Here is a 72,089-nt window from a genome sequence, read left to right on the forward strand (position 1 = left end):
TGGCAAAGGTTTTCAGAGACAGAGTGGGATGAGGAGACCTAGTGGGGAAGACTCCAGTGCCCCTGCTAAGTGTTACAGATGTGGTCAGGCCGGACATCGTATCCATGAGTGTACCAGTACTGAGAAGAAGTGTTTCAAGTGTGGAAAAGGTGGTCACTTGGCTGCAGAGTGCCGGTTGAAGACTATGACTTGTTTCAACTGTGGAGAGGTGGGTCATATTAGCCCACAGTGTCCTAAGCCGAAGAAAGAGAACCAGTCGGGAGGCAAGGTCTTTGCTTTATCGGGTTCTGAGACTTCTGCAGATGATCGTTTGATCCGAGGTACGTGTTATATTAATGGCTTTCCTCTTGTAGCTATTATTGACACAGGTGCGACTCATTCCTTTATATCTTTGGATTGTGCTGTGAAACTTAATTTAGAGATATCTGAGATGTATGGGAGTATGGTGATTGATACTCCTGCGAAGGGTTCAGTGACTACTACTTCAGTTTGTTTAAATTGCCCTTTGAGTATTTTTGGTAGAGACTTTGGGATGGACCTCGTGTGTCTTCCATTAGTGCAGATTGATGTTATCCTGGGTATGAACTGGTTGGTGTTTAACCGAGTTTATATCAACTGTTTTGATAAGACTGTGATCTTTCCTGAGATTAAGGAAGGAAATAGTTTGTTTCTATCAGCAAGGCAGGTGAATGAGGCAGTAGCAGATGGGGCAGAGTTGTTTATGCTGTTAGCGACTTTGGAGGCTAAAGATAAACTGGTGATTTGCGATCTAGTCGTGGTGTGTGATTTTCCTGATGTGTTTCCTGAAGAAGTGAATGAATTACCGCCAGAGCGTGAAGTTGAGTTCTCAATTGATTTGGTACCTGGTACTAGGCCGATATCGATGGCTCCGTACCGTATGTCTGCTGTTGAGTTAACTGAATTGAAGAGTCAGTTGGAAGATCTGTTGGATAAGAAATTTTTTCGTCCGAGTGTGTCACCGTGGGGCGCACCAGTGTTATTGGTTAAGAAGAAAGAAGGTACTATGAGGTTGTGTGTGGACTACAGGCAACTGAATAAAGTGACGATCAAGAATCGGTATCCTTTGCCGAGGATTGATGATTTGATGGATCAGTTGGTTGGTGCGAGTGTGTTCAGCAAAATAGATTTGAGATCGGGGTATCATCAGATACGTGTGAAAACTGAGGATATTCAGAAGACTGCTTTCAGAACAAGGTATGGACATTATGAGTATTCTGTAATGCCTTTTGGTGTGACTAATGCGCATGGGGTATTTATGGAGTATATGAATAGGATTTTCCATCCGTACCTAGACAAGTTTGTTGTGGTGTTTATTGACGATATTTTGGTGTATTCGAAATCTAAAGAAGAGCATGCTGAACATTTGAGAGTGGTTTTAGGAGTTCTTCGAGAAAAGAAGTTATTTGCTAAACTGTCTAAGTGTGAATTTTGGTTAGAAGAGGTTAGTTTTCTTGGTCATGTGGTTTCAAGAGGTGGTGTTGCTGGTTATCCTTCTAAGATAGAAGCGGTATCTAAGTGGGAAGCTCCGAAGTCAGTTTCTGAGATAAGGAGTTTTCTTGGACTTGCAGGTTATTATAGGAAATTCATTGAGGGATTTTCTAAGTTGGCGTTACCGTTGACGATGTTGACTAGAAAGGGGCAAGCGTTTGTTTGGGACTCAAAGTGTGAAGAAGGTTTCCAAGAGTTAAAGAGAAGGTTAACTACTGCTCCTATTCTGATATTACCAAGTCCATCGGAACCATTTGAGGTTTACTGTGATGCTTCATTGTTGGGTTTGGGTGGTGTTTTGATGCAGAATAAGCAGGTTGTAGCTTATGCTTCGAGACAACTGAAGGTTCATGAGAGGAACTATCCGACACACGATTTAGAGTTGGCAGCTGTGGTATTTGTTCTGAAGTTATGGAGGCATTACTTGTACGGGTCAAGATTTGAGGTTTTCAGTGACCATAAAAGTTTAAAGTATTTGTTTGACCAGAAAGAGCTGAATATGAGACAGAGGAGATGGTTAGAGTTTCTGAAGGATTATGACTTTGGTTTGAATTACCATCCGGGTAAAGCAAACGTAGTGGCTGATGCATTGAGTCGGAAATCATTGCATATGTCTATGTTAATGGTTAAGGAATTGGATTTAATTGAGCAGTTTAGAGACTTGAGTTTGGTGTGTGAGAGTACTCACAATAGTGTTAAATTGGGAATGTTGAAGTTAACGAGTGGTATTCTGGATGAGATTAGAGAGGGTCAGAAATCCGATGTGCTTTTGGTTGATAAGTTGACTCTAGTGAATCAAGGTCAAAGTGGTGAATTCAGAGTTGATGAGAATGGTGTTTTGAAATTTGGTAATCGGGTGTGTATTCCGGATGTTACCGAACTTAAGAAGAGTATTCTTGAGGAAGGACATCGTAGTGGCCTGAGTATTCATCCTGGGGCTACGAAGATGTATCATGATTTGAAAAAGTTATTTTGGTGGCCGGGAATGAAAAGAGAAATTGCGAGTTTTGTTTATTCTTGTTTGACTTGTCAGAAGTCAAAGATTGAGCATCAGAAGCCGTCTGGGCTAATGCAACCGTTGGCTATTCCAGAATGGAAGTGGGATAGTATCAGTATGGATTTTGTTTCTGGCTTACCGAGGACAATTAAGAATTTTGAAGCTATTTGGGTGATTGTTGACAGATTGACAAAATCGGCTCATTTCATTCTGATCAGAATGGATTATCCGTTAGAGAGATTAACTGAGTTGTATATTGAGAAAATTGTAAGTTTGCATGGTATTCCGTCGAGTATTGTTTCGGACAGAGATCCTAGATTTACATCGAAGTTCTGGGAAGGTTTGCAGAGGGCTTTGGGAACTAAGCTGAGATTGAGTTCTGCATATCATCCGCAGACTGATGGTCAGACTGAGAGGATGATTCAGTCACTGGAGGATCTTTTGAGGGCTTGTGTTTTGGAAAAGGGAGGTGCTTGGGATTGTTATTTACCTTTGATTGAGTTTACCTACAACAATAGTTTTCATTCGAGCATTGGTATGGCACCGTTTGAAGCTTTGTATGGTAGGAGATGTCGGACACCTTTATGTTGGTATGAGTCCGGTGAGAGTGCCGTGGTTGGACCGGAGATAGTTCAACAAACTACGGAAAAGATTAAGATGATTCAGGAGAAGATGAGGATTGCTCAGAGTCGTCAGAAGAGTTATCACGACAAGAGGAGGAAGTCACTTGAGTTTCAAGAGGGAGATCATGTGTTTCTTCGTGTTACTCCGATAACTGGGGTTGGTCGAGCTTTGAAGTCGAAGAAGTTGACACCTCGATTTATTGGTCCTTATCAGATTTTGGAGAGGATAAGGGAGGTAGCCTATCGTATCGCTTTACCGCCGTCACTTGCGAATTTGCATGAGGTTTTTCATGTGTCTCAGTTGAGGAGGTACATTCCTGATCCGTCGCATGTGGTCCAAGTAGATGATGTACAGGTGAGAGATAACCTGACTGTGGAAACATCACCTATGAGGATCGAGGATCGAGAGTTGAAGCAGTTGCGGGGTAAAGAGATTGCCTTGGTAAAGGTAGCTTGGGGAGGACCAGCAGGTGGCAATGTGACTTGGGAACTTGAGAGTCAGATGAAGGAGTCTTATCCAGAGTTATTCGCTTGAGGTATGTTTTCGAGGACGAAGACTCTTTTAGTGGGGGAGAGTTGTAACACCCCGATAAAATATGATAATTATTTAATTTAAGTTAATAGTATATTTATTAATTTAATTAAATAATTGGAATATTATTGGATTATTATTGGAATAATAAAGTTGGAATATATATAAAGAGTTCCATTTGGTAAAAAGGGTTTTTCACGTGAAAACCAGAGAAGCGACAGAAAGTGAGAAAAGGGCAAAGAGGAAGAGCAAGAGAACAAGGATGGAAGAAGGGAAAAGCTTGAAGCTAAAGGATTGCCGGATTAACTCAGGTAAGGGGGGTTTATCGTCGTTTAATGGGTATTATGGGTTAACATGTAATGGGTAGTAATAAGCCATTGAATTGACCCTAATTGGGATGAGGAATGCTGTAAATTGTGATGAATAAGTTATGTTAAAACTGTAATTGAATCTATATGTGGGTGAATCGTAAATTTCTGGACGTGTAGCTTTTTACGGAATTGAAATCGGAGGTCCGGAAGTCCTCCGACGGCGAAAAATGCGGGAAATCTGCATTCTGTTCGTGTTAGCGCAGGAACAGCTTTCTGTCTTGCGTTAACCGGTTAACCCAGGGTGTTAACCGGTTAACACTGTTATGAATTATGAGAAATTGTTGTCTGTCTTGCGTTAACCGGTTAACCCAGGGCGTTAACCGGTTAACACTGTTAAAATGTGCCAGGAAGCGTGTTCTGTTTTGCGTTAACCGGTTAACCCAGGGTGTTAACCGGTTAACACTGTTGGAAAAGTGAAAATTTGATATTCAAATATTGTGTACATATTTGACGTTTGGCCTATATTGGTGTATGATATAGTAGGGATCATTTTCCCGTTGTTTTGAGCAGTAGGGGTATTAGTAGAGTGTGCTAATACTGTGATTTATTATTTGGCATGATATGAATATGATTCTGTGATAAATATGCTGATGATGTATGATGGTATGCATAATGCTGTGAATGTATTGGTTATGTATGCAATTGTGGATGGACTGTTTATGACTTAGAGTGTGAGCATATGTCCATTGTGGATTGTTGTTGATGTTGCATGCTAGGTGATTTAGCGTGCATAGTATGGCCTTTATGGTGGTAGCTAATTCCCATGGTGAGGAATTAGTGAGTGAGTTATTGTGGATTGTTGTTGATGTTTGCATGCTAGGTGATTTAGCGTGCATAGCATAGCCCTTGGGGTGGTAGCTAATTCCCATGGTGAGGAATTAGTTAGTGAGTCACTAGGTCTCAAATGAGTGGGACTAGTGAGCTTGGTAGCCGTATCTGGGTTTGATCGGTGAGGTTGAACTATGTGTTCACGAATAGTCGGTACCGCATGCATGGAGTCTCATTGCATAATGTATGTATGGCGTATAATATGAATGGATGTATTCCAATATTATACGTGTGTCATTGTTGGGTTGAGTATGATTATGATTTGAGTTGATGTTGCCGTTGCTGAATGTGTGATCTGATTTGGGTGATGAAATGTGTTAAATTACTTAGCATTACATGATATTTTATAATGCTTATTATATCGATTGAGGAACTCACCCTTACAACTATGTTTCAGGTAACGAGCAGTGATTTAGTAGAAGCTAGTGCTTGGAGTCTAGTGTAGTTCCTTAGTGGGTCATGCTCTGGTAGATGTAACATCGGGACGGGATGTTTTACTTTGTTTTCATTTTGGTTGTTGAACAACTTTACATGTAATGTGTTACATGGTTTGCATGATTGATTAGATCTCTATCCGCTGCGAATTGTGCAATGTTTTATTTTGATTAATAAATGAGCATGACAAGCTATTATGGTGAATGGTGTGAAGTGTCAAGTGTGACACCCTTAAATTGCATATCTACTATGATTTATATTTTGTTGTTTTAATTAATTATTGGGGTATTTTAGAAGGGTGTTACAGGGTTCCCGAAAGAATCATTACTGATAATGGTTCCAATCTCAATAACAAAATGATGAAGGAGTTGTGTCAGAACTTCAACATTCAACACCACAATTCTTCCCCCTATCGTCCTAAGATGAACGGTGTTGTTGAGGCAGCAAATAAAAACATAAAGAAGATTGTGCAGAAGATGGTCGTTACATACAGAGATTGGCATGAGATGCTACCCTTCGCCTTGCATGGGTACCGCACTTCAGTACGTACATCGACCGGGGCAACCCCTTACTCCCTTGTGTATGGTATGGAGGCAGTCCTACCTGTTGAAGTGGAGATTCCTTCTCTAAGAGTCCTGTTGGATGTCAAGTTAGATGAAGCTGAATGGATTCAGACAAGGTACAACGAGTTGAGTCTTATCGAAGAGAAGCGAATGACAGCCATTTGTCATGGGCAGCTGTATCAGAGTCGAATGAAGAGGGTCTTTGATCGGAAAGTGTGTCCTCGGTGTTTCCAAGTCGGAGATTTAGTGTTGAAAAGGATCCTTCCTCCTCAGACAGATCACAGGGGCAAATGGACTCCTAACTATGAGGGACCGTACATTGTCACCAAGATTTTTGATGATGGGGCTTTAATGCTTGCAACTATGGATGGTGAAGACTTCACTTCCCCTGTGAACTCAGACGCAGTTAAAAAATACTTCGCATAAAATAGACCCGCTCGACAATAAAAAGAAGAGTCCAGGCAAAAATGGGCATCCCGACGAACCAAGAAAATGAGAAAGGTTCGGGAAAAAGTTAGGGATTAAAAATGAAAAGATTGTACACCCGGTAAGTTGAAAACCTGAAAAGGCAACTTAGGCAAAAATGGGTATCCCGGTGGATTGAAAACCCGAAAGGGCGATCCAGGCAAAAGTTAGGGATTAAGCGAATGACTGCGTTCTGAGTAGTTCTGAATCTCACCTCGTGTCAATAACAGGAAACTTTCGAAGGATAAGGAACAGTGCAATCATTTTTTTTTCAGAAGGCTGATCATCTAGATGATCTTGAAGACGAGCGAGTCATAGCAGAATTGGAACTCGATAGAAATCCATTTCACATTGCCATTAGATTAATTTCTGTTTTTTATCTTTTGTGCGATTACCTCTTTCCAGGGATTGCTTCCTGATGTAAATGCCTATTCGGAGGCCATCCAATCAATAAAATCATGTTATTCAGTACATCTCTGCGTTCATTTTCATTTTACTATTTTGTTTGCAAAAATGACGTCCGAGTTTTTGATAAACATTGCATCATGAAACATAAGAGCTTTACAGGTACATGCTTAATAAACATTGAAAATTGTTATAAATTTTAAGTGCTTTGGATCGTCTATTCAGAACAGGTACACTCGGGGCATTTCCTTGAGGTCTCCATTAAATGATCGTAGATGTTTTTCCTCAACAGTTGGAATTTGGTATCTTATCCCTGTAGAACTGGTCCGAGCGTTGGATTCTTCAATCCCCAGCAGGTTCTTACTACGGTGCTTCCCCAAGCATGTGTTTCAGACTATACACTCCCCAGTAGAGTTGACAGTGTCAGACTATATATCCCCAGCGGAGTTGACAGTGTCAGACTGTATCCTCCCAGTAGAAGCGGTTACTCCTCAGAGTTCGATGCCAGATCGATGATCTCGACGCTAGATTCATGGTCTCTTTCCTTGAAGCAGAATCTCGGTACCGTATCGGTGTTTGCTTCCCCTGCTGAGTCGTCTCTCTCGCAGATCATGGTTGCCAGAACCATTGTCGTTCTCCTCAACAGCAAGCTCTCAGTGCCATTCTCTCCCCAGTTAGAGTCTCGGTATTATGTTATTGCCAGAACACTGTATGGCCGGTCATTCCCCCAACAAACTTCCTTGTCTCGGCTTGGCATTCTGCCCAGCATTCTGCATCCCTGCATGTAGAATCATATTGCATTACATCCTCCCAAATCGCGTAGCATTTCCATTTTCATGGAGCATTACGCCATTGAAAAATTCAAACATACGCATGTGAAGCATAAAACATCCTCGGTATCCCAAGTGATAAACCGGAAGCTTATTTCCAATACTCAGACTAAAGGTTGTTCATGACTTATTATCCCCAGCATAGGTTGTTGGCCCACGTTCCACCTCAATTATCATTTTCCCTATTTCTGCCGATGCTGACAGGCATGAAAGTTTTTCTGGTATTCAGACCGAAGTGGTATTCAGACCAATTTTCCGGTATGTAGACCGAAGTGGCATTCAGGCCAATTTCCCGGTATTCAGACCGAAGTGGCATTCAGGCCAATTTTCCGATATTCAGATCGAAGAAGTTTCCGACATTCAGGTCGATGCAACTTGTGGCATTCAGGCCAATTTCCCGGTATTCAGCCTGAAGTGGCATTCAGGCCAATTTTCCGATATTCAGATCGAAGAAGTTTCCGACGTTCAGGTCGATGCAACTTGTGGCATTCAGGCCAATTTCTCGGTATTCAGACCGAAGTGGCATTCAGGCCAATTTTCCGATATTCAGATCGAAGAAGTTTCTGACGTTCAGGTCGATGCAACTTGTGGCATTCATGCCAGTTTTCCGGTATTCAGACCGAAGTGGCATTCAGGCCAGTCTCCCGGTATTCAGACCGAAGTGGCATTCAGGCCATGGTTATTTCTGTGTTACCATTTATTTTGGTATCCAGGTTAATATTCTTTTTCGGTATTCAAACTGACTCTCACCGTACCAGACGGATTTTTATTCAAGACCACCTCTTTGCCGATTCTGACAGGCATTTTTATTTCACTTCACTTCAGTGCAAATTTCCGGGTTTTTTTATTGTATTCAATCCCTTGATACCTCGAAAGTGCGAAAGCCGCTGCTATCTTCCTTTCGGGTTTCCAGTTGATTGAATAGGGGCAGCTGTAATACCCCAAAATTTACCTTTCATTTTTCTTGGAAGCATGGGATTGTGTTTCACATCGCATTAGCATCATACTAGGTCATACTCATTGCATACTGCATCAGTGACTTGGGAAATCGGGGTTTTATTGATCACTCCTTAACAGAAGGAGCCTACACAGAGCAAGACTGAGAATTGAATTTCATTCTCCAAATATACAAGTCTCAAGGGTCTCAAGGGGTTCCATATGTCTTATTATGATCCTCAGTTCATCAGTGGAAGATTCAGAGCTCTCAGAGTGTGCATATGGATTTAATAAAAAAAAAAATCAGGGTTTCATGGCTACCCACAACAGGAAAGGTTTAGTTGGAAGTAGAAAGGCTCATTCATGTCATGATTAGAGAGGCATCTAGGCCTAGGAAGATTCACAATTATCTCAGAAAGATCCATTGGCAATCAGTGCAATCAGTTTCTGATCATTTTGCCCTAAAACTAGGGATTGGTATAAAATCAGTTTATTTCTGATTCTTTGGGTGAAACTCTTTTCCATGGCCCTCCATGTGTCCACAAGGGTCTACATACAAAAAATCAGCTCTTTATTTGAGCTAGAAGTGCCTCAATTGATCAATGGAATCGGGAATCAGATAGTTTATGAAAAGTTAACTATGGGGCCAAAAAAGTCAACTCCTGACATTTTGAGAGTGGAATCTCAAAATCCATCCCTAGGGGATCCTACATGTGAAATTTGATCAAGGTTGGATCATGGATTCATCATTTAATCAGGAATTAGAAAAGTTACTTAATTTGGAAATGGTTGACTTTCCATTTAGGGCAAGTTTTCATGATCGTTGCACTCACTTTAAGCCCATTTTGTATCAAGATAAAAGCTCCATTTGAAAATTTCTCCAACATGAAAGTTGTTCCTATTGTTCCAAACTTTCTAGAGATATAAAGTTTGCTCCATTTGGATTAGAATTGAGAAAGTTATGCTTAGTCAAAATGAGACATTTTTTTAGGACACTTAGAAAAATTTCTAAGTCCAAAATCTTCGAAATTTGTCAAGACTTCTTGGCCAGTTTTCTTGCACTTCAAGGCATTATTTGAAAATACTTTCTTCACAACAATTGTACCTTTCCATGTCCTCTTTCACATCCTTTTAGAATCATCTCATTTGGATCCATGGTTTGAGAGATACATTCATTTAAAGTGGGCACCATGACTTGATTTTCTAGGCAGATTTTGGGCCTGGCTGGCCCAATCAGATTTTCTAAGCATGCTGCACAAACCAGTCATGTTTTTTACCTATTTTGGCCATGCATTGGACATCCATTCACTTAAGTTTGTCCCAAAATAACAACATTTTACACCTCATTTCACACATTTATTCTTATGGATAAATCACTTATTAAAAAGCCCATGAGAACACCTAATCCACCCTATTTAAGAATCTGAAACCCTAACCCTAAAGGAGCATTGGAATTTCGTGGCAAGGAGGAAAAGCCTCATCACATATCAAATTCTATTCCACTTCTATTTTCCATTAGGTAATCATCTCTTCCATGGCCATGTTTTGATATATCAGCGCTTGCTTACCATGTTCATCACCATTAATCCTTCCATTTTCATATTTCTTTTTCTTATTTAAAATATTTTCTTCGTCCATAAAATTATCCAAAAATATTTTTCACTTTTCTTAACGTTTTATTTAATTTTATATAATTTTTATTTTCGTATTTTTTAAATATTAATATTTTATTTTAATTATTTATTCTAACTTGTCCATTTTAACATACCTTTTTTATTGATTTTATTTTTATGACTTAAAATTATTGTTAGCATTTGATTTTTGGGATGAAGGTTGACCGCTGTCTCATGGTTAACCTGACATTTTCTTGGAATTTTATTTCACATTTTCAATTTATTTTGGATTTATTTTTGACCTAGTTTGGTTGGTTGACTTTTAATTTGACTTCTGTTTCATTTTAATTAATTCACGTACCAATTTTCGTTATTTTTAAAATCTTTTTGGGGGATGATGATGTCCTGACCCAACCTAACTTAGTTTAATTTTTCATAATTTTTGTGATTAATTTACTATTTATTTGACATTTTTTAAGTTGACTTGACTTTTCGGTTGACTTTTCTATGATTGATGTTTGACATAGGGATTGCTTAGGGCAATTGAAGAGATCTTTTGATCCTCCCTTGTTCATCTCATGTGCCACATATTAGAGGCCTTTCATCTTGATTTTATTTGATCCTTGCATCATTTTCCGATTAAATTATTCATTGATTCTTTGTGTGCATAATTTCACTTGTCTTATTCATCTGATATTTTTATACTTGTTTCTTTCATCCATGTCTTTATTGTTTGATTGTTTAATATGTTTATACTTCTCATACATTTTTTAATGCTTCATTATTTCATTCTTTGATTATTTGATTTGATTATATACTTGTTTATATCTTACTTGTTTGATTAACTGTGGCCTACTTGTATGTTGTATGAGGCATATATTATTATTGTTTGATTGCCATGTACAATCCCCATTTATTACAAATGTATCCCTCTCCCATGAATTGTATAATGTTTATTTCTCTCATCCTTTATTCATCTGTTAATACAAGAAATAAAATGAACATCCGATAACCATTTCATAACAAGATCAAAACCTCGATCCAACGTCGAGTAATCATTTTCAAAACTTAACAAAACCAGCACGTATTCATCCATTTACATTGTAAGTCGATTACTTTATGCATCGCCATCAACCTTGTAAGTCGATTGCTTTATGCATCGCCATCAACCTTGTAAGTTGATTGCTTCATGCATCGCCATCTACCCTTATCCCTAACACCTCTCCTTGCTCCATTCGTCGATTCTTGTTTCGTTTAGGTAGCACCCATTAGGTTGAACCCTTTGTATGATAACATTGGTAGGATTCCCATATCCTTTTGTATGATAACATAGGTAGGATTCCCTTATTCTTTTGTATGATAACATAGGTAGAATTCCCATATTCTTTGCATGCTAACATTAGGTAGATATTCCCATTTGTAAATCCTAACACTTAAGTACATATTGCATGACAACTCTAGGGCAGAGCTTCCCCCACTTCTAAACCTTTCCGAGCGTCTCCGATCTTGTGGCATGTAGTTCGTTCTATTGCAAAGAGGTAACTGCCTAAGACTCGATTCAGCGAGCTGCGACACTTGCTGCTAGGATGTGAACACATTGCCCACTCTCCTTTGACACAACTGGTGTCTTCCTTTATAAGTCCATGTTCAGATGGCAATCCCTATGTAGCCGAACTACGGCAACTCTGATTCTCATGTTCATATGAGATACGTAGGCACAAGATGCGATGTCTTGCCGAGTTTGATTGACAACTAATAACTAATCTTTGTTTGTTTTCGCCCTCGTTGCGATTCTTTTCTCTCTCCCTCGTTGCGATCGAGACATTCCCTTTCTCTTGCCCTAGTTGCAATCGAGACCCTTATTCCCATAGTTAGCTGAACTACGTTTTGCTCTGATTCTCATTCCAGATGAGATACGTAGGCATAAGACGCGATGTCTTAGCGAGCACACTTATCCTTAACCCATAGGTAGCCGAGCTACGAAGACTCTGATTCTCATATTCAGATGAGATATGTATGCAGTGGATGCGACATCCGCGCGAGTCATTTTCTTTTGACCTTTCTTTTAGTAACTAGTACATTAGATAAACCCACACGCTTTAGACAAGAACAACAAGAGTGGATCCCGTAGAGTACTACGGATGCGTAAGGGTGCTAATACCTTCCCTCCGCATAATCGACTCCCGAACCCAAAATTTGGTGGCGAGACCTTGTCTTTTCCTTTTCCTTTCTCCAGGTTTACTTCGAGCGTTTCCTTTCCCTCCTTTGGGATAAATAACGCATGGTGGCGACTCTTCTGTCATTCTTTCTCGCCGGTTGTTTTTTTCGCATACTATATTTTTTTAGGCTACGACAGGCTCATGCCATTAAGTTTGCTTCAACCGAAAAATATACTTGCAACATGAAACGAAAAAGCCCCGAAAATATATACAATATCAAGCAAGTGTATAATATTTGGTACCAAACTAACAAGACACTTAGGGGAGATATAACTTAAATGCATCAACTCTTGAAATTGTTGGATGATAACAGCTACATGTCAAGGTACCGAACATGCGAGGATGGAGTTACTGTTTAGAGATATATTTTGCACACATCCTGATTCCGTAAAGTTGTTCAACATTTTTTCTATTGTTCTCATATTTGATTCAACCTACAAGACCAACATGTATAAACTTCCATTATTGGAGATGGTTGATGTTACCTCAAATAAGAAGATATATTTTGTTGGGTTTGCTTTTCTAGAGAGTAAAAAATAGGAGAATGCTACTTGGGCCTTAGAGGTGTCTCAGTCACTCTTGAAGGACTAAGGTGAGATGCCTAAAGTGATTGTTACCGATCGTGATACTGCCTTGATGAATTCGATTGCAAAGGTATTTCCTACTTCTAATGCATTACTTTATAGGTATCACATAATAAAAAATGTGAGAAGTCAGGTTAAACCCGCAGTATGGACGAAACATATAGAGTTTGAGGATGGAAAAATGGTGAAGGTGGATGTGGTTGTGGAAAAAATAATAGATGCATGGAATCGTATAGTAAATTCTTCCACAAAAAAAGAACTATATGGCGATTCCGTTATGCATTTCAGGAAAGTGTGTGAAACGTATGCTGATTTGTTGAAATATGTCGAAAGCATAATTCTTGACCAGGTGAAGGAGAAAATTGTATGTGCATGGACTGATAAGGTTAGACACCTTGGAAATACAACAACTAACATAGTTAAGTCTTCCCGTGCTACTTTGAAAAATTGGTTGGGAAATAGTAAGGGTTATTTGTGTAGAGATTGGAACTTCGTGAACCAAATGATTTAAAACCAACATAATAAGATGTAAACATCATCTGGTCGGAGCATCACAGTTTTAGAACATAATTTTAAAGACAACAATATTCTCAGTTGGTCAGCAACATATTTCGAGTGGGTTTGAATTATATTTTTCACGAGGCTAAACGAGCTGATAATGTAGGTTCCGATAACGCAAAGTGTGGATGCACAATTGTAAAAACATATCATCTCTCATGTGCTTGTATTATTGCAAAAAAAAAGGTGAAATTCGGTAGCCTAATAGGAATGGATGAAGTTTGCACTCGTTGAAAGAGGCTTAGGTTTGATGACGGAAGTGTCATGAAAGAAGTTAAATCGAATATCTCAAAAAAGTGTTGTCAAAGGAGCTCGCATTAGCAAACCACCTCTTATGCCGCCTCCACCAAAAATTCAATTCATTGACGAGATGCCCGTTTTTATGCACAAATACATCGAGCATATCATCAATGTTGAGGGGGATGGTAATTATGGATATGAAGCTGTTTCAGATTTACTCGGTAGAGGAGAAGATAATCATACACTTTTTCGCCATCAGCTTATCCAAGAGTTGAGGACTCGTAAAGATTCATAACATGACTATACTGAAAGAAAGAACACTTCGATGAAGTTTATGAGTCTCTTAGTCCTTACCTTTGTGGATCGACATCGGAGGCAAGATAGGTGCGCTTTCCCTGAAATCAGTCACCTCATAGCATGTGCGTATGATATGGTGTGTGTTAATCTTACAAGATACTGTTTTTCGGAAACCTTTTTCCCATTACGTATCGCCCCACCTCAAAATCGAAATGATCGTATTATATGTATTGGGTGACTTTCAAAATCACAATATTTTGTTCAAGTTACTTGAAACTGGGATGTCCTATACCACTTACATCACTGGAGTTGACGACTCATTCAACAACAAAAGCTGAGACTTGACTAGATTATTTTATGGAAAGGATGTAAGGGTTCGAGAAATTGAGCAACATTGAAAGAGGATCAAATGCAAAAAAGTCAAATGGGGTACCATCCATATATTTAGCCGGCGACATATGTTTCAATTCGCTTTAATTTCTTGTTTAGCCGGATAAATAAGTGTATGTAATTGTGTCTCAATATAAATGAAATGTAATATATTCAACATTTGTTCATATTATGTCTTAATGCATTTTTTATCTTCCCCATGAAAATATTTGTTCTTTTAAAAAAAAGTTTTGTTACAAAGGTTTTGTTTTCAAACCTGTTTAGGAGAGGTTCTGGAGATGCATCTCCGGAACAAGATAATAGGGTGCGGAATTGGAGATATATCTCCGGAATCAGCATGTCAGTTTTTGAGTAGTCCATATTGATCTATGACTTCTATAAATTAAGGTGCTCTTGTTTCTTATTCCACACAACCTGAAAATGTCATAAATAAACATCAACTGGTATGTCGAAAATGTCTCATTCTCCAACGGAACTCTCAGGCAAAACTTTAACCTCACCGAGTACACATCTCTTGCAGATATTACAGATGAACGCCATCATATTCTACCTTACAAAGACAATTGAAGAATTGTGATGCTGGAGTATCATTTATCGTCTATTGATAATAAAGGGAAGATTGAGTTCAACTACTTTGAGCTTGAGACGGATGCAAATGTAAGGTCCATGTGGAATATCTTTTTCCGTTTCGAAGCAAAAGTTCAGCTTGAGTTGAAAGTGATGATTCTAAGATTGATCAAAGATATTCTTAAGATGTTGAAGCGTTCACCTTGATATTAAGTGTAATGTTGTATTTTATATGAAAATCATCAATGTAATGTTTATTTTATGTTATGAATGTTAGTTTTATTTTGTGAAATTACATGTTTTGGGTGTCTGCTTCTAGTTCTGGTCTGTAGACGTTCCGAAAATGTAACTACAGAATATCGTGAAGATACATCTCCGGAATAAAAAAATGCAACTTATAGGACGTCACTCACAATGGCTTATGTTAAACATTTATTGGGTGCGTCCGGAAATGCATCTCCGAAAACTGGGGGCATTATAAAAATTTCGCGTGGTGCCTAAGAAACATATGAGGTGCATTAAGAAATCCCTTTTTCTATTGTGGTTTCTTTAGTATTGGTGTTGGTCCCATGTTGGTTTTGTTGTAATTTTTGTGGAATTTCTTCACCTTTGTGTGTGATAGAAAAAGTTGATAGAAACAATGTTATTGATACTAATATGGAAATGAGTGATAAACGTTTTTTATTCTGACCACTTAATGTTTTTGGTACCAACTTTAAGAGTGATTGGGTTATTGATTATAGTATCACTCATTGTACGACATTTGATTTTCAACATTTTTTAAGCATATTTCTTATGGAACTTTGATATTATTGTTGCAAGTGGTTCTCATACTTAAGTTGATGGTTGTGGTGATATTGGTCATCATTCCTTTAAATAGAAAGTGTGCTTCATGTTCATGTCCTTTCAAATAACCTTCTTTATATTCATAAGCTTTGTACAACAATGATTTTATGCTTAGTGTACTTTTTTGAGATCTTACAATCGGGGAAATGATTGAGTTTGCAAAGGAACATGCAAGGATATACTTTTTGTCTGATGCACAAAAATGATCAAAAAATGTTGTCTTATACACTTTCATCTAGGTCAGAATTTCAATTTTCTTTCTCATAAATATGGCTTGAGCACAAGTGTCTTCGTCATTCTCTTTTTTCATTAATGAAGTGTATATTTTAATCTTTGTTATAAAATAATCTGTTGAATATTTTAAATGTAATATTTGTCAATTTTACCATCAAATTATCTTTCCTTCAAGTATTACTAAAAATGCTAAATCATTTGATATTATTCATTGAAATGTTTTGGGATCTACCCCATTTCTATATTTTTGGTGCGAGATAGTTTTCCTTTATTAATCCTTGTTTTCAAGTAATTTGAATTTTTAATGAAAAATAAATCAGAAGTACCTTAATTATTCATTCAATTTTACAACATGGTACATATACAACTTCAAAAAGGTATTAAAATAATATGGTTTAATATTGAATAAAAATATCACCATTGTAACCTTTCTATCTTCACTGTTAAACAAAGCACTGTCCATTAATTGACTCTTGTTGATGCCCACAACAAAAATGGTGTCGGAGAAAGAAAAAAATATTATTTAATGAAATTACTCGATTTATTCTTTTTCAAAAATGTCTATTCCAAAATCATTTTGTGGGTGAAACCCTTTTAATTGTTGTTTACTAACTAATCATGTGACATTCTGCATTATAAATAGTGTTAGCCGTGTTTAGTTTATGATCACACCTTTTCCTTATGTTTCTGTCTAACAAAGTCTTGCGTTTCTTGTATTTGAATGTGTTGTTTATGTTCATATTGATAAACAATGGAAAATTAAGTTAGATTCTTGCGTAAATATTTGTATCTTTCTAGGTTATCATCCTAATAAAAAATGACATAAATGTTATCATCCTTATAATCATAAGTACTTTACTTTCAAAGATGTTGTCACATTTTACGAAAATGTGTCATACTTCCCTCATCCTCAATCTTAAGAAAGAATGTTAATGTGTTTAATTATGAGTTCGTGTTCGTTGGTCCTAACCTCCCTAAAGTTTCATATCATACTTCGATGTTTGAACCTGAGTCGTCACTTATTTTGAGTCATTTTCCTGGTCCAACTTTTTAACCCGAGTCTATTTTTTTTTCCATATCCTCTAGTGTCACCTAATCGAGTCTTATTCCCGGTTCAAATTTGAATATAAGTCTTTTTTTATTACATATCCTCTATTTGTCGTATGTTTTGCAGAAATCAACATATTTGATACCAATTATAGTATATCGAAGAAGAAGTAAATCTAATATGCTCCCAAAATAATTTTGGTCGATTGAGATAAAGTAAATACTAAAAATGATTATGTTATTAGTGATGCTTATATTTCCGATCCTTATCTAAAATATGTAACTATTGCTTTGAGAGTGGTTAAAAGATATCGTGCTTTTATATATATATATATATATATATATATATATATATATTATATATATATATATATATATATATATATTTAAAGTTTTTTTTTCCATTATCTATTTAAATGCATTGAAAGTAAAATTTGGGTCCAAACTATGAACGAAAAAATTAAAGAATTTGAGAATAATAGAACTCGGGAGATTGTCTAAAATCAAAGAGACAAAAAAATATGTTAGATATAAATATATCTATATAGTAAAACACAAGTTAGATGACACTCTTAATCATTACAAGATCATACTAGTTGTAGCGGGGTATTCGTTACCATTAGAGATATTGACTAAATCCAAGGTAAACCATACAAGTCGAGTTGCCACCGCACTTCTATTTATCCAAAGGAATGGTTAGAAAGCGAACAAAAACCTAAAAGTTTTATCAAATCAAAAACTAGTAAAAATGTTAGAGATCTGGGTAAGGGGGTTGGTTATGCAATGGGAAGGTTTTAAGCACCCAAAACATCCTAGGGAGCCCTTTTCATACTTGTTGTAAGACCGATATTTTTGTGTGAAAATTTATTTGTGCAAACATGATTGAAGAGATGAGAAGAGAATATACAAGTAATTTATATTTTGTGTTTGGATGGATAAACCCATTGCCTACGTACCATCTTAAAAAAGATTAGGATCAAAACCTCGTAGTTCGGGTAAAAATCTCAAAACAAATTGGTGAATTGATTGGTCCAAAAGCCTTAAGATCTTTTGTTATCCAAGGGAGAAAACTCAACCTAAAACCACAAATCCACCATGTGAGGATGACTTCAACATGCTAGTGAGGGGTTAACCCTATAATAAGCATGGAAGACTCATTGTCCATCACTAAGGATATAAGTGAGTATTACATCTACCTCAAGGATAACTCAAACCTAATAGCTAAAGGTTATGAAAAAAGTTTGATTAAGAAAATGGCCATTGAAATCACAAAAATATTTGAATGGGTTATATTTACCAATGAAAAGTATTTACAAAGTATGGTCAAAGTTGACTTAAAAGTTCAATTCAAAATAAGTGTTATGAAAAGAAAGTTTGAAAATCCAAAGCATAATGCTTAGGTTTCTAATGTTTGAAAACAAGTGTTAAATGTTTGCACAAAAGTTTTGGCTTGGGTTAGAGTGGAGGGAAGAAGAAGAATGGCTAAGGTCCTAATCATACAAGAGGTAAGGGATAAGAAACAAGACCACAGATGGAGTTCCTCTCTTGAGATCATATTGATGATCCAAGTAGCTCCCATCCTTTGGAATATGCAAGCAAAATAATAGTAAGCTCAAGCAACAATTAAACAAGTCTCTTAAGAGATCCTCAATGCATCTTGTATCTTTCACTTTGGATGAACATGACAATGGTTCTTCAATTTGAGCTCTCATAGGATTCCCTAGCACAAGAGCACACACATCAAAAGTTTTATGAAACAAATCAAGAATGGACAAGAGTGAGTTTAGAGGTTTGGTCCTTCTAATCCATTTTCACATTAAGATCCTTTTTTCTCCAATTTGCATAGGGAAAGTCCTAGAAACTAAGTCCATTTGTCCATTTCTTTGAATTTTGGTCCACAACAATCAAAACAAAAACACAAGCACAACAATATATACACAATTATGTGCTCAAATGAGCAAAAGGCAAATTGCATTAACATAAACATGTGCTCAAATGAGCAAAGGAAAAAGAAAATGAATAATATGTACAAGAATAGTAAATTGCATAAAAGTAAAGAGCAAAAAATAAATGTTAATTGTTAATGGTTAGTGTTAATAGTTAGTATGCCATAAGGCAAATTTAGCGCTATGTTAAGCAATCGTAATTGGACTTATGTAGAAGTCACAACTATCTGAGGTCGGTCAATAATAATGTAGGCAACAACACAAGTTAGAAGTCTTGATTAGTGAACCAAGTTCCAACAACTTGCCATGCCAAAAAGAAGAAGAGAAATGATCTTGTATTGATTTAAGTCCTTTGCATGATTTAAGAAGCAATCTATCCTTAATGCAAAGCCATTCACTTGATCATTTGATCAAGATGAATTAGATTTAAATCAATGAAGATTAAACCTCCCTAATCAATGCTAACTTATCAACCTTTAACTCATTGATCAAAAAGAAAAAGAAGAAGAAGAAGAAGAAGATGGATAATGATAATGAAGAAAATAAAGTGCATCAAATGAAAAGGAATGTACCAATCCATAAATGTTGACCAAAGATAGGGAAGATCAAGGTCAAACCATAAAAATCAGAAATGAGATGAAGATTGGAGGTCAAGAAATAAACAAAATATTTTTGGCATTTTTAATATGTGAAAATAAACTTGAATTAAAATATTAAAGAAAGGTCAAACTTCAAATTCACTTCAAATCAACTTTAAAAGGTCCAAGTGAATTATCCCAAGTTCAACAAGGTCAAACAAAGTTTGACAAAAAATTTCAGCATTTTTAAAAGTCAGAAACTATTTTTTATTAATTAAAAATGAGTAAAGATAACCTAATTGAACTAAAATCTCAAATAAATCTCAAATCAATTAATAAATTGATGAGAATACTTTTCATAGATCCATTATCATTCAAAGAGGTTAGAAAAATATTTTTGCATTTTTTGAATATCAAAAACTATTTAAAATGAATTAAAAATAACCAGAAAAGAGAAAATTATTAAAAAATAGCAAATGATAAAATAAAAAATATTAAAAATCATTTTTAGAAACTAGAAATTAAAAGAAAAATAATGCAATTGGTCCCATATTTTTTGGACCAATTATAAGAGAGATATGAATTTTAGAAATAAAATGGAATTAAAAGAAATAAAGAAAATAAAATTAGAAAATAAGAAAATAAGAAGAAAAAAAAGGCGTTGGATCCAGTCTCATTAATTGAGCTGGCACATCACACGACCTCTAAGCGTGCTCCCACCATATGCCTTAGTCAACTGAGACACACGAGGCAAAATAAAAAGTCATAACAAAGGAGGGACGAGATTAGATCTGGAGATTGAGATCAATGGCTCATAATCAATCTGGCAATGAGACGATGGCCAGCGCCACCGTCTTCTCCGGTGAGCTCCGGCGAAGGTAAAAAAATGCAGAGATTCAAATGCTCACTAAAATGGACGATCCAGGCACCATTCGAAAGGTGAAGTGATGTACATCACTCTTATATCACTCACTTCCACTCTAGATTTCTATTAAGAGAGAGATGGAAGTTTGGTGATGTTCAACTGAACTTGCTCGATTTCAACAATCAAGCACTCAATAATAATGCCTTTATAGAAAGGACTTCAGACAACACAATATCAAGGCCAATGGATCAAAGTATAAGGAGATTCGAAGCAAAAAACAGTTGATCAAAACCTTTGGAGTATGAAGATTTGAGTCCCTTTCCTTGGTTCCTTTTGCAAAACAGAACTTCAATAGATCAAATGATGAAGGTTTAGGAACCTTAGATCTGAAAATTCAACCAAATGCAATTGAATTTCAGATATGAGTTTTTGAAGAAAAATGAACCTTGTTCCTTTGGTGTGGTTAGGGATTCACTCTTGCAGCATTTCAGGCGCCTTCAGGTTGGGGAATTATGAAGCATTGCACATGTATTTATAGCTGGAAAAGGCTGAGTGCATGAGTTTACTCGTGTGCATGGCAAATGGATTTTCATTGCATGGGCTTGTGTGATCATGTGGAAGGCCCAATGAAGACTGAAATGATCTGCTGAGTTCATGTGACTTGCAAATGGACGTGTACAAGAAGTATAAACAGCTCATGCATGGAAATTTGAATTGAATTTCACAAAATGCACTTAATCTTCATGCCTTCGAAAATGGTGCTTCCAAACTCCAAATGCCACATTGTGAGTAATGGTTAGAAAGCTTGTTGCATAAGGAACAAATGATATGTTGATCAAAATTTCAATTGGGCCTTGGAAATTAGTGAATCTTGAGTTTAAAGTGTAGGGTGCAAAACATGCATAAGTGAAGTTTCCAAATTTGGCCAATGTTCAAGCCCTTTATATCTCAATGATGCAAGCTCCAAATGACAAAACCTTCAACATCAAAGTTGTATATCTTTTCAAGACAATCAATTTGAACTTAAATTTTGCATCATTTGGATTTTTAATGAAGAAGGTATAGGCACTTGAAGTTGGACTTTTTTCCATTTCAATGCATTTGGCCCAAAGTGACCTATAATGTTTTGCATTATCACATGTATTTCTTTTGAGATTTTGAAATTTTGCTCAACATAACATTTGAAGTAGACACAATAAGATTTCCAATGCATTTAGTCCCACCTCAAAATCATAAAATATGAATGAGTTATGTCCTTGGGAAGTTGACCTAAAATTAGGGTTTCAGTCAAAATGACCTATAATGTCTTGGAGTGGATGATGATCTTTCAAGCTTCAAATTAATTTTTGATGAACATGAAAGTTGTTCACATTGTCCTTAAGAACATTTTTTCTCTTGGGATCTCCATTTGACCAACACATAACAAGTTAGGTCTCAGTGTATTTCAAAATAGTCAGATGAATTGACTGATCAACTTCTCAAGTCCACCACTCATATCTTGATGAATTGATGATTGAGGGCACTCAAATAAGTTCAAATATGCATGGAATGGTGAATTAAAGAACTTCCCTTGATGGTATTTGACCATGGGCTAAGGTTGCTTCATGAGCAAGACATAGTTGATGAACAAATGAATTAGGGTTTCCTTGGGAAACAAACCTAAAACCCCTTGACTTGCTTTGATCAAAGTGATGAATTGAGATACTAGGGAAGCATATTTGATGGATGAGAGCTTTGGGGACCATTGCCATGCTTGCTTTCATCTTCTATTGACCTTTTCATTGCACAAAGGATCTCCTAGAAGCCTTTAGACCTTATGATTGCTCAAGCTACAAACAAGAAATGTTAGTGACATATTTTTGTGCTTTTGGGTAGTAAATAAAAATGAGAAAAGCAATGATACACAATTCAAGCATGCTTGGTGAATCCAAACCACTCACAAGAGGTCCCACCCAAAGGCAAGGGGAACCAAGATGCTTATGATCCTTGAGGCTTTGCAAATGCAATGTTATGATGCCATGAGGGATCTTAGGGCCAAAATTGGGGTCTTACACTAGTGATAAAAGAATATACTCAAATCCATCATATTGATTATGATGAAATATTTTTTACACTAAAAAAGATGAATATTGTTCAATTCCTTATCTCTTGATGCTCACTTCGTTTAGAACTACACCAATTTAAAGTTAAAAAATATTTTTTTTTTATGAAAATCAAGTAGAGATATATATGAAGACTCCATCTAACTATGGTCTCACATCCAATTAGTTCAAAATTCATTTTTTAATATATCAATAATTGTATATTTTAATTGTATCATTGAATTATTACTCTATATATTATTTTCAATAATTTAATAAAATTAATTTAATAGAAATATAATGTTTATGAAATGCAAAAACTTTATACATTCATTTAAAAAAATGGAGTATAATTTCGGACAGAGCCGCATAATTTAATTAGATACTATATTTAAAAGTGGAAATCTTTTCCTACATTGTAAAAATTAATCACACTTGTAAAATTTGCACTAAAAATCCTCCAAAGCCCGAGCTACCTAGGGCTCTCAAATCCTCCAACTCTACTCACTCATTTCGCGGCTTTAGGTATACACACAACATAACTACAGGGTTTCAAACTTCTCATCCCTCTCACACACACCAAAAATCGCAGCCACCACCGTTAACCGGAGAAGCGAACATGGTAGGTTTCAACTCTCAGTCGTCCTACGGTATGCAATCCATGCTCAAAGAAGGTCACAAGCATCTCTCCGGTCTCGACGAAGCCGTTCTCAAAAACATCGATGCCTGTAACCAACTCTCCACCATCACTCGCACTTCCCTCGGCCCCAACGGTAACCTAATCTAACCTAACCTAACCTAACCTAACACCACATTATCGCATTTTCTTTAGATTTGGTGAAGTTTTTGTTTGTGATCTACTTTGATTTGTTGTTTATGTTGTTATTAGGGATGAATAAGATGGTTATAAATCATTTGGATAAACTTTTTGTGACGAATGATGCTGCTACGATTGTGAATGAACTTGAAGTTCAACATCCTGCTGCTAAGATTTTGGTGTTGGCTAGTAAGGCTCAGCAAGAGGAAATTGGTGATGGTGCTAATTTGACTATTTCTTTTGCCGGCGAGTTGCTTCATGGTGCCGAGGAGCTTATTAGGATGGGTTTGCATCCTAGTGAGATTATTAGTGGATATACTAAAGCTATTAATAAGGTTTGTTAGGTTCTTGTTATTTGGATTTTGATCCTTAATGGAATTAAATGATATTGTTAGTAGTGTTGTCAATTGAAGATTGCTGAAAATAGCAGTTTGTTTAACTTAGCTGCTAATTGTTAACACTTTATATCAAACCGCCTATTGCATCGCGATAATGGTTTGTTAAAATATTGTTACCCTTACCCTATAGCACTATAAGGAGGCTATATCTGCTATTTGAAGACACTGGTTATTAGTTTCATGTGAAATGGATTGTTTAAAATATAAGATAGGATGAAATGAAATATGAGGACATATACAACCCCATTCGATACTATCTTGCATCCACTTAATTTGTTTTGGAGATATGGGATGGAACTTGCTTTTCTTCTGTTTAAAAAAATGTTCAAACAATGGTACAATAAATTTATTCAGTTCAATTTTACCACACTTTCCTTTAGATGCACAGATATCAAAATATTTTTTATGGATGGATTTGGAGAGAAATAGATACTTTCTGTTTTTAAATTGAGTGAGTTATAAAATGTTAATAAAGATAAACAAGTGGTTATTGAAAAATAACACATTAATCTTTGTTATAAATCCTTTCAATTTTGAATTTGAACAAAAAGGTCTCAAATAATGTTTATGCAGAACGAAAGGTTGAGCCTCCTTTATCTGTCCCTTTCAAACTCCTCTATCCAACATGGTTTAGTGATTTATTTTTAAATGCCATACTTTTTCTCTCTCTAAGTCCCTATCCTATTTCAGACTGTTGAAATATTGGACGAACTTGTTGAGGAAGGTTCAGACAATATGGATGTTCGTGATAAGGAGCAAGTTGTTTCTCGAATGAAAGCAGCTGTTGCCAGCAAGCAATTCGGTCAAGAGGATACTATATGCTCCCTTGTCGCTGATGTGAGTATATCCTTATCACTCAGTTTTACTATGATTACAACATACTCTGCAGGCACACCACTTGACATTTTTTCGGTTTGGAAAATTTAGGCATGCATTCAAGTGTGTCCAAAAAATCCTGTAAACTTTAATGTGGACAATGTTCGTGTTGCAAAACTCTTGGGAGGAGGCCTGCGTAACAGTACAGTTGTTCGGGGAATGGTTCTGAGAAATGATGCTGTTGGTAGTATAAAGAGAATTGAAAAGGCAAAGGTTAGTTTTTCTTTATATTTGGGGCTTTTGGGGTTCTATTGGGGAGTCTACTATGTTGTTTATAGGTTGATATTCGTCACAACTTTGTTAGGCACATGATAAGCCTTAAGTGTGATTTTCAGCAGTTCATTATTAAAAAAGTTTGATTTGCATGGAGGCTTACTTTTAGTTTTGCATATAGTTTGATTATCAAGGCTGTACTCTTGGTTCAAATCTATTTTATTTGCCCAATACATTCTCCCAGCTAATGATATATCCTTACAAATAAATGATAAATAAAGGGTCTGATGATAAAAGTAGCACATTATAGAAGGTAGAACAACTGAATAAATAGGAGTTGGAGTGTCATTTTTTAGTTGTGGCTTCATTAGAAAATCATAATCAAGATTGTGCACAAGCTGCCATTTTAGCTAATTGATGCATGGATGTTATTTTTTAGATTGATTTGTGTTTGCTTCCATTACTATAGATAACTAGAATTTCTCAGCATGTCTGTTTAATGAGTTTTAGGTCCCGAAAGAAGCATTTGCTATCATTATACATTATTATTATTATTATTATTATTACTATTATTATTATATTATTATTATTATTATTATTATTATTATTATTATTATTTTTATTATTACATGTACCACGTGCCTGCTTAGCTTATTAAAGACCTCTTTTTATGATTTTGCTTTGGTTCATCATTTCCAAAGGGCACATACCATGTTGACATTTTGTAATTCAGCTGTGATGCTGAAGTAATCTTAAAGAAGAGTTATTTGTTCTCTCCCGCTTTTGGTCGAATCCATATACTCCTAGATTTTTTTGGTCAGAACATCAAGAAGACAAGAAGCATGATTTGTTACTATACTTGTTTCATTTTTTATAAGAATTTTTCCCCATCATGAAATGTTATTACAGATCTTCATACCGTGTCTAGTACTGAGGTCTCTTGTCAATGCTATTTTAGGTTGCCGTGTTTGCGGGTGGCGTTGATACATCTGCAACCGAAACTAAAGGAACAGTTCTCATACATTCAGCTGAGCAGGTATGTCAAATGACTTGTTTTGATACTACTTTTTATTCTGTTTTATTAGATTGTAATGTTTTTAAGCTCTAATTGTGGTATTCATTTCTGTGTAAACAAGATAGAGGTTCATTCCCTTATCCTCATAAAAGGAAATTTGAAAAGGGAATTAGTTGTAGGACGCAATGATTGCAAATCCAGTATACTGGAAAAAGAAAAAAAAATGTTGATAAAATCTGGGGCAGTAGGCCTCTTGAATGTCAACCAGACACTCACCTCTTTCTACTTCCTATGGTATCAAATCAAATTCATCTTTCATTTCCATTGCCACCAATAAGTAGAGAAGAAAAACTCAATTTCCCAAAATTTGTTGTTGGACATGCTTGTTGGCAGTGCATTTCAATCATTGGGTATGGACTATGCACACCAAAGAAGGCTTGAATATCAATCACACTGTCTCTTCATCTCTAGATTCCCCCAGAAAAAACTCAAAATCTCACCTAATCGAAACCGTTTCAACCCCGACCAACATTGGATAAATGTATTCGAGGTTTGATGCATGCGATAGCAACAACAGCATAAATGTGGTTAAATCTTCTGTTGAGGAATTTAAGAACGACAGCATTTGGAGGGGTCATGGGAGAAGGAGATGGTGAGGGAGAGGAAGGGGAGGAATGGGTTCAAAGCTGATATCAGTGGAAGATAGAGCAAAAAGAAAAACCATGAAAATAGAGGCACTGATTATTAGATCTAACTGACTGCTGTGCATATCTGTCATTGGTAGAGCTTTTATTTGGAAATTATTTTGGTATTTTATTTTAAACTTGTAACACTATGACAAGAACTATTTTATTGATTCTGATACCGTTATTATCTAATAGACGTGATTTTCCTTTTGTAGTTCATGGATTATTTACTTTTGTTTTTTAAAAAGTACGGCAACTTCTGTGCTTAATGCTCTTGTTTTTGAATTTTTGGTTTCTATAGCTAGAGAATTATTCAAAAACTGAAGAGGCTAAAGTAGAGGAGCTCATCAAGGCAGTAGTTGATTCTGGTGCCAAAGTGGTTGTAAGCGGAGGGGCAGTAGGAGAGATGGCTTTACATTTTTGCGAGCGTTATAAGTAAGTGAATTTTCTCATAATTTGGTGCTTTTTAATTGCCTCATGCTATTGTACATCAAAGAATTAACTATGAAACCATCAGTTTCAATTTGAATTTTGAAGTCATGCTATGATGCTATGTCTGTGGTTTTCTTACTCAAAATTCATGCTTGCAGGCTTATGGTTCTGAAAATCAGTTCTAAGTTTGAACTGCGTCGATTTTGCCGTACAACCGGTGCTGTTGCTATGGTGTGTTTTTTTATCTTTCACTTCTTAGAGAATCTTCTTTTACTGTACCTTCTTTTTAATTTTTTTTCCCTGCAACAGTTGAAGCTTAGTCAACCAAATCCAGATGATCTTGGATATGTCGATTCTATTTCAGTTGAGGAAATTGGTGGTGCAAGGGTATGTTAAAATGATTGTCTTGTTTTTGTTACATTCTTGGTTCATTGCTCGCGTGTCCCCTTTACTCCGTTGGTAGTTTTCCATTTTCAGTGTTGCATGTGGTTTTCCCTCTAATTTTTTTGGTATGATGATGCAGGTTACAGTTGTTAAAAATGAAGAAGGTGGCAATTCTGTGTCAACTGTTGTCTTGAGAGGAAGTACTGATAGTATACTTGATGATATTGAAAGAGCAGTTGATGATGGAGTGAACACTTACAAGGTAATTGCTGATGTTGCATGCTTTTATTGCTTTATCAAGTTGACTGTATTGTGCCTTAATCCCCTAGAAAATTGTTTTTAAAAATATAGTCTCTGCAAACAGGCAGGTTGTTACTGCATCTTTTTGGATAACTTTTGAAGGGATTTTATTTTTAGAAATAGTAATACTGATTTGTTTTATTTTATGCAACTATTTATCAGGCCATGTGCAGGGATAGCCGTATTGTGCCTGGAGCTGCTGCAACTGAAATTGAGTTAGCTAAGAGGGTGAAAGAATTTTCTTTCAAGGAGACAGGGTTAGTTGTATTTCCCTTTAACTTTTCTTTGGGAGTCCCCTATTGGATAATAGTATAGTCTGAATAGGGGTTATGAGTGGGGGCAACCCTCACCTTAAAAGTCAGTTTTGTTGGATAGAGTTAGGTCCCACCTGGGTTACACTCTAAAAGTCTAAATTGATAAAATGTCTAAATTAAGTAAGATCTGAACATTTTTTATATAAAGTCTAAAATAGATAATTAAAACAAGATATGATAGTCGTTCACTTTCATTCATCTATTTACTAAATAGTTAAAATTGATGTAATCAAATTGAGCGTATTCAACATGTAGAGATCTCTCTGTTTCTCAAAAAAAAGAGATGTCCGTTAGTAATGGTTTAGGTGTATAAAAGTCAAATGATCTAAATTCATGACACCCATTCCAAGAACACATGCATTTATACACCAAAAACTTAAATTATGGAATTTTCTAAAGAAAAAGAAAGGATTCTAAGTTTCTAACTCAGTTTCAACTCCTTTATTGATCATTATTGCTTCGGTATATTTTTAAGCCTCGTAAAATGTGTCTAAGATGTGTTCAAGTAGGTCTAGGATGTGTGTAAGCCAAGAAAAAAAGTTGTTTATGGGACACTTATCGAGTTGTCAGACACATGTAGTGTCGTATGGGCATCGGACATGAAGACACAATCTCAGAGTTGTCTGTTTCATAAGTAATATGGCTTGATTAGTATTCATAAGTGGGGTAACCCTCTGAAAGAAACTGGTACCCAACATAGAACTATAATAGAAAATAACTTACTTTTATTGATAATGTAGAGAAATACTTGCATAGAAACACACTTAAATTCATATTCTTAGAAACATCCAATAAGAAGAGAGAAAATTTTAAATTTATTTTAAATTTAATTTCTTTTTTAATTGGATTCATGGGGTAGCTGTGATATGAAGGGGAGAGAAATTTTCATTTTTATTTTTAATTAATAAAAAAATTGTGATTGGCTGTGTGTATAATTATGTGTTATGGTTGTTTCCAACTAAGAATTTTCCGATAATGTAATAGGATTACACATGGGTTCCCAAGAACTTCGAGAGTCTTAGGTCTCTCCCTCCAAGAATTCGAGAGCTTTGTCTCTCCCAACCGATATCTAGTCTCAATTAATTTTCCCTTCAATTCCTATTTATTCAGTAACCGTCTAATAACATAATTGAAGCCTAATAATATAATAATACTAATAAGAGATCTAACAATACTCCCCCCAAAAGAATGATGTTGTTCTCATAGTGTTGAAATGTAGGAAATTGCTCAATGATAGTTTCATCCGGTTCCCCAGTGGCTTCAAAATCTGGACACAAATTGATGTGCAGTTCAGTCACGCCCTCCGTGACACACTTTCTCTATATTGTCATTCGGATTTGTGTGCACAAAAATTTTGTGCACCAATTTCAACCACGGCTTGTAACTGTCTTTGCGTTTCCAAATGTTCCTGGCGCTCTTCCATATTTGGAAATGTTGTGCACCATTTCAGCCAAGAATTGTAATTGTCTTTGGGTTTCCAAGTGCTCTCTGACTTTGTTTTCCAATATTTTGTTCCAGAATTTGCCGCATAGGAATCAGCGCTTTCTGAACCACATTCTAAATCTACAACATGTGATTGCTTTCTCCTTGTTAAAACCATCAATTTCCCAGGATCGTAATGCCCTGATGATACCAGTTGATAGAAGCTGGTACCAAATATATAATAAAAATAACTTTTGTTGAAATTAGAATAGGACTACACACGGGTTCCAAGTTCAAGAGTCTTGGGTCTCTCCCTCCCAAGAATTACACAAGGATTGCACATGTTCCCAAGATATTCAAGCGTCTTGGGTCTCTCCCTTCCAAGAATTCTAGAGCTTGGTCTCTCCCAACCAATATCCAGTCCCAATTTCTTCCCCTGATTTTTCCTTCAATTTCCTCCCCTGATTTTTCCTTCAAATTCCTCCCCTGATTTTTCCTTCAATTTCCTCTTTATTCAGTAACGTCTAATCTAATAACATAATTGCACCCTTAATGCATAACTACTGCCTGCAGCCTAATAGTATAGTAACTGCAGCCTAATAATATAATGGGAATACTAATAAGAGATCTAACTCCTTCACCTTAGAAATCGGTTTTGTAGGATTTAGTTGACCCAAAACTAAGATCATATTAGAAACTATCCTAGATTTGTCCGGCCACTCACCATATTATTGATGTTTCAAGTCCAATACTATTGAGAATGTGTTTGAGAACTCAAGGCCCACATTGACAAGTGATAAAATGGCATCCCTGTCCTAAAAATTATAAAATCATAACTTGATTGCAAGTTAGAGATTTTTATTACTTACATTGGGCTTGGATCATTTTTCCTTTCCTTTAAAAATAGGTGCTTTTTTTTGTTTTGTTTATTGCTTCTATGATAATTCAGACATGAAAGGGAAGTACTAAAGATTTGCAATGGCTCTGCAGATTGGATCAGTATGCTATAGCAAAATTTGCTGAAAGTTTTGAGATGATTCCTAGAACATTGGCAGAGAATGGTGGGCTAAATGCAATGGAGATTATATCTTCTCTCTATGCAGAACATGCATCAGGAAACTCCAAAGTTGGCATTGATTTGGAAGAGGGTGTTTGTAAGGATGTCACAACAACACATGTTTGGGATCTCTACGTGACTAAGTAAACTACTTTCCTTCTAATTTGCTTTCTGTTGTTGGAAGTGTTTCCAATTACTGATACTTTGACAAATGAGGACCCTTCTTTCAATTGCTTATATTTGAAATAAGTGTTTTACCTCATACCATTTGATCACAAGTTTGATTGTTGTTTTTATGTGCTCAGGCTTTTTGCTCTTAAATATGCTGCTGATGCTGCATGCACTGTTCTACGGGTGGACCAGGTAATCACTGGAAGTAATTGGTATTTGATTGTTCCCTTTTAATTCCAGATTGTCAACTTAACAAGTATATCCCTCATTTTTTTTTCTTCGTTTTTTTAAAATAAAAAAAAGCACATTTTTTCTTTTGAGCACAGAAGCTCAAACAGTTGAGCATTAATGGTTTAGTAAATACATTTTTCTCCATCTGTTTATATCCTGCTTCGACTACTAGAGAGCTAACAAACTCGAACAATTTCACCAACACCTTTAGCTTACAAGGCCTAACTAAGCCAGCCCATTTGGTGTCTAGGATTATTCTTCTTCTAACATGCACTTCCCTAATTGGAGTTTGTTGTAACAGTGGATTTTGGTGTTCTTAGATAGAGACAGTGAGGAAGGGTTAGGGACAAACAAACTGAGAACATTAATAATTAGATACAAACAAACTGAGAACATTAATAATTAGATAGCAATAAGTATATCTAGAAATTTATTGAAGGCCTTATATTTAGGGACAAAGAAATCTTATAATTAGAGTAAAAAGAAATAGTATGTTATGTCGGTTGTTAGGGACATGGTTTGGACTTCTGACCTCGTTCTCAAACTCTTTCAAGTGTCCCTGCTCATTTACTTGACCTATCCCTCAGAGACTCATTCTAATCCTGTGTACTGTTCGATCCTATCATTCATATCAATAAAATAAATTATTGTTGCCTACCTAATCTATTTTGTGATAAATTCTTGCTTGAATTACATCCCTAATCATTCATATTTTTATTACCAAAAGCATTGTGATTGTGGCCCATGTTTGAACTTCAAAATATAGTTGATGGAAGTAAAGTATTGTAGTTACTTTGATGGCATGACTATTTCTTTTTACTGAATACGGTTGACCTGGGGGTGTACCAACACTAGTTTATGGTGTATACATGTTTTTCTTTGACAGTGAATATTCATCCTGTTTGACATTGGATGCATGATTTTGATCAATTTCATATATGCATAAATTTATGTGATTGGTATTTTGGCGTTTTCAGATTATCATGTCTAAACCGGCTGGGGGACCTGGCAGGAGAGAGCAACCTGCTGGCATGGACGAAGACTAAAACTGAGAACTGTCTTGACATGGTCATGTTTGTATCTCAACATGATGTCCTACTTACACTTAGCAACATCATTTGGGCGTCTAGTTTTCTTTATGTAATGGGAGCTTAACAAATTTTGAATTTTGATTTTCCATGGAATGTAAGGAATGTGATATGTAAATTAAATGCCAGTCCCCCTTTTAGATTGCTGGTGTTCTTTTGTTGTGAGCTGTTTTTGTTTACACATAATTTGTAAGGACATATTATTGTTACGAGTGATTTTTTTTCCTGTAGTATCATGATTGTATCAAGAACTTGGTTGCTGCATTTCCATTTCATTCTCCATTTTATTTACACGTAACAAGATCCACTTCAATCTACGATGGCGAGTGATATGCCCACTCGTGTAATTGGCTTCAAGAATTCTTGAATTCTTGAATTCTTTGAATTGGCTTCAAGAATTCTTTGGAATAAGACACATGCGTACGATTTTTGGCAACACACTTGCACAACTTTGTCATTTTTAAGACTAAAAAATGATTTTGATGGTGTTAAATATTTTTGTTTAAAAAAAGAATAATTTTTAAAAAATACTTTTATGTGAAAGTTTGGTTTAAATTGTTCTTAGAATGTTATTTATTTTAAGTATCTTAACATTTTATTATAATTTTTTTGGGTATTCAGTTTCAAAAAAGTATTTAAGTTTGAAGTTATTTTAAATAATCTTTAATACAATTCATTTTTGTTGAGATATATCTTTTTAAAAAATATATAATTTCAATTAAGTTTTATTTTTTAAAAAATATATATATTTATGTTACATGTTGTCAAAATAATTCTTTTTTAATTTATAAAAAACATTTTTTTTTTAATTTTTAAAATGTTTTTTTAAAAATCATTTTTGAAAATATAAAAAAGAAATCTATTTTTTTAAATGTAATAAAATACACAAGCCTAATGGTTAAGTGTTTTGAAAGGTGAATATAGTTTAGTCATGACAAGTATCCGATAAGATTCACTCAAATTTGTCCCAAGGTTGATGGAAAAAACCTGTTATGATTGAGATAATTCCCAAGGTTGATGGAAAAAACATGTTATGATTGAGATAATTTTTTTGTTTGATTATAAAATATTAGGATGGGTTGGGGAATCAAGATACTAATACCCATTCAAACTCGTCCCATTTATTTTATTATGTGCTATAATATTTAATTTTGATGATTTGAAATATTAAATGTATGACTATGCTTTGATGAAGTATATGTATGAAATTTTATGAGATTGCATTATTTATTATGCTTAAAAAATTGATCCCATTACATGAATGGTGGCAGAGCAGAGATATCTGAAAGTAACCCGAACCCATTTAGAACGAGTTTGAGTTTTGATTCTTTATCACAGTTGAGGATCGAGACGCAGAACAAGATTTGTTCGTGGATTCATATGGAAGGTAAAAATCACCCTCACCCTCCGTTGTCACGTCTATGTGAACTAAGCATTAAATTCAACCTCTCTCTTATTCACTGTGACAATATGAGCATTATAACAATAGCTTGATGCGTGACTTCTCTTAATGGCCATTCAACACCAAAGATACCATTTTATACGGGATTCAACTCCCATGATACGATTTCAACCTCTGCCCATTTGTTTTGAAGGTGGTAGTGGTGCGTTGTTCTTGTAACTCGACTATCCTATGTAGTGATAAATCTTTCACCAAAAATAGACCTGATCACTTGGACTCATTTGGACTTTAGTTTCCCAATAAACAACCTTAATTAGGAGTTGAATAATAAGAATTATAACCCGCTGTAGAAACATCTATTCACCAGCTTCTTATCATGGTTTCTGTTGGTCCTCATCTCATAAGTTTACAATCACTTCTCTTCAAGCTCATTCAATTTTAGTAATCTTATGTTCTTGCCACCGCTTGATCAAAATTAAAAAACTTGATTGCCCATTACACCTTATACTCTAACTTTATAGGTACATGGAAAGCTTTTCCATACACCAACAAATAGGGGGACAATACACTGTGTGTCTTGTACTGTTATACTATGCCCATAATGTCTCTTCTAACTTCTTTAATCAATCTTTCCTAAACGTGTTAGCAGTCTTTTCTAGGATCTACTTCAGTTATCTGTTGGATACATCGTCTTTCCCATCAATTTATGGATGATACCGAGTGGTCACCTTGTGCTTCATGTTGTATTTTGAAAATAGAGTCTACAAATAATTCTTGCAAAAATGTGCCCCCCATTGCTAATTAAAACTCTATGTACTTCAAATCTAATAAACATATTCTTTTTCAAGAAGTTAACCTTAGTAGGGGGCATCATTAGCAATAATAAATAGTTCTTCAACTTATTTAGTAAGATAATCAACACAAACTAAAATATGAAGAATAAAGTAATAAGGAGAAAAGGGACCCATGAAGTCAATGCCCAAAGAAATCAAATGGTCAAACCTCTAAGATTCCATTGATGGGAATTTCATTCCTCTTTGAGATACTATATCTTCATTGGAATTTACTATAGTTCTTCACGAATCATACTCTTCTTTTGAACAAGGTTGACTACCAAAAAACCACTATACAGAATATTTATTGTTCTTCTTCCCCACTATAGTGGTTTCTATAAGTTGAGCTATGACAATGTCACATGATAATTTAGCTTATTCTCTAGCTACACTTCTCCTTATTATACCACAATGACCTACCTTGAACAAATATGGATCCTCCCCTAGATAAAAGTTGGCACCACGGTAGAATTCTTCCATTGGTGCCATGTAAAGTTCTCTAGAACTTGATATTCAACTTTTAAATTAGCCATGTTAGAAAACCATAGTCTTTTAGTAACCAAAAATAATTTGTCATATGCGAACTCTTACAATATACTTTTATTTATTTATTTGTGACTTCAGAGTTCTACATTCTTGATAAGTGATCAAACACCACATTCTCGACTCCCTTATTGTCTTTGATATTTAGGTCAAACTCTTGTAGCAAAAGAATCCATCTCAATATACAAGGTTTGGAATCAACCATGGCTAGAAAATGTCTCAACACTGCATGATCTATAAACATAATAACCTTGAAGCCAACTAGATAAGAGTAGAATATTCTAATGCAAATATTACTGTGAGTTCCTTCTCATTGGTAGTATAATTTACCTAATTATCATTTTGGACCTTGCTCCCATAGTATATATCATATTTTTTTTTCATATCGTTAGTCTATCACCACTCCTTTTTCATATCGTTGGTCTAGCACCGCCCCAATCGCGTTGATGGCTATCTTGTACGTGAAAGTATACACGGCGAATCTAGTATCAAGTGATAAGAAAGATTTCGACCCTACAAAGATTGCATTAAGCATACTAATTTTTATATAAGAAGTTGTAAAGTAAAAATTGTTGAATTTAGTAGTTGTGTTGTTGGAGTTTGTTTGAAGTCTCACATTGCTTAGGTTCACGGACTGTTGGGTGTATAATTATGTGAGGGAAACCTCATCCTTTGAGATAGTTTTTGGGGTTAAAATCCAAGCACATTTGAAATGGTATCAAAGTCGGGTTAAGGACTGCAATGTGGGTGTTTGACCCAGGCCCACGCTAGGCGTGAGGGTGGGTCTTGAAGTTAGTAGTTATGTTGTTGGAGTTTGTTTGAAATCCCACATTTATTAGGTTCCCGGATGTTGGGTGTAAAAATATGTGAGGACAACCTCACCCTTTGAGATAACTTTTGGGGTTGAAATTCAAACATATTTAACAAAAATAAGTAAAGGTAATAAAATAGTTGTATGTGTCACTTGGTTAAGAATGTAGAAAAACAAGAAGATAATTAAGGGTTAACAAAGTGTGAGAGAATATGTTAGACACTGTTCCATTTAATGAATTCATCAGATGTACGAGTCTGATATGATTTGTCGTGATAGATGAGGCCAAAACATGACCTAATTGTGTATACCTACAACGACAAAATAAGTGTAGTAAATAGCTATGGAACAAATTCCTAAGTATCATGATATCATATATGCACTTCTTTGATGAGTTATGCTTTCCCATATGACTCTATTTCTTTATCTCTAAAATAACTAAAGTAGCAAATATTCTTATTTACTTTTTAATCCATATTTGTCATGATTTCCATTTATTAAAGGATTCATCAATACTAATAAATTGTTATCTACTCCTAAGGTGTCCAAAAAAAGGAATAAACATATGTCATAAACTCACATGATTAAAATATATCAATATAACTCATCCATAACATTTAAAAGATCACTACTTCATTAAACTTCACATTATCCAAAAAAACAAGTTTACCTCATAGTATCAGACGAAGTTGTTTTCTTAATTTTTGCAAGAGAAGACATCTGAGTGGTAGGAGGTGGAGCCTATAGATGTGGAATATTTCTTTGGTGCCATTTATGATTATGAAGAGGAGGAGATCATTTTTGCTCTTAAACACTTAACTAATCACACATCAAAGGAAGGTAGAATGAGATGAAAAGATAGGAAGAAGAATACATTTATATATCCTTTGCATAATCGATTAGAAGACCTTCCTAATTGATTATGTCATTGAATGCACATGGTTGGAAGCTGAGTAGTAGCTGTTATGCTAATTACCAATTCCATAATCGATTATACATTAAGTCTAATAGATTATTTTGGTTAGGGCGCGCCACCTTTGAATTTTGAATTTTTATAATCGATTATACCCTTAGTCTAATAGATTATTTTGTGATTTGTCATCCTCCTTGGTTTTTTGGTCCTTGGATTGAGATTTAGCTTTGATATATTCATTTTGGCACCCTCTCCTTTATGTTTTGCACCCATTTTCTCCAAAGAATGCTTAAGACTCAAATATTTCATCAGTAATAATAATTATTAGGATTTAGCAAATAATAAACCACTTATTTAGAGGGTTAGTCAAAGTTTTATGATTTTCAACCTCTAAAAAGTGTACCACCTTAAATCCTAAGTAGACTTCAGAAAACTCTCCATTTTGAAGGAACGACAAAACAATATTGTAAATCCTTCTCTGTGAATCATTTGATACGAGAGTTGGTTTAAAGAACGAGACTGATAAATTCATTATAGCGATGATGATGACCGGTTCTCCTTGCCGATTATGGTACTTAAGCTTGAGGTGGACCGATGAAGCTACAACATCCAGCGTGGTTGTGAAGAGTCTTCCTAAAATGCAATTGTAGACACTTCCGCAAGGGAAAATGAGGAATTGTGAATTAATTATTCGAATGTACTTTCCTTCACCTACTGATTCCATCAGCTCGACAAACCCTTAAGAATGGGTGGTCGTCCCATTAAGTCTCTGCAGGTATGGGCCTTCATACGACCATAAGCTTCATCTTTCGAGGCCCATCTTTTCAAACATCTTGGAATACATGATTACGAAAGAGATGACACTGTTAAATAGGATTCAAGAGACATTGAATTGCCTGATTGTGGTGGTAATCAACATGGTAAATACCCCAATAGGGATGCCACCCACCTTCTCAGAGTCCTGGAATCCCAACATAAGTCGGTTAAGAATCTTCAATGAGGTGCTTCCATCCTTTTTGTGGATGATTTGTTATTCTAGATATCTTCCTCTTCATGGTCCCTTTAGATAGGAGGTTCACCCGAGATGCTCATTCTCTGATGGAAGCGATATATGAGCGCTTACCTTTGCTGGTATCCTTGTTCTCGCCACTGGCCTCTCCGTTTGCAATCTTCAAGGAAGACTTACCTTTAGGCGAATATACCTTGTCTCTTTTCCCCCTTTCACGTACTCGGTCAACTGACCCCTCTTGATTAAACCTTCGATGACATCCTTCATCTGGATGCAGTTGTCAGTATTATGGTCGTGACCTTTATAAAAGCAGCAGTACTTGGACTTGTCAGTCCGAGATGTCTGTTTGATAGGGTAACGAGGTCAGATTCATCCTATCCTAATTTTGTGTTGGCACAATCTTGGTATATTTTCTACCGAGAGACAATCAACGACATGTACTTCTTGTACCGGCCCTGCATACCTCAGTCAGAGTCGTCCCCCCTTCGGTGGGAGTCCTCCCCTGCCAGGCGGCTGAAGTTGGTGTTAGTCGAGACAAGGTTATCAAAGCGCACATTCAACTTCTCTTCCAAGATCATATAAGAATGAGCCATGCTCAACATCTCCTGGATGATTCATACCTTTTTTCTTCCTATCTTTAACTTGAAGGGGTGGACGCGCAAAAGACCATTTTCGAAGATCCATCATTTAAGGTCTTCTTCGACCCTTTCTACTTAAACATCAACTTGAGTAAATCGATAAATATAAGACCACTGACTCTATTTATTTCCCTAGACGATCATGCTCAAAGCAACTACCATCATAAGTTGTCTCTTTCAGATAGTAAAATGCGCGGAGGACCGCTCACAAAAATCACTCCACAATTCAATGCTCCCATTCGACAGATCATTGAACCACAGACTGACCGGGACAACCAAGGTTAATGCAAACAACTTGCATTTGGAGGCTTCGTCAACACTGAAATAGTTCAACCGATCATTGAAGAGTTACACATGCTCGTATGGATCTCCCTTTCCATTGCACTCACCTAGCTTGAGCGACTTCTCCATGGATTATGGTGTTTTGCTTTTAAAAATACCAGTACATAGTGGATGCTTTTGCTGAACCTTCAACGAATGGTTTTCTGCCTGATCCGAGGGAGGAACATGACTGCATCGGTCTTCCTCGGGGTTTTAGGGAGTACTTTGATGCTTCTTGCTTCTCTGATGATTCTTAGATTGAAGAGCATCGTCCTTTTTCGCCGCGATCAACTCTGAGCCGACAGTGTGAGTCCTTCCAAACACAGCCTCCAGGAAGGTGTTCCTTTGCTGAGTCGCGTTGTGGAGACTTTCTTCAAGGCGAAACAACCCTTCTTCTATCACTTATCAGTTTTGCTGCCAAGCGATGTTATACATGCTATTCAACAACTAAGTAGCACCTTATAATCCAAGATTTGCTCGCAGTAACTGAAAACTAGATAAGACTTCAGGTTGCACAACAAAAGGTGGAATTTAAGGTCCAATCAAAAGCAATTGGACAAATCCAACTATATGATAAGTCTGAGCTAGATCTAGGTGCAGCGAAATCTCCACTTCTGAATCCGTACCATTTTGCTGAGGTAGAGATAGTAGTGACTGATTGATAATGTATTATTGTGTGTTTATATAATAACATGCTGTGTATTATTATTTACATAATTATATCATATGTTGCAAAGTAGCATCCTTGACTTATTCGTTTTATTTTCTCCAGGATACTAGGAAAGTGGGAACCTAATATAACATGTGACAGAACGTGATTTATGCTCAAAGAATAACCAACCGCCTGATCCACTATCACCGAAATGAATATTAAAAGTAGCATGATCAGGACACCACTCTTACTAATCATGTTACTACAATACATATTAAAAGTAAGTTTGCTTTATTAAATAATCTCCCCTTTATTTCAATCTTGGATAAGCAATAACCTTTTTTATTTGTTGGCATTGATCTTAATTTTATTTCCTAAGAATCGCAGAATTCAGTGATGCCCAAAATAGTGCACACCAAAGGCATAAGCAGTATGATATATTGATAAGAAAAAATAAAAACCCTTATAATTGTCATTTTTTTATACAAAAGAGGGTAATTGACTACTTCATTAGTCTTCTATATTAACAATATTGCATAATTATTTTTGAAACTATAACAGATTAATAAGATTCATCTCTTTCTTCATACTAGCATAGGCTATAATGATATTAACAATATTCTATAATTATGGTTATAATTTATTAATTTGTTATGGTAATTTGTAAAAATAGAATGAAGTACACAATAAAAACGTATCTCAATAGGACTAATTGTCTTCTTCGCCGAGTTCACATCAAAAGGGCCGAGCTTTCTAGAATGCTATAATTCTTTTTGTTTTTTGTTTTGTTTTTGAAAGCGCTATTCTACATGGATTATGCATTCAACTTTCCTTTTTCTTGTCATTAGTGGCGGCGAGAGTTGAACTTGAGATCATAATACTAGTTTTAATAAATTATAATTAGTGATTGTTTGACAATTTGAATTATAGAGGGGTATCATGAGATATATGTAATATAATTCAAATTGTGTGTGACTCAAGTCTAAAGTTAATTAGGGTTTAAGATTTGTTATATTTGTCACTTAGTTCAAATCACTTAGTTGTATATAAATAGATACTTTGTAATTCAGTTTTTTAACACAATCATAACTCAATAATATCAATCCTTATTCTCTCTCTCTCTCTCTCTCTCTCTCTCTCTCTTCTTTCCTCACTAAAAGTGTCTCATGCACTAACAAATTGATATTTAGAGCTTCAGTTAGATTCTTGATCGTGTTTTCAAGAATCACACGTCGGTGATCGTGTTTCCGAGATCGTGGATTGTTAATCAATCACTGTTAGGCATGACAATATAATCCATACCCGCGAGTATCCACTCGAACCCGCCTCGAAGTTGATGGAGAAAACCCGCTTTGACTGGGTTTGGATTCTGGTTTGGGTTTTCCCCGATTAAAAAATATGGGGATGAGTCGGGTAATGGGGACACTAGTACCCACCCCGAACCCGTTCTGTTTATTTCATTATGTACATTATTACTTAGTTTTTATAATTTGGAATTTTAAATATGTCGCAAATGTTTTCGTATTTTGATTTGTATTAATTATTTAAAATATTTGAAATGTATGTATGAAATTTTTAAGGTTGTTTTAATTTCTTATTTGTAATGTAATTTGATTTTGGAAAAAATAAATATTTTTATTTTAAAAATTGATTTTACTGAATGGATGATGACATAGCGGGGATACTTGAACCCAACTCGAACCCATTTGGGACGGATTTGAGTTTTAGCTCTCAATCCCCGTTTGGGGTTGGAACGGTAAACGAGGATTGTTTGGACATTTGAATTTGGGTTTGGGGGAGGTAAAACCATCCCCACCCCGCCCCATTGCCATGCCTAATCGCTGCAAAGATGGATGCTACTAATGGAATTCCGAATTCTCTTCCTATTCTCGACGACAAAAATTGGAACTGATGGAGCAAGCAAATGAAGTCCTTGTTTGACTTTCATGAAACCCCAGAAGTGGTTATTAATGGCGTTCCTGAACTTGCTGAGAATGCAACCGATGCTCAGAGAGTCGCAAACAAGGAGGCAAAGAAGAAAGATTGTAAGGCTGCGTATTGCATTCAATCGACGGTAGATTCATCGAATTTCAACAAGACCTCTCATGCTGAATAGACGAAGAAGGCATGGGATGTTCTTGTCAAATACTATGAAGGAGGTGAGAAAGTCAAAGTCGTCAAATTGCAGACTTTGCGACGACAATATGAATTGCCGCGAATGAGAGAATATGAAAAAATTGCAGGCGATGTGTCGAAGGTGCAAAATCTTGTCCATCTCATGAAGGGTTATGGTGAAACCCTAACTAATAAGATGATAGTTGAGAAGGTAATGCATACGTTGATCTATCACTTTGATCACATTATCATAGCTATTAAAGAATCTAACAATCTTGAAATCATGAAACTGAAAGATTTGGTTGGTTCGTTGGAGGCGCATGGGATTAGGATTGTCGAAAGGAAATGAGTTCACGATTCGATACAAGCATTGCATGCTTAGGCTTGGAAGAAACATTATGGTTTCATCAAGTTCAAAGGCAAAAGAGATAAGACTCATCGCAAGAAGTCTTAGTCGAATCCTCAAAAGCATAAGGTCGATGATAGGCTTTTGAATCCTCGAAAAGAGGAGAAGGAAACTCCAATCAGAAAGACAAAGAGAAAAAAGGTGTGCATTGCTACGACTGTGAAAAGTGAGGTCACTTGGCCAAATATTGTTGGTACAATAAAGACAAGGGAGCAATAAAAGGCATGAAGGAATGAGCGAACCTTGCACGCCAAGATTCAAATGATTATGAAGATATGGTGGTTATGGCTGCAGTTGTAGATGACCATGTCGACTCCAAGATATGGTTCCTCGACTCAAGCTGCTCGAATCACATGACTGGTCAATAAGTGTGGTTAGTAGATTTTTACGAGTCAAAAAGAGAAAGGTCAAACTTACTGATAATAGCTCGTTGCAAGCAGAAGATATTAGCGACATAATCGTTCAAAGGAGCAATATAGGAAAAGCTTGATCAAAGATGTACTTTATGTATCTGGAATGAAGTGCAATCTGCTAAGTGTTGGACAACTGGTCGAAAAAAGTTTCTCAGTGATTATGAAAGATGGAGCCTTGGAACTATTCGACACTCAAAATGATTTGGTCTTCAAATCTCCTTTGTCGAAGAATATGACATTCATGACCATGATCAGTTCGACTGAAGTACAATGTCTAAAAACTGTTTCTACCACAAGCATAATTGACTGTGGTATTTGAGGTTTGGACATTTGAAATTTCGATCACTCAATCAACAAATTACTTAAGATATGGTAATTGGTATACCAAGTATTGAGATGCCCAATAAACTATGTGTCGGTTTCTTAGTCGGAAAGCAATCTATAAAGTCTTTCGTTTCGACTATGCCAATGAGATCCTCCTGCATACTCGAAGTTGTACATTTAAATGTATGTGGACCTCTTGAGGAGCATACCATTGGTAGAAACAAGTATTTTGTTTCGTTTGTCGACGAGTTTAGTCGAAAGCCGTGGATCTATGTGATCAAACGAAATGGCAAAGTATTCAAAATCTTTAAAAGATTCAAGATGCTTGTCGAAAACCAAAGTGAGAAAAGATCAAAGTTCTGCGAACAAATGAAGGTGGTGAATACAAATCCAAGATGTTTGAAGAGTTTTGTGCAGAACATGGTGTCAATCATGATGTAACTGCTTCTTACACGCCTCAACATAATGGAGTTTCATACAGGAGAAACATGGCCATATTAGATAAGGAGAGATGCACGCTGAAGCTGAAGAATCTGCCAAATTCCTTACGAGGTGAATGAGTCACCATTGTTCTCTATATTATGAACACGTGCCCTACCAAGAAGTTGAAGAACAACGTTTCTGAAGAAATTTGGAGTGGAAAACGATCACCAGTGATTCATCTGAAGGTGTTTGGATCTATTTGTTACAAGCACGTTCTTGATGCTAGAAGAAGGAAACTGGTGACAAGAGTGAACCTATGATTCTTGTAGGTTATCTTAAAACTGGTACATACAGGTTGTTCAATCCAATTAATCAAAAGATAGTGATGAGTCGAGATATTGTGATTGATGAAAATTCTGCCCGAGATTGGAATTCTATTGATGCAATTGACAAGCCATTGATGAGTTATGATTTTGACGAAAAACAAGTAATGATTTCGAAGTCGAAGATATTGTCGATATTCCAGTCGAATTTGAAGCACCTGCTGACATGCCCTACATAGTCGAAATTGAAGATGGTGTTGCTAGTACTAGTCAAAGACCTCAGAGAAGTAGAGTTCCTTCAACAAGACTTCAAGACTACGAAGTGACTGGTGATGGTGAAGTCACAACTGATGGAGAATTAGTTCATTTTGCTTTACTTGCAGGTGCTGAACCAATCAACTATAGCAAAGCCTTAAACAATAAACAGTGGAAGTCAACTATGATCAAAGAGTTATAAGCAATCGAAAGAAATAACACACGGGCTTTAGTCAAATTTCCAGCACATACAAAAGCTATCAAAGTGAAGTGGGTGTTCAAGTTGAAGCACAATGCTGATGGGTCGATGGAAAAAAATAAGGCGAGATTGGTAGTTCTAGTTTTTATTCAGAGAGCAGGAGTCGAATACTCTGAAGAATATACACCTATCGCAAGATAGGAGATTGTCAAATTTGTTGTAGTCTTGGCATGCAAGCAAGGATGGTCGACATTTCACTTAGATGTGAAATCAACATTTTGAATGGCCCCTTAGAGAAAGAAGTCTATGTCATACAACCTCCTGGCTTTATGATACAAGAGGAAGCAAGGAAAGTGTATAAGTTGCACAAAGTGTTATATGGCCTCAAGCAGGCACCTAGGGTATGTAACAAGAAGATCGACTCATACTTAGTCGAATGCAAATTTTAGTATGGGGTATTTGTTCAGGTTATGGCACACGATATAACAACCATGTGCTTATATGTTAATGACTTTCTAGTGACTGAAAATAGCTTGGAGAACCTGTCGAAGTTCAAAGAGCTGATGAAGAGGGGATTTGAAATTATGGATATGGGAAACTTGTCTTATTTCCTAAGCATGAAGTTTCAAATGTCGAAGCAAAGTATGATGCTACATCAAAGAAAGCATGTCAAAGAGATACTAAAGAGATTCTGGATGCATGATTCGACTCCTACATCTTCGCCTATCGAACCAAATTTGAAGTTGGAGAAGCATGGAGAGGAAGACAAAGTCAATGCAACTTTGTTCAAACAAATTATCGGATCTCTGAGATATGTGTGCAACAGTCGACTTGTTATAAGTTTTTTAGTCAGATTAGTGAGAAAATACATGAGTGAACTAAGGGTGTCACACATGAAGCCTTCAAGAAGAATCCTGAGATACTTAAAATGATCGATAAACTACAAAATTCTATTTCGATGAGACTCTGAAATCAAAGAAGCCATGGTTATTTACTATTCAGATGCTGATTGTGTGGAGATAAGGAAGATCGAAGAAACACAACTGATTATTTCTTTCAAGTATTTGGTGCCCCAATCTGATGGTGCTCGAGAAAGCAACTCATGGTTGCATTGTCATAGCGTGAGGCTGAATATATAGCTGAATCTTATGTTACATGTCAAACAATATGGATCAGATCCGTGCTCGAAGAGAATGAGGTCGAAGTAAAGAAACCTCTGGTGCTGCAGATTGACAAGAAGTCAGCCATAAATCTTGCGAATAATCCAATTTTGCTTGGAAGGAGTAAACACATCGAAGCTAGATTTCACTTCTTAAGGGAGAAAGTAAATCGAGGTGAACTTGAAGTAATACATTGCTCAAGTGAAGCACGGTTGGCCGATATTTTCACCAAAGGATTGAATATCGACATATTCTTGAATTTGAGAAAGCAATTAGGAATAGTTCAGATCGACTATAATTAATATTTGTTCGACAACTTGTATTATAGGGGGTATGTCGAGATATATGTAATATAATCCAAGTTGTGTGTGACCCAAGTCCAAAGTTAATTAGGATTTATTGTTTGTTATATTTGTTACTTAGTAGTTAAGTCACTTAGTTCTATATAAATAGATACTTTGTAATTCAGTTTTATAACACAATCATAATTCAATAATATTAATCCTTATTTTCACTTTCTGTTACACACAGAAACACAAATTACATTGATTAAATAGACAATCTCATTTAAATGACAAATCAAAGAGAAACTAACCACTCATAATGCAATTATTCATAGTTAATAGTTTAGAGCAAGAATACATGAATTAAAAGATATAGATTGCACTCTAATAGTGAAAAACATCAATGTTTGGCTTATGAAACTATGGTTACGTCTCCTTTTAATCAAAATTCAGAACCCTTACAATATATGATTTTAGCATTTATAGATATGATTTTCCAATCGCAAAAATCGAGTCACGATACAATTTCATCGAACCACGATTCTTCAATATTTTGACATGACACACTGAGTCGAAAGAAAATCGTGCCACGATTTGATGTAGTTGCGACACAATTTTAATAGACTAACTCATCTTCTATTTAAGCACATGATCACCAATGACCCTCAGACAACTTTAACAGGACAAATCTTTCTTGACTTCAAGTTCTTGTTTTCTATTTCCGTTTTGCTTCTCCCCATGTGTAAATATCATAGAGTTATGTGATTAGAATAGTTTAATACAACATTTTTCACAATAATCTCAATTCCTTATATAAATTGCTACAATTAGTTATATGACCGTGTGTCATCAAATATTAAAAAAAATCCTAAAATTATACTAGTATTTAGTTTATCACAGATTCAATAAATTTAAAATAAATAATTCACATATTGACTCATACTCATGATCAATTCTAAATAGATTAGTAGTGGGAACCTAAACATAAACATGTTAGTTAGAGAAACATAACTTGTTACTTGTGTGTTTAGTTTATTCTCTAAGCGCGTTTCAAGCACACTAGTCAATGAAATAGGTTAGAGATGAAGCTATAATTTTAAAGTTAAACAAAAAAATAGTCTTGTCTCTTGCATAATTAAACTTTGTGCATGCATCTTTCATAAGAACTCAGGTATTATATTATTTGTTTGATTCCCTTTGGCCTTAATGGTTTGGCATGGCAAATGGCAATACAACTGTATTTGGTAATGAAAACTATAAAAGATTCCATCAAGTCAATATCACTTGTTCTTAATAAATAATCACTTCGCATCGACGTTCAAGGAATTCTAATGCATACACATTAGCCAAACCGTCACCATTGAAAATTACACCACCATTTGAAATTGAGTCGTGAGATATTTAATACTAACTATATGTTAATAATTATGTGCAACAAGTGGGTATAATAATTGAGAGAAAAATAGAGAATGACCAAGTCCAAGAGAATATTCCATGCATGTTGTTGAAAAATAAGTCTTTGACTAAACAATAAAATATATCAGATAAGCTTAGTTTTAATTAACTTTTAAAATACAATTTTAATAATAATTCAGAAATAAAATAATTCTCCACACGTTTTAAAAAATTAATAATAAAGATGAAGAATAAATTTCATGAGTAATACGCACACATCACATCACCGAAATCGTTACCCTCCTTGTGTCTCCACATAGATTTATTTAAATAAATATCCACCATTTAGTTTCATTATGTTTTATTTTTATATGGATGACTTAAGTTTTGTCATTATGTAAGAATGATTGGAGTTTAACATTAAATCTCTATTGTTGCACAAGAATTTAAAAAAAATAAGAATAATTATATAGAGAGAATGAAAATTCAAATTTAGAAATTCCATCGAGTTTAAATACATTCATTCAAATTCAAATGTAATTGAAATGTAAAGTCAAATGACATTAAAAAACAAATTAAATGAAAACTAAAACTAAAACAATCTTTAATGTTGAATTACATTTCAACACCATCCCTTAATTCAGATTCAAGATTAAAAATCAACAACATTAATTTCATCCTTCAAATTAATGAAGTATTCATTTTTGGTCGCCTTGATCATCATATCTGCAAATTACTTATGAACGCTACAGTGAACAATCTCAAATACTCCATTATGAACTTGATTGTGCAGAAAATGATACTTTGTATCAATGTGCTTGCTTCTTTCATGCAACACTGAATTCTTAGCAAGACTTATGGCTGACTTGTTGTCTATCATCAACCTGACTGATTTGCTCACCTTGAATTTCAATTCCTACAGCAAATTCATCAGCTAAACAATTTGACAGGCTGACAACACACCATCTATGTATTCTGCTTCATAAGTTGACAAAGCAATCGCTGGTTGCTTCTTGGAACACCAAGAAATTGGAGCTCCTAGATACATAAACATGTATCTTGTAGTGTTATTTCTGTCTACTCTGTCCCTACACCAGTCAGAGTATGAATATCATATCAGCTCAACATCATTTGACACTCCAGATAAAAATAAATTTCCATGCCTTAGAGACCCTTTTATATACCTCAAAATCCTAACCGCAACTTGGAAATGTGATCACTTTTGCTTACTTATACATCTACTTACCATTCCAACTGCATAACATATGTCAGGTCGAATGTTACACAGATATCTCAAACAACCAACCAACTTTTTGAAGGTTGTAGAATCTACATCCTCACCATCAGCATCCGAATCCAACTTATGATTTGTCTCAACCGGTGTAACTGCTGACTTATAATTCATCAGTCCAAATCTCTTTAACAACTCAAGTTCATACTTCAGTTGGTGCACAATGATTCTCTTTTTCAGAGTGTAACATCTTCATTCCTAGAAAATATATCATGTTTTCAAGGTCAGTCATATCAAATGCATTCATCAACACCTTTTTGAACTTTTTTATCTCAGAAGTACGACTCCCTATCAGAAGTATGCTATCTACATAAAGACACACCAAAATCACATTGCCTTCAGAGTTATGCTACACATACACACCATATTACATTTCACATTTTTTGAATCTCAGTTGCTTGGAAAATGAATAAACTTTTCCGATTTCAAGCTCTTGGAGCTTGTTTCGGCCTGTGCAAGGCTTTATCCAGCTTGTACACCATCCATTCTTTGTTCTTTTTCAAAAATCCATGAGTTTGCAACACATAAACTTCTTCTTACAATGGACCGTTCAAAAAAGTTGACTTTATATCTAAATTTATCAGAAGTCAACTCATATTTGCAGCTATAACAATAACAACCTTATAGTTTCATGTCTAGGTACAGGTGCAAACACTTCAAAGTAGTCTAAATTAGACTTTTGTAGGAGATCTCTAGCTACTAACCTTGATTTATGCTTGGAAAATGAACCATCTGGGTTAAGCTTTATCTTGAAAATCCATCTCATACTGATGGCTTTCTTGTTCTGAGGTAGAGTAGTCAATTCCCACGTCTTGTTTCTTTTGATTGCCTCAACTTCTTCCTTAATAGCATTCACCACACCTTCTTCTTGAGAGCCTCATTGACGCTGACAAGTTTATTGTCTACCATCATGGCACTCTGTATGACTTCCTCTTTAGGATCAATCTCAGTATCATGCAGTAACTCAAAGTCTATAAGTCTCCTTGGTATCTGTTTAATTCTCTGTGGCCTATGGAACTATACAAGTTCACCTTCAGAGGCTCCTCCTTCAGAAGCTTTATCTTCAGAAGCTCCACCTTCAGAGGTAGAATCAACTTTAGAAGCTGGATCACCTTTTTAGTCAGGTCCGTCCTCAGAGTCAGAGTCACCTTCAGAGTCAGACTTACCTTCAGAGTCATAGTCATCTTTAGATTCAGACTCACCTTTAGAGTCATAATCACCTTCAAATTCAGACTCACCTTTAGAGTTAATGTCTTCTTCAGATTCAGACTCACCTTCAGAGTTAGAATCACCTTCAAATTCAGACTCACCTTCAGAGTCAAAATCGTCTTCAGATTCAGACTCACCTTTAGAGTCAGAATCAGCTTCAGAGGCAAAATTAGACTCTAGTGTTGACATTTCACTAGAGTTGGATTGAGACTTGCTCCAATCCCATGTTTATGATTCTTTCACTATGACATCTCTACTGACATCAACTTTGTTGGTGATTGGGAAAAACAGCTTATATGCACATGTATTGTGGTAACCTATAAGCAGTATGGCTATGCTTCTGTCATCCAATTTCCTTATAGTAACATTTGTTATATGTTTATAACATACATAACCAAATGAGGAATGTTTCCCAAGAAGTCAAAATGAGGAATAAAAGGAAATTTATAGTTTCAATAAATTCCATCGAAGGAGGATCAATAGAAAGTGTAAAGGAGGTGAAATAAGGAATTAAGAGTCATTTTCTAGCCTTGTTTTCAGAACCAGACAAAGATATATTGATCCTAGAAAATGTCCATTTAGGGAGCTCACTCAAGAAGATACGTGTATGTTGGAAAATCCCTTTTTCGATCATGAAATTACAGAAGCAGATTGGAGATGTGAGGTGTCTAAAAGCCCAAGTCCAGACCGGTTTCAACTTCTTCTTCATTAGGAAATGTTAGAACTTTATGAAGCTTGATTTTATTAAGTTGGTTAAGGATTTTCAGAGAGAGAGAGAGAGAGAGAGAGAGAGAGAGAGAGAGAGAGAGAGAGAGAGAGAGAGAGAGAGAGAGAGAGAGAGAGAGAGAGAGAGAGAGAGAGAGAGAGAGAGAGAGAGAGAGAGAGAGAGAGAGAGAGAGAGAGAGAGAGAGAGAGAGAGAGAGTAATTACTATACACTGTCAGTGTAAAAAGTTATACACCGTCAATTCATCACCATCATCCGTTTGTATTACTTTATAGATTTTTAAAATAAAAGTCAAACTTCTTTTAATATCCGACGTTTATGATTAACTGACGGTGTAAATTTTTTTTTACCGTCAGTGTATTTCAATTAAACTCATATATATATATATATATATATATATATATATATATATATATATATATATATATATATATATATATATATATATATATATATATATATATATATATATATAATATATATATATATATAATTGACATTATTAATAAATAAATAATTAAATAAAATCAAAAAAACTCTTTTGGTATGTGAGCAGCCGGCAATACACCAACAACATATGAAACGACAAAAACAAATAAAATACCTCTTTCTCTTCTTAGAAGTTTAGAAATTTATTTATTTAGTTGTTTTTTTTTTATAATATATTTTTAATTATCTATTGGGTGTTTTATCAAAACATCCTTGTTAGAGGTGAGTGAACGGTGATAAGTTCCCATTCAAATTAAATAGTGGATAAATAATTAAGTAGAAAGATCAAAATCATAAGTCTCAATCATTTATGACGTAATGCTCACTTTTGAATGAAATGCAAGTTTATATATATATATATATATATATAATATATATATTATATATATATATAATATATATATATATATATATATAAATTACTATGCATTGTTAGTGTAAAAAAATAATGTTGATTAATTATTATCACCCGTTTGTATTATTTATAAATTTTTAACAGACAATTATAAAAAGATATCGACAGATATCGATACCGATACCGTTATTATCGATTTTATGTTAAAGAATAAATTATGGATAACTAATACTCGGATGATGATCGCAATCAATATCTTGACATTTATGCTAATCGAAATCGCGAGTGTTAACGTAATGGCGACAACTTTCTAAAATTTATATATATATAATATATATTATATATATATTATATATATATATATATATATAATATATAATATATATATATATGGCAACAGAAGAAAGGTTTTGAATGTGGTTTTCTACATCCTTTGTTTTAAAGTTGAAATTAAAATAAGAACTCTGAAGCTTGTGTGCAAAGTCTCAGGGAAAACAGGTAAAGAGTTTATGTTCTAACATAGTTTGATTATTCAGTCGTAGTTAAATGATTGAACATATATAAATCCATGTTTTCCAGAATGGAAGAAGCTAATGACAATTCAAGAATAAGAGAAGAAAGTGTTGGTCCTCCCTCAGTAAGGTTGGAGTCATTTCAGAGCTTTCCAAACTATGCGAGAGCACTCTTGTACACTCCATGTCGACTACTCGACCGGATTACTGCCCGATCCAGCGACGAAATCGAGTTGGTGGATATAAAGAAACGAAGTCAACATGAAATGAAGAAAACACTAACATGGTGGGATCTGATATGGTTTGGCATGGGCAGTGTCATTGGCTCAGGTATTTTTGTTCTAACAGGACTTGAGGTTAGAAATACAGTGGGACCTGCAGTGGTGATATCATATCTTGTTTCTGGAATTTCTGCTATGCTGTCTGTTTTCTGTTACACTGAATTTGCTGTTGAAATTCCTGTTGCTGGTAAGTATAACAACGGTTGAAAAGTGTTGACAAAACCTTTGACTGATAAAATACTGATTTCATGTGTTTATGTATAGGTGGTTCCTTTGCTTACTTAAGAGTTGAGCTTGGTGAGTTTGTGGCATTCATAGCATCTGGAAACATTATTCTTGAATATGTAATCGGTAGCGCCGCAGTTTCGCGTTCTTGGACATCCTATTTCGCAACACTTTGCAATCAAAGATCAGACAAATTTGTCATCGTAGCGCATTCCCTTGCACACGACTACAACAAGCTTGACCCTATTGCTGTTTTTGTTCTAGCAGTTACTTTCTCCTTTGCTGTTTTCAGCACCAAGGGTTCCTCGCGTTTAAACTACATTGCTTCGATAATACATGTCATTGTCCTAATGTTCATCATAGTTGCAGGTTTATCAAAAGCCGATGCTGAAAATTACGATGATTTCACACCTTATGGTGTTAGAGGAATCTTCAGTTCCGCGGCTGTTTTGTTTTTTGCTTATGTTGGATTCGACGCGGTTTCCACAATGGCCGAGGAAACGAAGAATCCTGGAAAAGATATACCGATTGGTCTAATAGGATCAATGACACTTACAACATTTATTTACTGCATGATGGGTGTGACACTTTGTTTGATGCAAAAATATTCAAATGTGGATGAAAATGCTGCTTATTCGGTTGCATTCGAAGCGGTTGGAATGAAATGGGCCAAGTACATTGTTGCATTTGGTGCATTAAAAGGAATGACTAGTGTTCTACTAGTTGGTGCTGTTGGTCAAGCAAGGTATCTCACACACATTGCAAGAACAAGTTTGTTACCTTCATGGCTTGCACAAGTGAATGAAAAAACGAAGACACCCGTTAATGCCACTATTGTTATGTTTATTGCAACTGCTATTGTTGCATTTTTCACTAGCCTTGATGTTCTTGCTACTTTACTTTCAATTTCAACTTTGTTCCTTTTTTCACTTGTGGCATTGGCCCTTTTGGTTAGAAGGTATTGTGTTAGAGGTGTCACTTCAAGATTTGATCTCATGAAATTTCTTGGATTCTTATTTCTCATTCTAGCCTCTTCGGTTGGATGTTCGGTTTATTGGTCTCAAACTATCAAAGGGTGGATTGGTTTCGTGATATTAGTACCTATTTGGTTTGTCGGGACATTCGGTATCTGGTTTTTTGTTCCTCTCGCCAAGAGACCGAAGATTTGGGGTGTACCGCTTGTGCCATTTTTACCATCGGCCTCCATTGGGATCAATGTTTTCCTTCTTGGAACATTAGATAAGGCTTCATTTAAGAGGTTTGGTGTTTGGACTGCAATTTTGGTCGTATATTACTTGTTTGTAGGTGTACATGCATCTTATGACATAGCAAAGGCACAAAAGGAGAAGGAAAAACTAGATACTAAGATTGAGTCTAAGATGGATGAAGAAAATGGTGTTTCATTGGTGACAGGATCCAATACCAAAAATGAAAATCATACATAGGAGAAATTTTAATTCATATATATGTTGTTGATAGTTATGTGTGTTTATGAGAGAGTAACTTAGACAATAAATGTGTGTTTGCTTGTAAATGTGGTTCTTAGAGCTTATATATTTTAGAATTCTTGGATTTCTATATGAAACATTCCATATGTTTGCAAGGATCTATATATTAATCCAATGGACTACCTTTCCTCAATACATGATCACTTGTTGTGGATAAATGTGTGCATAATTTATTTTTATGTGAACTCAAAATTGACAATAAACTGAAGTAAAAGTCAAAGAGAATAGAATAGTAAAGCTATACTCAATTCTTTCAAAACTATGATGGTAACAAGACATTCTTTTTCAAAAAGAATTGCTACAACTCTATTTCACACTGTCACCTTGAATTGTCTCTCTTGAATGAAATGAACAATACTAAGGAAGGAAAGTCAGTCAATAGACCACTCTTGAATGAAATGAACAATACTAAGGAAGGAAAGTCAGTCAATAGACCACCTGTCTTGGATGGTACTAACTACGATTATTGAAAAGCTAAAATAATTGTTTCTCTTAAATCAATGGATAACAAAACATGGAAGAGTATAATAAAATGTTAGAAACACCTTGTGATTACCTCTCAAGATGAAACATCAATCTTAAGGCCAAAAGCTAAGTGGTCTAATGCTGAAGATGATGAAACTCTTGGAAACTCCAAAGCTCTAAATGATATTTTCAATAGTGTGAACAAGAATATATTTAGATTAATCAACACATGTAGTGAAGCCAAAGAGACATGAGATATTCTCAAAATTGCAATTGAAGGCACACCCAAAGTTCGTATGTCAAAGTTGCAACTCCTTATAATAAAGTTTGAAAATCTGAGAATGAAGGAAAATGAATCCTTATTTGACTCAACATTAGGCCGTGTCACATTGCCAACACTTCTTTTGCATTAGAAGAGAAGACGTCTGAAGAAAAACTGGCCAAAAAGATATTAAGATCCCTACCTAAAATGTTTGATATGAATGTTACAACTATTTAATAAGCTCAAGATATTATCACCATCAAAGTGGATGAACTCATTAGATCTTTGCAAATCTTTGAGATGATAATAAATGATTGAACTGAAAAGAAAAATAAGAGTATTGCCTTTGTATCCAACACTGAAGAGGATGAAGATCAGTGTGAGAAAGATACTAAAGAAAGTCTCTCAGATGCTATAGATTTTGTAGGTAGAAAGTTTAACAAAGCTTTGAAGAGATTGAACAGAAGATGAAAGACAAATGTTGAAGACAAAGTGTCAGACAACTTCAAGAACATTGGTCCCTAACACAAGAGCAAAGATGAAAACAAACCCAACAAAGACAAAGGAATACAATGTCATGAATTTGAAGGTTTTGGTCACATTAAAGTTGAATGTCCTACAATTTTAAAGAAATAGAAAAGGGGAATATCATCCATTTGGTCTGGTTCTAATGATGAGAGTGAAGAAGAAACAACTACCAAGGTGACTGCTTTAACTGGAAAATATGAATCTGGTAGTGTGTCTAGAGGTGAAGAAATCACTGATTAAGAGTTAGCTAAAACATACATACTTTTGTACAATCAGTGGAAGGAAGCTTGCATGGTAGAAGAGAAACAAAAGGAAACTGTAAGTGATTTCCTTCTAAAAAAGGAGAAACTTGCATCAACCATTGCAGGTCTAGAAGAGGAAGTCACCTTGTTAAAGTTCAAGCTTGATAATATGATCAAGTCTGTATGTATGTTGAACAGTGGTTCTAAGGCTCTTGATGAAATCTTGGAAATTGGAAAGATATCTAATGATATGAAGGGAATAAGATTTGACTACAACTCCATGAGAACAAAAACAAAAGTTCCAACTAAGAAGTTTATCCCTTTGAGAAGAAAATTGATTTGCTTATTCATTAATGTCCCTAAGAAGATTTATCATTTATGTTTTGTATATTTTAGAAATATGTTTTAAAGGAGATTGGATTAAAAGATTTAGTAATATTAAATTAAATTAAATGAAGATTTAACATCAAATCAAATCTCTTGGTGGACATTAATGAATAAAAAAATCAAATCTGCATCAAATCAAATGCTCAGGCCCAACAAAGGTTTTCTATATAAGAAGACTTATTTATAACAAAGAAGACACACAAGTATTGAAGATCTAGTGTGCTAGGATTTTGTTATTTGAGTCTTTGTATTCTTGTTGTTTATTATAAACCTCTAAAGAAGCCTAACCTGAATATTCAAAGCATTGAGGTTGATTGTTAGTTGAGTTGTAAATTAATATCTTTAATATATTGAAAACATATATTACTAGGGTAGTGATTGAGAGAAAGTGAGAAATGGTTCTCATATTTAAAGGGAATCATAAATAAAAAGACACAGATAGTATTAAAAAGTAGGCATTTAATAAGATTTATTCATCTAAGACTAATTGTACTAATACTATAGGAATTTAATTCATATATATATATATAATATTATATATATATATATATATATATATTATATATTATAATATTATATATATATATATATATATATATATATAATATATATATATATATATATATATATATATATATATATATATATAATATATATATATATATATTGTTGATAATTATGTTTGTTTATGGGAGATCAACATAGATAATATTTACTACATAATATTTACTACAGCTTGCACTCTGAGTCCGCTGAGTTTTCCATTAGTCTTCAATACATTTGATTCACGCCCTCTTCGGAACAACACCACTTATCACAACTAATGCAACAGTTTCACTTACTTGTGCCTAAAGCACACATCATCTTTCGAGGAAGAATATTGGGTTATCTATATCCGACAACCTAGTCGAGTTAGAAAAGATTTAACAATCTATTCTTAATTCTTGGCGTTCAAAATGTAAAATTTGACCTCAAATAATAATATATTTAAATAAAATAAATAAATCGAAGGGTAAAAAAATCAAACCATTAAGCAACAAGAAATATGCACAAGACGTAGAATACAAAACTCACTCCTCATTTCATATTCCCGACTCTTTTCTTTAAACACAATGGAATGGACTTAAACCACCATACTCAATTACATCCGATCATAATAATTTCATTTTATTCCAAACAAATCATATGCAATTTTCACAAAACAAAAATCATTTAATTATCTTTAACTCCATAAACATTGTATCATCATTTTTTTTATAAATACATTTAGTGTTGTTTCACGGTTTTGAAAGCCACACACACAAAAAATTACCGGGTCGAGTCACATACTAGATCGCTCTCTTTAAGACGTTTCGCGGCACTGCCCAAAGTTATGCAAAGCAGTCAAACTACCGTGCCGCCTCCAGGATAAAATAGTTCAGTTCTATATTGTACGATTACTACTTCACGATAGATAATCGGTATAGAAATACACCCTATAATGATACAAAGCCCATTCGAATATGGTATAAATATCACTTGTAGTATCTAGTATAATAACCAGTCATAATAATTTCTCAAACCAAGAGACATTCAAATAATTCTCCAAAGAGAATTCAAAAATTAATACTTGTAATGTCTCAACTCAAACGAGGAAAAATTAACATAATTCTCTAAAGAGAATAAAAGAAAATACTCAGAAAATTCAACAAGTAGAAAGAAAGGGGGAGAAATTGGCGCTTCGACAATTCGAAAGACACAAAGTTATGAGAGTGAGGAAGGAAAAACTCAAAATAAGTTTTTGGTGTGTTTTGAAATGAAACAAGGAATTTCCTTATATAATGAAGTGAGGAATGGAATATATCTCAACTAAGCAATGTGAGACTAAGGAAAATTTTCAAGTAACACACAATATGGGACTTGACATAAGGAACTTTTTCAAATTCATCTCCATATATTTAAATATTGACATAATGTTCCAACAATACCCCACTTGAATTTAAAAAAGTCTTTCAGAAGTGTCGTCAAACATTTTCAAGATTGTGCATAAACAAAGGTGTTTACAACTGGAACCTTTGCGTAGCAAGTAGGCTTCCAATTCAACAAGAGTGACACAATTGTCTTGAACTATATCTCATACATCAAACTCACACACAACCTTTTCTTAAGGTGTATTCTAATAGCCCGTGCTTTAATGGCTCTGCACGTGTATCCCAGTTTAGTGAAGGCTTTAGGAATTCTGCCTCGAAATTTCATAAGAACCGACCTAAGTCCCACAATCACATAGGTGACTCTATCAAGAGTACTCCTGTAGTCTAGGTACTCCCTCATACAAAGTATATATCTCATTAAGAGTTTATATAATTTCATCCTCTTATCGCTTCAGGATTCATGCTTCTCTTATTTACTCTAGCATGATCATCTCATATTACTCACAACTTGTTATTACCCATTGAACCTATTTCTTGGGATCTCCAGTCATTTAGATCGGGTTACCATCATGAGCAACTCATTTCTCTATAGGCATTAGTCCCATATTCTTTGATGTATTATGGACTTTCTCTCTAGCTAATCCTTTCGTCAAAGGATCTGCTAAATTTACATCAGTGCATACATGATCCACTCTTACAACTTTTTTAGAGATACAATATCTGACGGTGTTGTGATTCCTTCTTATTTGATGTCTTTTACCATTATAATAATGATTCTCAATGTTTTTTTGCAATAGTCACGGTACTATCATAGTGGATCAACACAATTGGCATATGTTTTTCCAACAAAGAGATCTCATCTAGCAAGCATCTTAACCAACTTGCTTCTCCATTAGCATTTACTAATGCTATCATCTCACACTCCACCATGGACTGAGCCAGGATAGCCTGTTTCTTTGATTTCCAAGATACAACTCCTCTAACTATATTGAGTATATATCCACTAGTTGCTTTGGAATCATCTGATAAGATATTCCAATATGCATCACTGTATCATTCAAGTACAAAAGGAAATCTATGATAATGCAAACCAAGATTCACAGTCTTTTAAGATACCATGTGACTCTCTAAATAACTTGACAATGCTCATTACTCGGTCTACTAGTAAACCTGCACAACAATCCTACGACATATGCAATGTCGGGTCTAGTACAATCATACGCATACCTAAGACTGCCAATGATGCTCGCATATTTTATTTGTCTGACACTTTCACTTGTGCTCTTAAACAGTTTCACACTTGGATTGTATGGCGTACACGCAAATTTACAGTCAAAGTAACTAGATTTCTTTAAGATCTTCTCCATATAGAGTGATTGATCTAAAGAAAGTCTTTGTTTGGATCTCGTGATCTTGATACCAAGATTCACGCTCGCTTCTCCGAGGTCTTTCATTTCAAAGTTGTTGCACAATAATGATTTCACATCATTAACATCCAGAATGTTTGATTCAAATATGAGTAGATCGTCTTCATAGAGACATATGATAGTGCAAATGTGATTCTCAGATTTGTAATAAACACATTTGTCACTTTCATTCACTTTGTACCCATTGGATATCATTAAGTTATCAAACTTCTCATGTCATTGCGTTAGACATTGTTTTAGACCATACAGAGACTTATCTAACTTACCGACCTTGTTTTCTTGCCCATGAATTACAAACCCTTCCAGTTGGTCCGTATAGATTTCTTCTAAGTCACTGTTTAAAAAAGGTTGTCCTAACATCCATTTGGTGTACTATTAAGTTATAAATAACATCCATTGAAATGAGTACCCTAATGGATGTAATTCAAGTGTTTGGAGAAAAAGTATCGAAGAAATTTATATTTTCTCCTTGTCAAAAACATTTGGCTACAAGGTGAACCTTGTACTTATCAATTGTTCCATTAGGTTTTAGTTTCTTTTTCAAAACACATTTACAAGCAATTCTCTTACAAATATGAGACAAGTCTACTAAGTGCAAGGTCATGTTAGATTCAGAAGAATTTATCTTATCATTAATAACTTCTTGCCACAAATCTTCATCCAGAGATGACAAAGATTCATGAAGATTTATTGGATCTTCTTCTATATTATAAGCCTCATAATCGGGCCCATAGTCTTTAGCAACTCTGACTTTTTTACTTCATCGAAGTTCTATTTCTACTTCGTTGTTATTTTCAGTGCTTCTTATCACATGAATGTAATTTGATTCGGTGTCCCCACTATTTCTCAATTTGAAAGGAAAATTGTCTTCATAGAATTCAACATCATTCAATTCTATGATCACTTTAGCATTTAGGTCATAACACCTATATGCTTTATTGTTTGATGCATACCCAATGAATAAATTTATAGGCTCTATTAACGAGTTTGACTCGCTTCGGATCCAAAATTCTGACATAATTCAGGCAGTCCCAAGTTCGTAAATAAGACAAGGTTGGTTGTCCTTTCTTTAATATCTCATAAGGAAAGATCTTATTTTTTGACTTGGAAACTCTATTAAGAACATATCAAACAATAAACAAAATTTCCCCCACCCGTGAGATGCAACACCAGAATTCAGCGTAATAGCAACAACTAATTCAATACGAGTTTTATTCTTTCTACCTGCTTTACCATTCATTTCAGGAGAATATGGTGCAGTCATTTCATGTATAATTCAATGTTGTTTATAAAATTCATTAAATAAACTAAAATAATATAGCAGTTTCACAAAAAAAATTTTTAGTGATTGTGTACAAATCTACCCCAATAGACTGACTAAACCATGCCTTATTCAGAAGAAAACCAGAAACAAGATTATTTATAATCTCTAAAGTATACATGACATCCTTCAAGATTACAGTTTTTTCAGAGGTGGGCTCTGTTCCACTTCTCCAATACCGACAACATTAATGGTGTGGGCAACTCCCAAAACACTTTCTTATTCATTTATGTTTTAAACATTGTACGATCATAACAGACATGACGAGAGGAGCCAATGTCTAACCACCAACCATCAGAATCACCATTCACGTTGATTTCAGTGATCAAAGCAATAAATTGCTCATCAGTTAGGTTAACATGTGCATTAGGGGCAACACGGGGTTCAAGCTTGATCTTACATTTTTTAATCATATGACCTAGTTTGCTACAATTAAAATAAGAAAAAAACATCATTGTCATATTGTTATGGTGGTGGTTATTGCCATTCAATTGGAGTAATTAGGGTCATTAAAGGGTTCTTATTCTTAATTCGATTCACAACATTGCATTTCTGATTCTTTAATTATTTGCCAAATGGCTTAAGAACTACACCGAATTTCTTTTTGTTGTTTGAAACAACAGAGACTTTTTCTCTTTGATCATGTTTCTAAGATTCTTCTTCAGACGAATAATCAGACTCTCAATTAAAAATTCTTTTTTTTTGCAGCAAAGTATCATTTGAAAATTTTTCAAACTATGGGGCAGTTTGTCAATATTAAAGGAAATTTAAAATGGTTCATCTAAACACATACCTTTTGGGATGATCTCATAAGAAATCTTTTGAAGTTCGTGTCATTGAGTCTCCATGGATCTTTCATCTATACCATCTGATACTTGTGATAACGACTACCTACATACTCTTTTGCCCCAGCTTTTTCGTGTCACACCTTTTTTTTTCCAGAGCATCCCAAACCTATTTTGCAGTATCGAAACTATTGTAATAATCACAGATCATCTACGAGTCCATTCATAACATGATTTTGTAATCATTCTATTTTCATGAGGTGATTTCTTTTATGACCTATAAATGTTCGTTTTAATATGTGCAACATATTCAGCTTCAATACTATTAAGGGTTCCATATAAATCCATATTTTTACCGTTAGTTTCTCCTGTAGCCATGGCAGTTCAAAACGTCTTAAGATTGTTGTTTCACAGTTTTAAAAAATTAGCCACAAAAGAAATTATCGGGTTGAGTCGTGTACTAGGTCGCTCTCTTTAAGACGTTTCACGACACTGCCCAAAGTTATGCAAAGCAGTCGAACTACTGCGCCGCCTCCATGATAAAACAACTCAGTTCTATATTGTACGATTACTACATGCGCAATAGATAATCGGTCTAGAAATACACCCTCTAATGGTACAAAGATCATTCGAATATGGAATAAATACCACTCGTAATATCTAGTATAACAACCAGTCATAATAATTTCTCAAACCAAGAGACATTCAAATAATTCTCCAAAGAGAATTTAAAAATTAATACTTGTAATTTCTCATCTCAAACGATGAGAAATTAACATAATTCTCTAAAGAGAATAAAAGAAAATACTCGGAAAATTCAACGAGTAGAAAGAAAGAGGGAGAAGTTGGCGCTTCGGCAATTCGAAAGACACAGAGTTATGAGAGTGAGGAAGGAAAAACTCATAATAAATATTTGATGTGTTTTGAAATGAAACAAGGAATTTCCTTATATAAATTATAATGAAGTGAGGAATGAAATATATCTCACCTAAACACTATGAGACTAAGAAATTTTTTCAACTAAAACACAATGTGGAATTTGACATAAGAAACTTTTTCAAATTCATCTCCCTATACAAAATTGTGCATAAACAAATGTTTTCATATTTACGAAGAGTCTTAAATAGAAAGACTCGAGTAGTATTAAAAGTAAGTATTGAACAAAATTTGTTCATCTAAAACTAATTAACTAATTGTACTAATATTATTGAGAATGAATTTCTTTTCTTAAGTTGTAAGAGACATTGCACTAAATATGTAGTAGACTTTGCACTAAATTGAATTTTAACCATTTTTTTGTATTCTTTATCACTTTCTACTTTAAACTCCTTAATCTGTAACAATATATTATAAATTATTTTTTTGTAGTAGAAATGATCTAATACATTTGTGTCCAAAATCTATCTTTTGTCTATATCAGAATTTCAAAGACAGATGATTGTGAAATATCGAAAACGATAAAATATTAATTAGATACGACATATTTTTGAAATAATGAAAACAACGTCTTATAGTCTTCTACGTAAGTTACAATAGAAATTTAAAAGTGAACCACCACCATAAACCTTGCCCATATCTACATCACATTTGATTTGATTCCTGTGTAGTTGACTTCAATATTCAACTATTAACACTTACAAGTCTTCGGATTTGAAAAATCATACATGGTTTTCTTTTTCATTGAAAATTATATATGATACAAAAAGAAAGGTTCTCTCCATTCTGTACTTCAGAACTCGAAGCCTGTGAGTTTTCCACTTGGGGGTGCAAAGCTTCAGAAAACAAGAGGTAAAACGTTTATCTTATATTGTTATGTATGGATTTAAGAACTATTATTAATCACTCATATTCGTTATCAGACTAGAATGGAAGAAGCTAATGGAAATTCAAGATTAGGAGAAGGAAAAGCTGTCCCTACACCAAGAAAATTGGAATCATTTGAGAGCTTTCCAAACTACGCGAGAGCGCTCTTGAACACGCCGCTCCGACTATTGGATCGAGTTACAGCCCGATCCAGCGACGAAGTCGAGTTGGTGGATGTGAAAAAACGAAGTCAGCATGAAATGAAGAAAACACTAACATGGTGGGATCTGATATGGTTTGGCGTGGGCAGTGTCATTGGCTCTGGCATTTTTGTTCTAACAGGACTTGAGGTTAGAAACACTGTGGGACCTGCTGTGGTGTTATCCTATGTTGTCTCTGGCCTTTCTGCCATGTTGTCTGTTTTTTGTTACACTGAATTTGCTGTGGAAATCCCTGTGGCTGGTATGTATGTTTTTTCTTTTTGTTAAGAAAAGTGTTGACAAAACCTTTGACTGATAAAATACTGATTTCATGTGTTTATGTATAGGTGGTTCCTTTGCTTACTTAAGAGTTGAGCTTGGTGAGTTTGTGGCATTCATAGCATCTGGAAACATTATTCTTGAATATGTAATCGGTGGCGCTGCAGTTTCGCGTTCTTGGACATCCTATTTTGCAACACTCTGCAATCAAAGATCAGACAAATTTGTCATCGTAGCGCATTCCCTTGCACACGACTACAATAAGCTTGACCCTATTGCTGTTTTTGTTCTAGCAGTTACTTTCTCCTTTGCTGTTTTCAGCACCAAGGGTTCCTCGCGTTTAAACTACATTGCTTCGATAATACATGTCATTGTCCTAATGTTCATCATAGTTGCAGGTTTATCAAAAGCCGATGCTGAAAATTTTGATGATTTCACACCTTATGGTGTTAGAGGAATCTTCAGTTCCGCGGCTGTTTTGTTTTTCGCTTATGTTGGATTCGACGCGGTTTCCACAATGGCCGAGGAAACGAAGAATCCTGGAAAAGATATACCGATTGGTCTAATAGGATCAATGACACTTACAACATTTATTTACTGCATGATGGGTGTGACACTTTGTTTGATGCAAAAATATTCAAATGTGGATGAAAATGCTGCTTATTCGGTTGCATTCGAAGCGGTTGGAATGAAATGGGCCAAGTACATTGTTGCATTTGGTGCATTAAAAGGAATGACTAGTGTTCTACTAGTTGGTGCTGTTGGTCAAGCAAGGTATCTCACACACATTGCAAGAACAAGTTTGTTACCTTCATGGCTTGCACAAGTGAATGAAAAAACGAAGACACCCGTTAATGCCACTATTGTTATGTTTATTGCAACTGCTATTGTTGCATTTTTCACTAGCCTTGATGTTCTTGCTACTTTACTTTCAATTTCAACTTTGTTCCTTTTTTCACTTGTGGCATTGGCCCTTTTGGTTAGAAGGTATTGTGTTAGAGGTGTCACTTCAAGATTTGATCTCATGAAATTTCTTGGATTCTTATTTCTCATTCTAGCCTCTTCGGTTGGATGTTCGGTTTATTGGTCTCAAACTATCAAAGGGTGGATTGGTTTCGTGATATTAGTACCTATTTGGTTTGTCGGGACATTCGGTATCTGGTTTTTTGTTCCTCTCGCCAAGAGACCGAAGATTTGGGGTGTACCGCTTGTGCCATTTTTACCATCGGCCTCCATTGGGATCAATGTTTTCCTTCTTGGAACATTAGATAAGGCTTCATTTAAGAGGTTTGGTGTTTGGACTGCAATTTTGGTCGTATATTACTTGTTTGTAGGTGTACATGCATCTTATGACATAGCAAAGGCACAAAAGGAGAAGGAAAAACTAGATACTAAGATTGAGTCTAAGATGGATGAAGAAAATGGTGTTTCATTGGTGACAGGATCCAATACCAAAAATGAAAATCATACATAGGAGAAATTTTAATTCATATATATGTTGTTGATAGTTATGTGTGTTTATGAGAGAGTAACTTAGACAATAAATGTGTGTTTGCTTGTAAATGTGGTTCTTAGAGCTTATATATTTTAGAATTCTTGGATTTCTATATGAAACATTCCATATGTTTGCAAGGATCTATATATTAATCCAATGGACTACCTTTCCTCAATACATGATCACTTGTTGTGGATAAATGTGTGCATAATTTTATTTTTATGTGAACTCAAAATTGACAATAAACTGAAGTAAAAGTCAAAGAGAATAGAATAGTAAAGCTATACTCAATTCTTTCAAAACTATGATGGTAACAAGACATTCTTTTTCAAAAAGAATTGCTACAACTCTATTTCACACTGTCACCTTGAATTGTCTCTCTTGAATGAAATGAACAATACTAAGGAAGGAAAGTCAGTCAATAGACCACTCTTGAATGAAATGAACAATACTAAGGAAGGAAAGTCAGTCAATAGACCACCTGTCTTGGATGGTACTAACTACGATTATTGAAAAGCTAAAATAATTGTTTCTCTTAAATCAATGGATAACAAAACATGGAAGAGTATAATAAAATGTTAGAAACACCTTGTGATTACCTCTCAAGATGAAACATCAATCTTAAGGCCAAAAGCTAAGTGGTCTAATGCTGAAGATGATGAAACTCTTGGAAACTCCAAAGCTCTAAATGATATTTTCAATAGTGTGAACAAGAATATATTTAGATTAATCAACACATGTAGTGAAGCCAAAGAGACATGAGATATTCTCAAAATTGCAATTGAAGGCACACCCAAAGTTCGTATGTCAAAGTTGCAACTCCTTATAATAAAGTTTGAAAATCTGAGAATGAAGGAAAATGAATCCTTATTTGACTCAACATTAGGCCGTGTCACATTGCCAACACTTCTTTTGCATTAGAAGAGAAGACGTCTGAAGAAAAACTGGCCAAAAAGATATTAAGATCCCTACCTAAAATGTTTGATATGAATGTTACAACTATTTAATAAGCTCAAGATATTATCACCATCAAAGTGGATGAACTCATTAGATCTTTGCAAATCTTTGAGATGATAATAAATGATTGAACTGAAAAGAAAAATAAGAGTATTGCCTTTGTATCCAACACTGAAGAGGATGAAGATCAGTGTGAGAAAGATACTAAAGAAAGTCTCTCAGATGCTATAGATTTTGTAGGTAGAAAGTTTAACAAAGCTTTGAAGAGATTGAACAGAAGATGAAAGACAAATGTTGAAGACAAAGTGTCAGACAACTTCAAGAACATTGGTCCCTAACACAAGAGCAAAGATGAAAACAAACCCAACAAAGACAAAGGAATACAATGTCATGAATTTGAAGGTTTTGGTCACATTAAAGTTGAATGTCCTACAATTTTAAAGAAATAGAAAAGGGGAATATCATCCATTTGGTCTGGTTCTAATGATGAGAGTGAAGAAGAAACAACTACCAAGGTGACTGCTTTAACTGGAAAATATGAATCTGGTAGTGTGTCTAGAGGTGAAGAAATCACTGATTAAGAGTTAGCTAAAACATACATACTTTTGTACAATCAGTGGAAGGAAGCTTGCATGGTAGAAGAGAAACAAAAGGAAACTGTAAGTGATTTCCTTCTAAAAAAGGAGAAACTTGCATCAACCATTGCAGGTCTAGAAGAGGAAGTCACCTTGTTAAAGTTCAAGCTTGATAATATGATCAAGTCTGTATGTATGTTGAACAGTGGTTCTAAGGCTCTTGATGAAATCTTGGAAATTGGAAAGATATCTAATGATATGAAGGGAATAAGATTTGACTACAACTCCATGAGAACAAAAACAAAAGTTCCAACTAAGAAGTTTATCCCTTTGAGAAGAAAATTGATTTGCTTATTCATTAATGTCCCTAAGAAGATTTATCATTTATGTTTTGTATATTTTAGAAATATGTTTTAAAGGAGATTGGATTAAAAGATTTAGTAATATTAAATTAAATTAAATGAAGATTTAACATCAAATCAAATCTCTTGGTGGACATTAATGAATAAAAAAATCAAATCTGCATCAAATCAAATGCTCAGGCCCAACAAAGGTTTTCTATATAAGAAGACTTATTTATAACAAAGAAGACACACAAGTATTGAAGATCTAGTGTGCTAGGATTTTGTTATTTGAGTCTTTGTATTCTTGTTGTTTATTATAAACCTCTAAAGAAGCCTAACCTGAATATTCAAAGCATTGAGGTTGATTGTTAGTTGAGTTGTAAATTAATATCTTTAATATATTGAAAACATATATTACTAGGGTAGTGATTGAGAGAAAGTGAGAAATGGTTCTCATATTTAAAGGGAATCATAAATAGAAAGACACAGATAGTATTAAAAAGTAGGCATTTAATAAGATTTATTCATCTAAGACTAATTGTACTAATACTATAGGAATTTTAATTCATATTATATATATTATATATATATATATATATATATATATAATATATATATATATATATATATATATATATATATATATTGTTGATAATTATGTTTGTTTATGGGAGATCAACATAGATAATATTTACTACATAATATTTACTACAGCTTGCACTCTGAGTCCGCTGAGTTTTCCATTAGTCTTCAATACATTTGATTCACGCCCTCTTCGGAACAACACCACTTATCACAACTAATGCAACAGTTTCACTTACTTGTGCCTAAAGCACACATCATCTTTCGAGGAAGAATATTGGGTTATCTATATCCGACAACCTAGTCGAGTTAGAAAAGATTTAACAATCTATTCTTAATTCTTGGCGTTCAAAATGTAAAATTTGACCTCAAATAATAATATATTTAAATAAAATAAATAAATCGAAGGGTAAAAAAATCAAACCATTAAGCAACAAGAAATATGCACAAGACGTAGAATACAAAACTCACTCCTCATTTCATATTCCCGACTCTTTTCTTTAAACACAATGGAATGGACTTAAACCACCATACTCAATTACATCCGATCATAATAATTTCATTTTATTCCAAACAAATCATATGCAATTTTCACAAAACAAAAATCATTTAATTATCTTTAACTCCATAAACATTGTATCATCATTTTTTTTATAAATACATTTAGTGTTGTTTCACGGTTTTGAAAATTAGCCACACAAAAAATTACCGGGTCGAGTCACATACTAGATCGCTCTCTTTAAGACGTTTCGCGGCACTGCCCAAAGTTATGCAAAGCAGTCAAACTACCGTGCCGCCTCCAGGATAAAATAGTTCAGTTCTATATTGTACGATTACTACTTCACGATAGATAATCGGTATAGAAATACACCCTATAATGATACAAAGCCCATTCGAATATGGTATAAATATCACTTGTAGTATCTAGTATAATAACCAGTCATAATAATTTCTCAAACCAAGAGACATTCAAATAATTCTCCAAAGAGAATTCAAAAATTAATACTTGTAATGTCTCAACTCAAACGAGGAAAAATTAACATAATTCTCTAAAGAGAATAAAAGAAAATACTCGGAAAATTCAACAAGTAGAAAGAAAGGGGGAGAAATTGGCGCTTCGACAATTCGAAAGACACAAAGTTATGAGAGTGAGGAAGGAAAAACTCAAAATAAGTTTTTGGTGTGTTTTGAAATGAAACAAGGAATTTCCTTATATAATGAAGTGAGGAATGGAATATATCTCAACTAAGCAATGTGAGACTAAGGAAAATTTTCAAGTAACACACAATATGGGACTTGACATAAGGAACTTTTTCAAATTCATCTCCATATATTTAAATATTGACATAATGTTCCAACAATACCCCACTTGAATTTAAAAAAGTCTTTCAGAAGTGTCGTCAAACATTTTCAAGATTGTGCATAAACAAAGGTGTTTACAACTGGAACCTTTGCGTAGCAAGTAGGCTTCCAATTCAACAAGAGTGACACAATTGTCTTGAACTATATCTCATACATCAAACTCACACACAACCTTTTCTTAAGGTGTATTCTAATAGCCCGTGCTTTAATGGCTCTGCACGTGTATCCCAGTTTAGTGAAGGCTTTAGGAATTCTGCCTCGAAATTTCATAAGAACCGACCTAAGTCCCACAATCACATAGGTGACTCTATCAAGAGTACTCCTGTAGTCTAGGTACTCCCTCATACAAAGTATATATCTCATTAAGAGTTTATATAATTTCATCCTCTTATCGCTTCAGGATTCATGCTTCTCTTATTTACTCTAGCATGATCATCTCATATTACTCACAACTTGTTATTACCCATTGAACCTATTTCTTGGGATCTCCAGTCATTTAGATCGGGTTACCATCATGAGCAACTCATTTCTCTATAGGCATTAGTCCCATATTCTTTGATGTATTATGGACTTTCTCTCTAGCTAATCCTTTCGTCAAAGGATCTGCTAAATTTACATCAGTGCATACATGATCCACTCTTACAACTTTTTTAGAGATACAATATCTGACGGTGTTGTGATTCCTTCTTATTTGATGTCTTTTACCATTATAATAATGATTCTTGTAACACCCCGATAAAATAAGGCTAATTATTTTAATTGAATTAATATAATATTTATTAATTTAATTAATTAATTGGAAATATTATTGGATTATTATTATTATTATTTTGGAAAATATATAAGTTGGGATAAGAGAAAAAGTTTCTCATTTTGGAACAGAAGGGTTTTACGTGGAAGTTGAGAAGCTGCAGAGAAGGGAGAAGCTGTAGAGCAAAGGCTGAAGAACGGAAAGCGGAAGCGTTGAGTTGCCGAATTATCTCAGATACAGCGGAGTAGCTATTGTTGAGGTTTGAAGAATAAGTGTAGAGTTATTCCACGGAGTCGAGTCAAATGCTCTGGTCATGTGACACCGGGGTTATGGGATTCGATAGATAATTACATTTTATTTATGTTGTTTATGATGAATAATTGTTGAGATGTTTTGTGGAGATCATGTTGACACATTATTATAATAATTATGTTGTTGTCCGCTGCGAAGTTTTAAATCAAATAAATAATATATGTTATGTTGTGATGCGAGAAATAACATGTTGTATGAAATGTAAACTCTTCTACATGTTGTACTCTGATAATATATATAAATATGTCGTTTGGGTAGAAGGGTGTTACATTAGTGGTATCAGAGCATGGTCAGTCCAGTCGAGTCATAAGGTGAGGTTTTCCCTGTTGGTCGATTAGTGTAAATGACACTGTCGATATTTAACGGTTGTGGTTGTGTTGTGCAGAGTATGGCTGGAGAAAATGACCGTGCGATTGCTGAGGCTTTGGCTGCTATGGCGCAGGCTATGCAGGCGCAGCAGAATCCGCCGGTCGACGAGTTTAAGAATTTGGGAAGGTTCCTGAAGAATAACCCTCCTACATTCAAAGGGCGCTATGATCCAGATGGTGCTCAGATTTGGCTGAAGGAGATTGAGAAGATTTCCGGGTGATGACGTGTACTGAAGCACAGAAGGTGCAGTTTGGTACGCATATGTTATCTGAAGAGGCTGAAAACTGGTGGGATAACACTCGACAGAGAATTGAAATACCAGGTACTGAGATGACTTGGGAAAGGTTCAAGACGGTCTTTCTGGAGAAATATTTTCCTGCTGATGTGCGGTGTAAGAAGGAGATGGAATTTCTAGAACTGAAGCAGGGTAACATGTCTGTTGCTGACTACGCTTCGAAGTTTGAAGAGCTGGTGCAGTATTGTCCTCACTATAATAATGCTGATGCTGAGGGATCCAAGTGTGTCAAGTTTGAGAACGGGTTGCGTCCCGAGATCAAACAAGGCATTGGTTACCAGGAGATTCGTAGGTTTCCTACATTGGTTAATAAGTGCAGGATATTTGAGGAAGATAGCAAGGCTAGGACTGCTCATTACAAAAGTCTTAGTGAGAAGAAGAATAAGGATCGTGGTAGTCCTTATGCATCTCCGAATGGTAAAGGTAAGCAGAAAGTGGTAGATGAGAAGAAGCCAAGTGGGGGAGGATCTTCCATAGCTGGTAAATGTTTCAAGTGTGGCGAGCCAGGCCACCGTGCTGATAGCTGTACCAAGAAAGTGCTGAGATGTTTCCGATGCGGTCAGACTGGTCATAGAGTTACGGAATGTAAGGATGCTGGTCCGACATGTTTTAATTGTGGCGAGAAAGGTCATATCAGTTCGCAGTGCTCGAAACCGAAGAAGGCGGCTACTGCAGCTCATACTACTGGTAGGGTGTTTGCTCTGAGTGGGACTGAAGCTCCTAAAGAAGATAATCTGATTAAAGGTACTTGCTTGATTAATAACGTTGAATTGCTTGCTATTGTTGACACTGGTGCTACTCATTCGTTTATTTCATATGAGTGTGCAACTAGGATTGGTGTGATTATGTCGTCCCTAGGCGGAAGTATGGTGATAGATACTCCTGCTAATGGTTCTGCGAAGTTTTAATAAATTAAATAATAATTTTTATGTTGTGATGCGATAAGTGTTATGTTGTAAGAAATGTAAACTCTTCTACATGTTGTACTCTGATAATCTATTTAATTATGTCGTTTGGGTAGAAGGGTGTTACATTAGCAGGAGTATCTATCACCATACTTCCGCCTAGGGACGACATAATCACACCAATCCTGGTTGCACACTCATATGAAATAAACGAATGAGTAGCACCAGTGTCAACAATAGCAAGCAATTCAACGTTATTAATCAAGCAAGTACCTTTAATCAGATTATCTTCTTTAGGAGCTTCAGTCCCACTCAGAGCAAACACCCTACCAGTAGTATGAGCTGCAGTAGCCGCCTTCTTCGGTTTCGAGCACTGCGAACTGATATGACCTTTCTCGCCACAATTAAAACATGTCGGACCAGCATCCTTACATTCCGTAACTCTATGACCAGTCTGACCGCATCGGAAACATCTCAGCACTTTCTTGGTACAGCTATCAGCACGGTGGCCTGGCTCGCCACACTTGAAACATTTACCAGCTATGGAAGATCCTCCCCCACTTGGCTTCTTCTCATCTACCACTTTCTGCTTACCTTTACCATTCGGAGATGCATAAGGACTACCACGATCCTTATTCTTCTTCTCACTAAGACTTTTGTAATGAGCAGTCCTAGCCTTGCTATCTTCCTCAAATATCCTGCACTTATTAACCAATGTAGGAAACCTACGAATCTCCTGGTAACCAATGCCTTGTTTGATCTCGGGACGCAACCCGTTCTCAAACTTGACACACTTGGATCCCTCAGCATCAGCATTATTATAGTGAGGACAATACTGCACCAGCTCTTCAAACTTCGAAGCGTAGTCAGCAACAGACATGTTACCCTGCTTCAGTTCTAGAAATTCCATCTCCTTCTTACACCGCACATCAGCAGGAAAATATTTCTCCAGAAAGACCGTCTTGAACCTTTCCCAAGTCATCTCAGTACCTGGTATTTCAATTCTCTGTCGAGTGTTATCCCACCAGTTTTCAGCCTCTTCAGATAACATATGCGTACCAAACTGCACCTTCTGTGCTTCAGTACACGTCATCACCCGGAAAATCTTCTCAATCTCCTTCAGCCAAATCTGAGCACCATCTGGATCATAGCGCCCTTTGAATGTAGGAGGGTTATTCTTCAGGAACCTTCCCAAATTCTTAAACTCGTCGACCGGCGGATTCTGCTGCGCCTGCATAGCCTGCGCCATAGCAGCCAAAGCCTCAGCAATCGCACGGTCATTTTCTCCAGCCATACTCTGCACAACACAACCACAACCGTTAAATATCGACAGTGTCATTTACACTAATCGACCAACAGGGAAAACCTCACCTTATGACTCGACTGGACTGACCATGCTCTGATACCACTAATGTAACACCCTTCTACCCAAACGACATATTTATATATTATCAGAGTACAACATGTAGAAGAGTTTACATTTCATACAACATGTTATTTCTCGCATCACAACATAACATATATTATTTATTTGATTTAAAACTTCGCAGCGGACA

The 72,089-nt window shown here is 35.2% G+C and overlaps 4 protein-coding genes across 4 annotated transcripts in view; all 4 read left to right on the forward strand.

Moving 5' to 3' along the window:
- Positions 1-22,979: 22,979 nt before the first annotated feature.
- LOC127097559 (T-complex protein 1 subunit theta) lies at positions 22,980-32,193 on the forward strand. Its single transcript, XM_051036050.1, has 13 exons — positions 22,980-23,332; positions 23,449-23,711; positions 24,465-24,611; positions 24,702-24,863; positions 25,822-25,899; positions 26,866-26,999; positions 27,155-27,227; positions 27,306-27,383; positions 27,520-27,642; positions 27,843-27,937; positions 30,407-30,616; positions 30,779-30,836; positions 31,853-32,193. Exons 1-13 carry the CDS (start codon positions 23,179-23,181, stop codon positions 31,919-31,921), a joined length of 1,644 nt encoding a protein of 547 aa, XP_050892007.1. The 5' UTR covers positions 22,980-23,178; the 3' UTR covers positions 31,922-32,193.
- Positions 32,194-50,842: 18,649 nt separating this feature from the next.
- On the forward strand, positions 50,843-53,036 carry LOC127097561 (cationic amino acid transporter 1). Its single transcript, XM_051036053.1, has 3 exons — positions 50,843-50,949; positions 51,031-51,431; positions 51,509-53,036. Exons 2-3 carry the CDS (start codon positions 51,032-51,034, stop codon positions 52,912-52,914), a joined length of 1,806 nt encoding a protein of 601 aa, XP_050892010.1. The 5' UTR covers positions 50,843-50,949; position 51,031; the 3' UTR covers positions 52,915-53,036.
- Positions 53,037-61,882: 8,846 nt separating this feature from the next.
- Positions 61,883-64,327, forward strand: LOC127097560 (cationic amino acid transporter 1). The gene is made up of 3 exons (XM_051036051.1): positions 61,883-62,092; positions 62,164-62,569; positions 62,655-64,327. Exons 2-3 carry the CDS (start codon positions 62,170-62,172, stop codon positions 64,058-64,060), a joined length of 1,806 nt encoding a protein of 601 aa, XP_050892008.1. The 5' UTR covers positions 61,883-62,092; positions 62,164-62,169; the 3' UTR covers positions 64,061-64,327.
- Positions 61,883-72,089, forward strand: part of LOC127097562 (cationic amino acid transporter 1) — a 17,386-nt gene continuing 7,179 nt past the window's right edge. Inside the window, exon 1 of the mRNA XM_051036055.1 lies at positions 61,883-62,092. The gene's annotated coding sequence lies outside the window, so the exon portion shown is untranslated. The remainder of the gene's footprint in view (positions 62,093-72,089) is intronic.

The sequence above is a fragment of the Lathyrus oleraceus genome, chromosome 6 (assembly GCF_024323335.1).
Source record: "Lathyrus oleraceus cultivar Zhongwan6 chromosome 6, CAAS_Psat_ZW6_1.0, whole genome shotgun sequence".
In the NCBI taxonomy this organism is placed as follows: Eukaryota; Viridiplantae; Streptophyta; class Magnoliopsida; order Fabales; family Fabaceae; genus Lathyrus; species Lathyrus oleraceus.

Coding starts and splice junctions, on each gene's coding strand:
- LOC127097559 (XM_051036050.1), top strand. CDS start 23,179: ATGGTAGGTTTCAACTCTCAGTCGTCCTACGGTATGCAATCCATGCTC. Junction 23,712..24,464: donor ATACTAAAGCTATTAATAAG/GTTTGTTAGGTT, acceptor ATCCTATTTCAG/ACTGTTGAAATATTGGACGA. Junction 30,837..31,852: donor CTGTTCTACGGGTGGACCAG/GTAATCACTGGA, acceptor TGGCGTTTTCAG/ATTATCATGTCTAAACCGGC.
- LOC127097561 (XM_051036053.1), top strand. CDS start 51,032: ATGGAAGAAGCTAATGACAATTCAAGAATAAGAGAAGAAAGTGTTGGT. Junction 51,432..51,508: donor TGTTGAAATTCCTGTTGCTG/GTAAGTATAACA, acceptor GTTTATGTATAG/GTGGTTCCTTTGCTTACTTA.
- LOC127097560 (XM_051036051.1), top strand. CDS start 62,170: ATGGAAGAAGCTAATGGAAATTCAAGATTAGGAGAAGGAAAAGCTGTC. Junction 62,570..62,654: donor TGTGGAAATCCCTGTGGCTG/GTATGTATGTTT, acceptor GTTTATGTATAG/GTGGTTCCTTTGCTTACTTA.